The sequence below is a fragment of the Myodes glareolus genome, chromosome X (assembly GCF_982192425.1).
Source record: "Myodes glareolus chromosome X, mMyoGla1.1, whole genome shotgun sequence".
Taxonomy (NCBI): domain Eukaryota; kingdom Metazoa; phylum Chordata; class Mammalia; order Rodentia; family Cricetidae; genus Myodes; species Myodes glareolus.
Genome location: NC_142053.1, coordinates 143065612 through 143137700, shown reverse-complemented (window position 1 = coordinate 143137700; position 72089 = coordinate 143065612). Strand labels below are relative to the sequence as shown.

Here is a 72089-nt window from a genome sequence, read left to right as displayed (position 1 = left end):
GCAACCCTTCACAAGCACAACTCAAAGAAGGCAAACACACAAACTCTACTACTACATACACACACACAAAAAAAGTAACCGGAGTTAACAACCACTGGTCATTAATATCACTTAATATCAACGGACTCAACTCACCATTAAAAAGGCACAGACTAAGAGATGGGATACGAAAACAGGATCCAACATTCTGCTGTTTACAAGAAACACACCTCAACCACAAAGATAGACATCTACTCAGAGTAAAGGGTTGGGAAAAGGTTTTTCAATGAAACGGACCTAAGAAACAAGTGGGTATGGCCATTCTAATTTCCAACAAAATTGAATTCAAACTAAAATCAATCAGAAAAGATAGAGATGAACATTTTATACTCATAACAGGAACAATTCATCAGGAGGAAGTCTCAATCCTGAATATCTATGCCCCTAACATAAAAGCACCCACTTATGTAAAAGGAAAACTTCTAGAACTCAAGGCAGTCATCAACCCACACACACTAATAGTAAGAGACTTCAACACACCTCTCTCACCAATGGACAGGTCAATCAGACAGAAACCTAACAGAGAAATAAGAGAATTAATAGAGGTAATGAATCAAATGGACTTAACAGACATCTGTGGAACAATCCAACCCAAATAGGAAAGAATATACCTTCTTCTCTGCAGTTCATGGAATCTTCTCGAAAATTGACCACATACTCGGTAACAAAGCAAACTTCCACAGATACAAAAAAATATTAGTAACCACCTGTGTCTTATCAGACCACCATGAATTAAAGTTAGAATTCAACAACAGTGCTACCCCCAGGATGCCAACAAATTCATGGAAGTTGAACAGTCAACTACTGAATCACCCCTGGGTCAAGGAAGAAATGAAGAAAGAAATTAAAGTCTTCCTTGAATTTAATGAAAATAAAGACACAACATACTCAAATCTATGGGACACTATGAAAGCAGTGCTAAGAAGAAAGTTCATAGCACTAAGTGCCCAATTAAAGAAAATGGAGAAAGCACACATTGGAGACTTAACAGCACACTTGAAAGCTATAGAAAAAAAAGAAGCTGATACACCCAGAAGGTCTAGAAGACTGGATAATCAAACTGAGGGCTGAAATCAACAAAATAGAAACACAGAAAACAATCCAAAGAATCAATGAATCAAAAAGCTGGTTCCTGGAGAAAATCAACAAGATTGACAAACCCCTAGCCAAACTTATCAAATGGCCAAGAGAGAACATGCAAATTAATAAGATCAGAAACAAAAAGGGGGACATAACCACAGACATAGAGGAAATTCAGAGAATCGTTAGATCTTACTACAAAAGCTTATATGCCACAAAGTTGGAAAATGTACAAGAAATGGACTTGTTTTTAGATAAGTACCATTTACCAAAGTTAAATCATGACCAGGTGAACAATGTAAATAGGCCTGTTAGTAGTGAAGAAATAGAAGCTGTTATCAAAACCTTCCCTACCAAAAAAAAGCCCAGGACCAGATGGTTTCAATGCAGAATTCTACCAGAACTTTCAAGAAGAGCTAATACCTATACTTCTTAATGTATTTCACAATATAGAAACAGAATAGTTATTGCCAAATTCTTTTTTTTTGAAAGTAAATTTTATTAAATTATAAAAGTTTCCATTTCCGCCCCTCTTCCCAACACCCTCCCACTCCCCCCACTCCCTCTCCTCCTCCCTCTTTGTCCCTTAGGGCAGTCAGGGTTTCCTGCCCTGTGGGAAGTTCAAGTTCCTTCCCCCTCCCTCCAGGTCCAGGAAGGTGAGCATCCAAACAGACTGGATCCCCAAAATCCAGAATATGCAGAGGAAACAGGTCCCAGTATCATAGTCAATGGTTTTTCATAACCATACTGATGTATATTTTGCTTATCACCATAGATCCTTCATCTGGCGGAGGACGGCTATAAAGTTGGAGACCCACATTGGAGCACCGGACTGAGCCCCCCGAGGTTCAAATGAGGAGCAGAAGGAGGAAGAACATTAAAAAGGAAATCAGTACTGCGAGGGATGCTATCACCCACTGATACAAGGAAACGGATCTAATGAGAGTTTACCAAGGCCAGTTGAACTGGGACTGAAAGAGGACGTGATCTAACCAGATTCTCGGAATTTGGCCGGATTCTCTGAATGTGGCTGGCCCGAAGTCTTTCTAAAATGCCAAATTCTTTCTATGAAGCTACAGTTACTCTGATACCAAAACCACACAAAGACACAACCAAGATAGAGAATTACAGGCCAATCTCACTCATGAACATCGATGCAAAAATTCTCAACAAAATACTGGCATACCGATTCCAAGAACAAATTGAAAAATTATCCATTATGATCAAGTAGGCTTTATCCCAGGGATGCAGGGCTGGCCCAACATATGCAAATCTATTAATGTAATCCATCATATAAATAAACTGAAAGAAAAAACCATATGATCATTTTATTAGATGCTGAAAAAGCATTTGACAAAATTCAACACCCATTTATGATAAAGGTGTTGGAGAGACTGGGGATACAAGGATCATACCTAAATATAATAAAAGCTCTTTACAGCAAGCTGACAGCTACCATCAAATTGAATGTAGAGAAACTCAAAGCCATTCCACTAAAATCAGAAACACAACAAGGCTTTCCACTCTCTCCATACCTCTTCAATATAGTGCTTGAAGTTCTAGCAATAGCAATAAGACAACATAAGGGGATCAAGGGGATTCGAATTGGAAAGGAAGAAGTTAAACTCTCATTATTTGCAGATGATATGATAGTTTACATAATCGACCCCAGAAACTCTACCAAAGAACTCCTACAGCTGATAAACACCTTTAGCACTGTGACAGGGTACAAGATCAACTCCAAAAAAATCAGTTGCCCTCTTATACACAAAGGATAAAGAAGCAGAGAGGGAAATCAGAGAAACATCACCTTTCACGATAGCCACAAATAGCATAAAGCATCTTGGGGTAACTCTAACCAAGGAAGTGAAAGACCTATTTGACAAGAACTTTAAGTCTTTGAGGAAAGAAATTGAGGAGTATACCAGAAAATGGGAAGATTTCTTTTGCTCTTGGATTGAAAGGATCAACATAGTAAAAATGGCAATTCTACCAAAAGCAATCTATAGATTCAATGCAATCTCATTCAAAATCCCATCAAACTTCTTCACAGACCTTGAGAGAACAATAATCAAGTTTATATGGAAAAAAACCCCAGGATAGCCAAAACAATCTTATACAATAAAGGAAATTCTGGAGGCATTACCATCCCTGACTTCAAACTCTATTACATAGCTACAGTATTGAAAATAGCTTGGTATTGGCATAAGAACAGAGAAGTCAACCTATAGAATCTAGTAGAAGACACGGATATTAACCCACAAACGTTTAAACATCTGATTTTCAACAAGGGAGCTAAAGGTATACAATGGAAGAAGGATAGCATCTTGAACAAATGGTGCTGGCATAGCTGGATGTCAACCTGTAGAAGAATGAAAGTAGATCCATATCTATCACCATGCACAAAACTCAAGTCCCAACCGTTTAAAGACCTCAAGATTAATCTGACCACTTTGAACCTGATAGAAGAGAAAGTGGGAAGTAGTCAACAAGACATAGGCACAGGAGACCACTTCCTAGGTAGAACCCCAGTAGCACAGACAATAAGAAAATCATTGAATAAATGGGACCTCCTGAAACTGAGAAGCTTCCATAAAGCAAAGGACACTGTCAGTAAGAAAAAATGGTTACCATCCGACTGGGAGAAATCTTCACCAACCTCTCATCAGACAAAGGTCTGATCTCCAAAATGTAGAAAGAACTCAAGAAACTAGACACTAAAACTCTAATTAACCCAATTAAAAAATGGAGTACTGAAGTGAACAGAGAATTCACAACAGAAGAACTTCGAATGGCCAAAAGACACTTAAGGTCATGCTCAACCTCCTTAGTGATCAGGGAAATGCAAATCAAAACAACTTTGAGATACCATCTTACACCTGTCAGAATAACTAAAGTCAAAAACACCAATGATAGCCCATGCTGGGCAGGATGTGGAGTGAGGGGAATACTCAGCCACTGTTGGTGAAAGTGCAAACTTGTGCAACCATTGTGGAAATCAGTGTGGGGGTTTCTCAGGAAACTTGAAGTCAACCTACCTCAGTACCCAGCAATTCCACTCTTGGGAATATACCCAAGAGATGCCCTATCATACTACAAAAGCATTTGTTTAACTATGTTCATAGCTGCACTATTTGTAATAACCAGATCCTGGAAGCAGCCTAGGTGCTCCTCAATAGAAGAATGGTTAAAGAAGATGTGGAACATATACACATTAGAGTTTTACTCAGCGGTAAAAAACAATGACATATTGAATTTTGCATGCAGATGGATGAAAATAGAAAACGCTTTACTGAGTGAGGTAACCCCGACCCAAAACAGGAATATGGTATGTACTCACTCATAAGTGGATTCTAGCCATAATTAAAGGTCTTTGAGCCTATAATTCATGATCCTAGAGAAGCTAAATAAGAAGGTGAACCTGAAGAAAATCATATAGCTATCCTCATGGATATTGGAAGTAGACAAGATTGCCAGGTAAATTTGAGTGCACGGCGGGGGGGTGATGGGGTGGAAGTAAGGGGAGATAGTTAGAGAGAAAGGAGAAGGGGAGGATTTGGGATAGCTTGGGGAAATGGGATGTGGGAGGGAGGAAGGATGGATATGGGAGCAGAGACATTTATATCTCAACTAAGGGAGCCATTTTAGGGTTTACAAGAGACTTGATTCTAGAGGGGTTCCCAGGTCCAAGGAGAGGTCCCCAGATTGTTCCCTGGGCATCAGAGGAGAGGGTGCCTGAACTGGCTTTGGCCCATTATCATACTGATGAATAATTTGCATATCACCATAGAACTTTCATCTAGCAGTTGATGGAGATAGAGGCAGAGACCCACATTGGAACACTAGACTTAACTCCCTATGTCCAAATGAGGAGTAGAAGGAGAGAGAATGTGAGCAAGGAAGTCAGGACCAGAGGGAACCTTCATTCGACGATGAGTGGAGATAGAGACGGAGACACACATTGGATCACTAGACTGAGCCCCCAAGGTCCAAATGAGGAGCAGAAGGAGGGAGAATGTGAACAAGGAAGTCAGGACCACGAGGGGTGTGTTCACCCACTCAAGGTGACTGATCTACTGAGAGCTTACCAAGGCCAGGTGGTCTGGGACTGAACAAGCATATGATTAAACTGCATTCTCTGAATGTGGCTGACATGGGGGCTGACTGTGAAGTCATTGACAATGACACTGGGTCTTTTTTTGTCTGCATATACTGGCTTTTTGGGATCCTAATCTGTTTGCATGTTCACCTTCCTAGACCTGGAGGGAGGGGGGAGGAACTTGAACTTCCCACAGGGTAGGAAACCCTGACTGCTCTTAGGACTGGAGAGGGAGGAGAAAACGGAGTGGGGGGAGTGGAAGGGTATTGGGAGGAGGGGAGGAAGTGGAAATTTTGATTGATAAATAAATAAATAAATAAAATTTAAAAAAAAGAAAGAAAAAGATAAGGCAAAAAAATAATGTAAGTGCCACTGAAAGTTGCATTCATAATATTTTATAGAAATCAGATTATGCTATGGGACAGTGGTCTTGTAGTTTACAAAGATTTTTCACTTGTATTTTAATAAAATGGTGATTGCCCAGTAGCCAGGCAGGAAGTATAGGTGGGGCAACTAGGTGGGAAGTATAGGCAGGGTCACCAGGGAGGAAATACAGGCTGGGAAACAAGAACAAGCAAATTCTGAGAAGAGGAAAGCTCAGTCTGCAGTAGTGACCCAGCTGCAGAGGAAGCAAGATGAAAATGCCTCACTGATAAATGTACCAAGCTACATGGCTAACACAGATAAGAATTATGTGCCAATTTAAGATGTAAGAAAGAGTTAATAAGACTCCTGAGCTAATTGACCAATCAATTTATACTTAATGTAGTAGATCTCTATGTATTTCTTTGGGATGAATGGCTGCAGGACTGGGCAGGACAGAAACTTCAGTCAGCAAGATTGAGCAAAGCCCCCAAATCAGACAAAACATTGTTGACAGGTTTATGGGGAAATAAGCATGTTAATACATTGCTGGTAGGAGTGGACTGTGTTCTAATCCTCAAGAAGAGGAATTGGGCAACATCTAACAGATTTGTTTTTACCCCTTGACCAAGCAATTTCACAGCTGGGAATTTATCCAGAGGCTATGCATCCATAATTATAAAATAGTAAATGCATGAGGCTAGTATTGAAGCATTATTTTTTAAGATAGCAAAATAGAAATTGGAGAAATTTTGTTACAGAGTCACAATAAAGAAATATATAGGTGTATAACATGAATAAGAACAAGTATGTGAAAGGTAAGACTATGTCATCAAAGTACATCAATATAGAGTATTTTCTCTTTATTTTATGAAAGGAGGGAAATAACACAAACAGTAGCCAGGAAAACTGACAAAAATTAATAGAAAATGATCTGGCTACAGCAAAGAGAATAACATTAGAGTAATTTATGAGTTTACTTTTTTATATTTTTTTACTTATAAAATATAAATGTTTAGCATTTCAAAAACAAATTTAAATAAAAGGACTAAAGTGTAAAACTGAAGGCAAAGGAAGCTAACTATCAAAGGAACTTGAATCATACTGACAAAAAAGTATTTTTAATGTCATCAACAGAGTACTCATATTGCATAGAACTCAAAAAGAAGTGAAAAGAGATTTAACATTTTTTAGATTTACTTTATGAGTGTGTGCCTGAGTGTATGTTATGAATATCAGAAGAGGGTATCAGATCCCAAGGAACCAGAGTTTCTGAAGACTGTGAATCCTACAATGACAGGGCTGGAAGTCAAACTTGGGTCCTCTAGAAAAACAACAAGCCCCTTTAACCACTGAACCATCTCTCTTGCCCTGGAAAAGAAGTTTTAAACACAATTTAGTAATTTAATTGTTTGAAGAGTGTTAAAATATAAATAATAACATATATAATATAACTTCTTAGTATATTGTAAAGCAGTCAAGTAACCATCAATGACACAAGAATCTAAAAAATTCAGTGTTAAAAAAGAAAGATATGCATATAAAATAATGTTGACCAATACTTATTATGAATATAAAATATCTTTTTATTACTTATAAAAGATGTTTATTTCCAAGATTAATGACATAGTTTATACAAAATAAAGATTTGGGGCTACTTGTCATGAAAGCAATGCAGGGCTGGGAAAATAGTTAAGTGAGTAAGAACACTTGTTGTGTAAGCAGAAAGTTCTGAGTTCAAATCCCTAGCATCCCTGTAAATGGTAGGCATGGCCACACAGCTTTAACATGGTTGATGAAGGCAAGCAGATCAGTGGAAGATCTAAAAATGGGTAGAGAATGATAAAGAAAGGTTTGTGTGTGTCCATGTGGCAGAATAGGAACACTGTTCTTATTCCTTTTGAGCAGTAGAGAGATTCACAGCAAGAATGAGCAGCCAGACACTTTGATTCCCAGGCAAGAGGCAGAGAAGCTGGTGGCGATCAGGATTGCTAGTAGGGAGCCAATATCAATAGAGCCTGTACTGGAACAGCAATATACTTTAATGAGAGCTCTCTTTCCAGGTGAGAAATTCTCTCTGCAATGTCAGAGTAGGGTATCTGTCAGTACATATGGGATAAAGAGAGTTGTTGCAAAACAGTTTCTAGATCCCCAACATTGTGTTCTTAAAAGGATACTGGACATCCTCTTCTGACTCATATGTTAACATGCATGGACATATGCCTTAGCATGCAGCTGCTCACAGTAGTCCTGTCCTGTGATGTGGGACAGGTCTGGTAGACTCATCTGGGTCTGGTGGATTCCATATTCCCTTTCCCACTGGCTTCAGACTAATATGATATGTCCCACCTATGAGCTGGGAATTCAAGCTAGTTTCCCCCTCACACTCCTACTGGCCTCTTGAGGAAACCCATCCATGAGTGGGAGACTGCTGTGTTAACTTTTCCTGAGGAAATACAAATGATATCCAGTCATCCCAGATCGATACCAAAGCAGAATTTTACAAAGTCCAACAGGGTGAGACCAGAGAGTTTATTGGACTTTCTTAAAGACAATAGGTGAGGGTTATTACAGGGGAGTGGATAACCTCTAAACAACTGTATTGCTTCAAAGTACCACCTCACCATGGATGACTACTTTATGGAAGTTGCATCATGGAGTCCTACTTTTAATTAACCGTTTACTTATTATATATGCTAACATCTCCCAAGAGCACATTCAACTAGGGGAGGGACTAATAGCTGGAATTCCAAGCCAGGGGTCTCCTGACCCTACTTAGGGAGTATCAATCACTTTGTTACTATTACAATAGAACTGACTATCACTATATTGTTCTGGTCTAATTGTCATGATTATCAGAGCACAATTTATTTTAAAATCTTGTTTTTATTAGAGAAAAAAGCGTCATACAATAGAGAATCTCATGATCTATGTAGTCTCTTTATTGGGACATACTAGTCTCGGAGCATGAATGATAGATATTAAGTGACATTCATCAGATATAGTCACAGATGACTCTCATATACCTTTGTCATCTCAGAGCAAGGACTTTACCACTGGGCCTTGTCTCAAGATGTTGTAAAATAAACACTCTACACAAACTTCCTCACACATTCAGGTTCATATTGCGTTCATGTGGTAGCAGTGGAGACCAAGAAACTGGGCAGGACCGGGAGTGTCATTGATGGAGTATAGGGAAAAGGGTGGAGACAATCAAGAGTTCAACACACAGAAGACTGGAAGCCCTTAGCCTACCTGGGCTTCATTCAACCAGGGGATGCACTATGTAAATAGTTCAAAAAAGGTCACACAACACCCTCTTCTCACACATGTACTTTCTTTTATTCTCTTAGCCCTGAGTCACAGGTCAGGTGTGGCACACCTTCTAAGTGATTCTGCTTAATAACCATCCATTGTCTCTGTGCAGTACATTGTAAGGAAACTAAAATACTGGGCAATACTAGAGGCCTTCCAGACTCAATCCCATACCTATAACACCAGGGACAGGGAAACAGGGATCCTCATGGAGACAAAAGACAAAAGATTCTCTTGGCTTTCATCCATAAAAGATGTCACCTCCCAAGAGTTTCTCTTCTTTGGTAATAGTGTATGAAATGTCCTGTCACATATTCCTGTACACTAGCTGTTTTACCACAAGAGAAAAAAAAAACAAAAGCAAAAACAGAAGAGCAAGTTCAGGATGGAGGCATATGTCCCCATCAACAACAAAAATGCCCATTCTTTCCTCACTCAGCAGGGAACTCATGTCTTTCCTCAACTTCTTTCTTATAATTAAAATTTTGACCAGAGACTTGGTAGTCTAGTTTTGGTTTTAATTTCTATAATTGTTACCAAATACTTGGGTCTTTATATGAAGGGGCGAGGTCGATCGATAATTAAAGATCAATCAGACTAGCCTAATATAAAAATACAGCTTTAATAAACAGAAGGAAAACTTACACCAGAGTTCCAATGAACCATCCAAGAATGCAGGGGCCAAGGGAGAGAGAGGGTGGGGAAGTGCACCCGCCAGGTTTATAGGTAAATTTTTGCCTTAGGGGAACATGCCCCACGAACAGAATGTGATTGGCTGAACTCCATCATCTCCCCCTTTTTTCTAAAATAATACAGAACAAAACCAAATACAACTTTATATAATAGAAACAAATAATAAATATAAAATTACAAACAATAAACAATATTAAGCAGGAAACATATAACAAAAGTTTTACTAAACATCCTATTTTAAGGAGTCTAAATAATGTAGAGGGTAACTACAACTACCTAATCTTCAACTCCATCAAAGATCTGAGAAGGGAAATAATTTTACTCAAGTAGCCAGGAAGTACAAGCGAGAAACTTCCGAAATGTGCAACAAATGGAAGATACAACTGATTACCTGGGCAATCACCCAAAATCTCATTTGCAATGTTGAGTCAACCAACTTTGGCTAAGGCCTGATGTAACTGACATGCCATTTTCAAAGGCAAGAAACCTTTTAGAACTCTCTTACCCTGTCTTGGCAAGATAAGACAATCCTGTTTTTATCCATTTACAGATATTCTGTAATTCTGTCAGTGGTTGAGGTATGGGCTTTTTCTTTGCCCAAAGGCCAGTTCTGCCAGGAAGAAGACAAGCTCCATGTGGAGTGTCTTTGGTGCTCAACGTTCTCTCGGGAGTAGAGCGGTGACGCCAGGAGTAATTGTGTCTCGCTAGTACGGAACTCTAGATTAGATTAAAGGCCGTTTTCTACAGCTCTTCGAAGAGGTTGAAGATTATATTATCTATACTAAATATGATCTCTATGCACCTAAATAACCTGATTAGCCTAAATATAATTATGACAGACATATATGACTATTGATTTCTATCTGTCTAACTTGAAGACTAAGAGAATAAACAACTGTTCAATGAATGAGGACAATGACCTCCAAATGTAAACAATATATACAATATCTTAATCAGAGGTAGAAATGTAAATATATGTATATATATATATCAATACAAATAGAGGTAGAAGCATACTCACATACAATAAATAGAGGTAAAAGCATACTCGCATACAATATATAGAGGTAGAAGCATACTCACATACAATACTCAATATATCAATGTACAAGAATCAACATCAATACAATTTTCTAAAAACAATAACTCACAAATACAAATATATTATTATCCCATTACCAATCAATCCCCCCTTTTTTCAATTTATGATAAACACCCTTGAGCCTATAAAATACCTCCCCATCCCCTCATCCCTATATAAGTTATAGCCAACCCCTAAATGATGTCCCTAAACCTGAGGGCAAACTCTACTGGGAAAGGGAACATTGTCCTCTAAAATTGCTTACAGCTGTCATGGGGGCAACATTTTTCCTGGGGGGTCCTGTGAAAATAAATGATGGTAAAATTTCAATATTAACATTTGGTGTGAGAAAGTTGCAAATAGTCTCTGAGTGTTTTGAGGAGGTATGACCAGAGAGTTGTCAAAAATTGTGCACCATTTGGAACTGTCTTGTGCAGCTGGTACCAAAAAACAGGTCTAAAAGTAGCGCTATCAACATTATGACATCATAGTAACCAGGTGGAGATGATGTTGTGGGGCCCCATCTTCATCCTAGAAACTTTAAAGATTACTGCAGGAAGATTTATTGGTAGTTATGGGAAAGTTAAACATTATCTACAAAGACATATACACACATATATACACACATATATATTAATAAAGACAGAAACAGATGTGGGGAAAGGCAAAGAAAATTTATAAATTATTATTGTTGTGTCGCATATCTTGGCTCTGGACATGAGACAGAAACTCTGGGATATCTCTTATCAACAGGCTTGGAAATGAAGAGGGACTGAACCATAGTCCAACACCAAAACCAGATCTACATATTTATAAATAAATGCACATTAGTACATATTAAAAAGTAGTAATACTTACCTAAACTATTTGGTTTTATTGCTGATCCTCTTTGGGTTGTAAATGACTTCTATCCATCAGTATTCAAATATCCAGGGTCCCTTGAATTCTTTCAAAATGAGTGTTTTCTTGTGGAGATAATAAGAGAACCCTGCCCCCAACCTAATTTATATATATTTCTTACCTTTGGTGCGATTATTATCCTGTGAATGAGTTATTATTTATCTCTTCCAAGAGGCTTCTCCTCTTCAAACCGAAGCTTTATTAATTTTGATGGTATCCACAATTTTTCCTCTCCTGTGCAAACAAGAGCAAAACCCCTTCCCCAACGCAGCACATCTCCTGGCTTCCATTGTGAGGTCAGCACATCCTTAAAATAAATTGGTTGATTTAATTCTGCAGAATTTTCCATTATCCAATGCCTTTCTGCAGCTGTTGTCCCCTTCTCATTAGAGTTGAGAAAATTCAAGGTTAATAAAGTATTATGTAACCTATTTCTGGGGGTATTTTCCACCCCTTTTTGTTTGTTCAACATACCTTTTAGAGTTCGATTTGATCTTTCTATAAGAGCTTGACCTGTAGGATTGTATGGTATACCTGTAACATGCTTAATATTGTAATAAGCAAAAAACCGTTTCGTTTTCCTAGAAACATGAGCTGGACCATTATCCATCTTTATTTGCGTAGGTATACCCATGATGGCCATAACATCTAATAAATGAGTGATTACTGAATCAGCTTTTTCTGAGCTTAAAGCAGGTGCCCATTGGAAACCTGAATACGTGTCAATAGTGTGGTGTACATATTTTAATTTTCCAAATTCTGCAAAGTGGAACAAATCCATCTGCCAGATTTCATTCCTTTGAGTACCCCTTGGATTAGTCCCTGCAGGCAGTGGTGTTTGGTTATAGAAAGAGCAAGTAGGGCATTTCTTTACAATTTTCTTAACTTGTTGCCATGTAATAGAAAACTCTTTCTTCAGGCCTTTGCTATTGACGTGATTTTTTTTTTATGACATTCAGATTCCTGCAACACACTACCAATCAATAATTGATCAATATCTGCATTACCTTGTGCTAGAGGACCTGGCAGACCCATATGGGATCGGATGTGTATTATATACATAGGGCAAAGCCTGTTCCTGATCATGTCTTGTACCTGGATAAACAATGAGGTCAGTTCTGTATCATCAGGTATAAATTCTGCAGTTTCAATATGCAAGATAACTCTTTCTACATACTGTGAGTCAGTAACTATATTAAGAGGTTCTTTAAAATCCCTAAGCACCATAAAAATAACATATAATTCTGCCTTCTGGACAGAATCATAAGGACTTTGTTCCACTTTACTCAATTCTTCTGATTTGTAACCTGCTTTCCCTGATTTATTAGCATCAGTATAAAATGTTCAGGCTCCGGTTATTGGAGCATCACAGATGATTCGAGGAAGAATCCAAGAAGTTCTCTTTATAAAATTAAGTCTCTTGCTTTTTGGATAATTGTTATTAATTTCTCCCAGAAAATTAGCACAAGCTCTTTGCCATGGTTCCTTGTTTTCCCACAACTTTTTATTATCTCATCAGCAGTGAAAGGCACTATAATTTCTGCTGGGTCTATGCCTGCTAATTGACAAAGTCTCAATTTTCCTTTTATAATCAATTCAGAGACTTTTTCCACACTAGTTTCTAATTTTTTAATTGGTTTGTGTGGCAAAAAGATCCATTCCAAGATAATATCATCTCTTTGCATCAAGATTCCTGAAGGAGAAATTCTGGAAGGCAAAATGACAAGAATACAACTAAGCTTTGGATTTACCCTGTCTACACGTGCCTCCTGTAATTTTTCTTCAACCACTGTCAGTTCTTTTTCTGCTTCAGCGGGTTAATTCTCTGGGAATGTTTAAGTCTTTATCACCATCTAATGTCTTGTTTAAATGAATTATTAGATCAGGTGTTATCCCAACAGCCAGTCGTAGGCTGGAGATGTCTCCTAATAATCTTTGAAAGTCATTAAGAGTTTGTAACCAGTCTCTTCTGATTTGTGTCTTTTGTGTCTTAATTTTTTGTAAACCTATTTTATAACCTAGATAATTAATAGAATCTCCTCTCTGAATTTTTCGGGAGCAATTTGCAATCCCCATTTAGGTAAAACTATCTTTACTTCTTCAAACAGCCTATCTAAGGTATCTATGTTTTGATCAGACGACAAGATATCGTCCATGTAGTGGTAAATGATTGACTTGGGAAATTATTTGCATATAATTTTCAATGGTAGGCTTACAAAATATTGGCACAGGTTGGGAGAGTTTAATATTCCCTGTGGAAGGACGGTCCACTCGTACCTCCTTGTAGGTTGAGAGTTATTATAAGTAGGCACTGTGAAGGCAAACTTTTCTCTATCTTTTTCTTGTAAAGGTGTAGTGAAGAAACAATCTTTCAAATCAATAACTATAACAGGACGGGCAGAGGAATTCCAGATTGCAGAGAGCCCATAGGTTGAATAACCTTGTTGATAGCCCTAGATCTGTCACCATTCTCCATTTACCAAATTTTTTCTTAACAACAAATACAGGAGAATTCCAAGGGCTGGTAGATTCTTCTATATTTTCAGCATCTAATTGCTCTTGTACCAGCTGTTCTAAAGCCGGTAACTTTTCCTCAGCTAAAGGCCATTGTTTAGTCTGTATTGGTTTCTCAGTCAACCATTTTAGAGGCATGGTTGTTGGTACCTCTGAAGGGCCATCAATTGTTCTGTGTTCTTGTACAGCTCTAATGGCTGGTTTCTGCCATCTGTAATATCTTGTAGTATTTTCCTCAGAAACATAGGCTCTAGAAGCAGCAGGAATGTTAATTTGGGTATTCCATTGCTGCAATAGATTATGGCCCCATAAATTTATTGCAATATTGGCTACATATGGCCTTAATTTTCCTATTTGCCCTTCTGAACCTATACATTTAACCCATCTTGTGCTTTGTCTTACTCGAGGTAGGGTTCCAATTCTCAGGAACTGAATATCTACCTCCTGAAGAGGCCAATGCAGATGCCAAGATTCTGGAGTAATGATACTTACATCCGCACCTGTGTCCAGTAAGCCAGAAATAAATTTGTCATTTACACACACTCTTAGCTTTGGTCTTTGTTCATTTATAGAAGTCTGCCAAAATATGCATTTCCTTTGTCCTCTTAGATTTCTCGATCCATTCACCACATTTAACTCATCCTTCAGGCTGTTATTGCTTTTAACAGCAGACATGGGGTATTCTAATTTCCCTGAGGAGGCATGTTCTCTGCAGCGACCGGAAATGACTGGACCACATTTGCCATGGGGGCCTGCAAGAGGCCCCTCATTGCATTTCCCAATGGTAACAGGTTGCCTTGTTTATCTCTTGTTGATCTACACTCATTTGTCCAGTGCCTGCCTTTTCCACATCTCCTACATAAACCTGAAGGCTGAGTCCTCCTATTCTTGTTATTCCTAAAAGAGGCATTATTCCTGGAATTCCATTGTCTGTAGTCCCTTTTCGTGTGTCCCATTTTGCCACAATGAAAGCATTTTGTAATCTGATGTCTCCTTTTACCTTTGGAAATTGCTTCTTGCACCCATGTTTCATTGCTATAGTCAAAGGTATCAACATTCATTGTATGCAGGACCCATTCATCCAAAGGCACTGATCTGATCTTTAAAGGCCCCAGGATCCTTTTGCATTCTATGTTGGCATTCTCAAAAGCCAAAGACTCAATTACTATATTTCTTGCTTCTGGATCAGGTATCCCTATTTGTACAGCCTTAGTTTGTCTTTGTAAAAAGTCACTAAAGTGTTCTCTCTGACCCTGTTTTACCCTGATATACAATTCTACTCTCTGACCTGAGTCTTGAACCCTGAGTCCCAGGCTCTTAAAACTGCTGTGGCACATATGGATAAAATGTTTTCATCATAAAGAGCTTGTTCCTGAGAATCAGAGTAAAGTCCTTCACCTATAATTTGATCTAGTGAAATCTCAGTTATTTTCGCTGATTCTTGCTGTTGTAAAAGTCTGGCCTCTTGTTTGAATAGGCATTTGAAATGCCACAAAAGTCCGTTCTCTAGGACTGCTGAAGTGAGTTCATTCCAATCTTGAGTCGTTGCCCTGGTGCTAAGAGCCCATGTTTTGAGCATCTCTCTAACAAAGGATGAATGTAGTCCATAATTCACAATTGCTTGTTTAAATTCTTTCAGATCACTCATATGTACAGGCTCCCATGTATGGTTTTTAATGACCTTAGAGTTTTTGGAGCCCGTTATCTTTTCTGATGTTATTACTGGAAAGACAGGTAGAACTCTGTGTAGACTGAGAGTTTTCAGAGTTAAATGTTGCCTTTCTACCTTTTGCTCCTGTTCATCAGAGTTGATGATTTCTTCAATCTTATTAAATCTGCTCACCATTGCCTTCTGTAAGTCCTGAATTAACTGTCTAGTATTATACTCCAAAGCCTTCATTGAAGATTCTAAGGTATGGAGTTTGTCGGTTAGAGATACCATATCCTCCTTGGACATAATCCTCATGGCATATACTGTGCCTTCTTGCATGGAAATACTGTCAATCAATCTATCATACCCGTTTGATAAAGTCCGATTTTCACATTTAATGATTTTAATCCTCTCAGTTAATATATCAGCACTTACAGTCATGGACTGGAGGTTATGAGTCATTTTAGTTGTTCCCTCCTCCAGAGCAGTGAAGCTCTCTTTTAAAGAAATAATATTAGACTGCACCTTCTCAAAATTCTGGTCAGTCGACCGAGTCATATCAGATAGTGCTCTAGTCTCTTCCTTGAGAACTCCAAACTCTTTTTTGAGGAGGTTGGTGTCAGTCTGAATTGACCTTAAGGTTTGAATCTCTGCCCTCAGCATTCTGTATTCAATCTGTCAGGACTGCATCATCCTTAGAAAACTGCCAAACACCAGAAAGGTGACAAATCCCAGAAATAACCAAGTAAGAGAAACATCAGAAACATCTTGTAGGATCTCATCCATACAATTAATTAAATTAAAAAGGCTATGGAGACCTTGGATAGTAATGTTGTCTGACATTTTCAATCAAAAGAAATCTTTCTTGTATTTATTTATTTGTTTAATTATTTTTAATGAGGGAGGGAAAATCTTACCTGTAATGACCGTTGCCTGCCAGTAGGTGGTGAAGTGCACCTGATTCCATGTGGCAGGAGAGTCAGAACTGGAAAAATTCTGAAAAAATATACTCAAATCCAGAGGTTAGGCTCACAGATCGTGTGCTGTGTGGATTACTTACAAGCGGGAGGTGGCACAGGTTGGACTCAGCCGCGGCAGGGAAGACACTGCCCGAGGAGGGCAGCCTCTGGAGCACGCTCAGGCAGAGTCATGCTTCCCGAGCCCAGAGGCGTTGGCTCGGGAAGCATACTATCCCCGAATAGTATTAAAGGGACCTGGGAGCTAGCATGGAGGTCTTATAGCGCCTGCGTGTAGGGAATGCTGTAGCTAGTCTCCTGAGCTGTTTCGCTTGTTCCGCGGTGGTAGTGGAGGTCCCAGCGGCCACGCGGATGCGGTTCGCCCTTAAGCTGGAAAGTTTAATTGGGGCTGCGAACAGGCTCTGGGCACAGTGTGGGCTAGTCAGGGTGCGGTGCAGCATGTGAGAAGCATACCAGCCAGAGGAACATGCAGTGTGCAGCCCACACTGATTGCGGGGGGGAGGGGGAAAAACGCACGTTCGGGCGCCAATTGAAGGGGCGAGGTTGATTGGTAATTAAAGATCAACCAGACTAGCTTAATATAAAAATATAGCTTTAATAAACAGAAGGAAAACTTACACCAGAGTCCCAATGGTCCATCCAAGAATGCAGGGGCCAAGCAAGAGAGAGAGGGCAGGAAAGTGCACCTGCCAGGTTTATAGGTAAATTTTTGCCTTAGGACAACACACCCCACAGACAGAATGTGATTGGCTGAATTCCCCTATCACTTATACTACACCTTAATTTCCCTGTATTGTCCAAATGAGAGTAGGAAACAATGATTAGTAAAAGAAAATGAATTCATCTTCACTTTGGTCAAATCTATTTTTTTTTCACCTACTCTCTCATCCTACCCCCATTCCTGTAGCCATCTTATAATTTATAGAAACTCACTCAGTGAAGGTTAGAAAATTTGTAAATTAGTTAGGTTAACTAAAGTTCCCAGAAAAAGAAACTCCAACTATATTAAACGTTCTACAAGAATGTGATTAAAACATTGATGATTGTGGAGAGTTGGAATGTTGCAGATACAAAGTCAAATTGTCTTGTGTTATCTTTCTCCTCTCAATCATCATTTCTTGTCCACCTCTAAACATGACCTACCATCCTTGTGATTATTAGCTAAAATCATTTTGGGATATACAAACAGACCTAGCTTCCACCAACTCAAAAGCTAAGAATTTTATCAGACAGGATCTGAGACCTGTAGCTGATATTTCTTTGCTCTGCTTTGACATACCTACATTGTGTTTCTACCAATGCATTTGAAATGTGTCTTGATTTATGGCTTTCTTTGTTCTGTTAGTAGAAAGACTTCATGAAACTGTTACCACATCACAAAGTGTTATTCAGGGCAACTTAAGTCTGTGTTCTTGGACCCTGGCCATTCATAGTTGACTCCAGAATAAACTATTGTATTCCTTTTGTGGTGAGAACTGTGGTGTGTGTGTGTGTGTGCATGTGTGTGCGTGTGTGTGTGTGTGTGTGTGTGTGTGTGTGTTGGTAACTTTGAAACAGTTTAACAGAACTGCGGCGCGCTTCCTGACCAGCAGGAATAAACGCCATGAAAAACGAGAATTCCTTCCCTGTCATGTCTTTATTCGGAGCCCTTGATTGAGGAAAATTGGGGGAAGGGAAGAGAGAGTGCAGGGACGAGAGAAAGCTTAGAGAGAGGAAGTAGAGCCCAGAGGCAGCTGCTTTTCTAGGGTGAGAGGCTCGAATGCTGATTGGTTGATGCCATTCTGCTAGGGCCCAAAGCCACAGGACAGGTCAGGAAACCAAGTCTCTGAAATGCAAACAAGGCTCCAAGCAAACTGGCCTGGACGGCAGCATCAAAGGATTTGTATACCTCCAGGCTGTAGGACTATCTCGCCAAGGCGACATCCTGGCGGCTCCCTACACAGAACCTTCCTGTGTGAAAGGTGAACTGGATTCTAACTGCCTCAATTTGTCAGATGTCTGACAGTTTTTTATTTATATCCATCCTATAGGGGAGAATGGGGGTGGGCACTTTGTCTTAAAGCTGCCCATTTTCAAAGGAAAAAATTGTGAGGTTTTGGAGAGTGTCACTATGTAGCCCTGGCTGGCCATAGACTCTGTATGTAGACCAGGCTGGCCTCAAATTCTCAGAGGTTCACCTGTATCTACTTCCTGAGTGCTGAAATTAAAGTTGCGGACTACCATGTGTGGTAGGTTGACACAGAGACCTTTTCCGTATCTACTCTTGGAAATCAGTTTTAAGCATGGAGTTGTGCTTTCTTGTTAAACATACTGACTGACTGCAAGTGGTAGCTAAAAGGAGCTACAGGTATCACTCAAAAAAGTTCCTCTCTGCCTGACACTACAATGTGAGATCACAGTCACATAATCACTGAGACAAAATCCCTTTAAAGTCAAAACGGGGCAGAAGAGTTGGGGAGGTACTAGAAACCATCCTGGGGAAATCAGTGAACTGTGAATGAGCCATGTTTCAAGTCCCTAGTGCACAGTCCTTGACCTTGTTGGACCACTTTCAAAACACCAATACAAAGACAGAATTGCAAGAATACCCAGGCAGTGGTTATAGAGCCCTTTGTAATAGGAGCACCTGTGTGGCAAACTCAAGAACTTAACCATTTGTGTTTTCAAGCAGTGTGTATTTCTCTGGCCTAGATGCACTAGTATCCTACTAGTAATAAGCATACCTCAAAAGCAAATATTGGTTTCTAAATACTATGTCCTAATAGAAGGAAATGGTGTTTCTTGGAAAATAACTACATTCTGATCTGGTACTGGAAAATTATGAGGTGATTACAGTTATTAGCTTAGAAAACATGAAAGCACCAAAATAGCAATGAAGGATGTCAAAAGGACACAGGAACTGCCTTTAAAGGGTTCTCCATGGGGCTCAAGAGATTGTTCAGTGGATAAGCATTTCCTTTTCCTCCAGAGGTCCTGAGTTTGGTTCTCAGTACCCACATTAAACTACTAACAATCTCCTTCCTGGGTAATTGACTGGCTCTTCTGGTCGCCAAGGACACTGCATGAACATGGCATGCACTCACACATATGCACATGAATAAAGTTTATTTTTTTCAAAATATGGGGATTCTCACTAGTTAAGTTTGGCATAACTAAACAGCGAGAACAATGGCCTTGAAGCCAGAAATGGTGCTGCAGGCCTGTTATTTCAGTATTTGAAATGCTGAGGCAGGAGGGTTGTTCAATCTCAGACAGCCTGAGATACATAGTAAAACTCTGCTTTGAAACAAGCAAGCAGCAAGCAAGCAAATAACAAAAAATCAGAAGAACAACTGTAGCTACTTATAATCATGAAATGAATTAAAACTGATATCATGAATGATACTCTAATAAGAAAAAATGAAACTCAGTCATAATTGGTGATTGGCAATGATTACTATACCAACACTTCATTCTGAAATTGATAACTAAATGAAAGATTTAGGTACTTACTCTTTTAAAAAGAAATATCAGTTCTCAGCCATCTGATTCTCTTTGTAGAGAAATGCCTGCTAACATTCACAAATGAATTTGTAGATGACACTTTGCTATCTCCCAAGATACAATCAATTTAGGAAAGAATCATTAATGACTCAAAGATAATTAGTTGGGTGGCAGAATGAAGCAACATACTCATGAGGCTGAAGCATGGCTCCTTTAACCCATGGTTGGATGCATTTTTATGTATCAAGGAAGTAAAGAAAAGGTAAACATTGTGCAAGTCTGAATGTCAACTTTGACCAGAGTCTCAAGACCACCTTAAGGCTGCCCCTTACTTCTTCCCAATCAGGCTGGCTAAGACTATCTGGTGATGGTGATCTGAAGTATCTTAAAATACCCTATGGCTCATTATAATGCTAAAACACACACCTTTGGGGGAAACATTAAAATGCTAGTGAGACACATAAAGTTCTACATCCAATTACAAGTAACTGGTAAACAGACATGCTTAGAAAAAGCCTGGACTTTGTAAACTAGAAACCCCAATCCTTTGTGAATCAGGATTATAGAGCTGCTAAACTTCTTCCCAGGCAGACCCTTGGAACCTGTGTCTTTTCCTCATAAACTTCCCCTGCTTCTGCTGCAGTTGTATGTCTCTCTTCAGTTCTTTGTTCAGGAACTCAAGAACCTGGACTCTTTTCAGAGGTGGCTGCCAAGGCTGGATTTCATCTGATATCAGTCTGATCCTCCTCAGTTGAAAAAGTATGAATATGTGTCTGGGGAAGGTGGATAAGATACTTCTCTTTAAGCCCTATTTTTAAAAAGTGAAAGCCACTGGGTGGTGGTAGTACATGCCTTTGATCCCAGTACGTGGAAGGCAGAGACAGGCAGATCTCTGTGTGTTTGAGGTCAGCCTGTTCTGTAGAGTGAGTTTCACAATAGCCAAGGCTACACAGAGTCTGTCTTGAAAAACCAAAAGAAGAAGAAGAAGAAAAAGAGAGAGAGAGAGAGAGAGAGAGAGAGAGAGAGAGGAAGAAAGAAAGAAAGAAAGAAAGAAAGAAAGAAAGAAAGAAAGAAAGAGAAAGTCAGTCAGAGATTTGTGATTCCAATATCCAGGAGGCAGAGGTAGGAGGAGAATCTTTATGAGTTTGACACCAGCCTGGTCTACATAGTAAGTTCTAGGTCAGCTAGGAATACATAGTAAAACCCTGTCTTAAAACCTCAAATGAATATTATGGTGGTTTGAATGAGAATGGTTAACATAGGCTCGCAGACTTGAATGTTTGGTCACCAGGGAGTGACACTACTTGAGAAGTATTAAGAGGTGTGGTCTTGTTGGAGGAAGTGTGTTACCAGGGATGGGTTTGGGGATTTTAAAAGTTCAAGCCAGGTCCAGTGTCTCTCTATCTTCCTGTTTCCTGCAGATCTGGATGTAGAACTCTCAGCTACTTGTCCAGCACTATGTTCATCTACATGTCACCAATTAAATTCTTTCTTTTACTAGAGTTACTGTGATTATGGTGTCTCTTCACAATAAGACAATAAACGATAAGACACCAATGAAGACAAAAATAACTAATTAACTAAGATAAAAGACAGGCAATTCATGCTTCAGTGAAATCCTGCATATACTTTCAAGTGTCATCTGATGGTGCAAATCCTTTCTTGTCTAGTTCATCTGGCTCTCTTCTCCCATAAGGGGTAGGGGGACAAAATACAGTTTACCTGCATTTGCAACTTGCTCCAATATCCCCAGATTCCCTATTAATGGGGGCTGCTTATTAAAAACAACAACAATGAAAATCATTATAAGATGTACTTGGTTCCCTCAATTATAAGAGTAAAATAGAATTTTCACATGTTTCTGTTTATATCTCCAGGAGGGTCATGATTTCACCTTTGCCTGGAAATGTCCACCCTTGTAATGTTGATTTCTTCAGTAGTAGAGATTAGACTCTAGGAGGCAGCCATTGAACATCTTGCACTCTAAGAAACATCTTGCATGAAGATTTAATGTGGTGAAAGCTTATTTTTCGTGAATCAAATGGGGTGTGTGAGGTTATAGCTTTGTTTTAACTTTGCAAACTGGGTGGCCTCTGAGAGCTTCTTAGGATACTTCAAAGGGAGCCTTTTCAAGACTTCTAAGACCCGCTAGTCTCTTCCTTTTCTTATTGAATTTTTACTGACCCTAGAGGTTTTCAGTGAATGGCAGTACCCAAAGGGTCTAACAAAATACCCGAGACCGTTAGAGAAATGAAAACTAAGGGTCATGATGAACTGATCCCTAACAGAGGATTTACATAAATAAGTCTTAACCTCTGGATGTGAATAAAAGAATAAAATGGGGTCAGAACCTTGGTTCAAGGGCATTTACTGGGCCAAACATGGCTTCTGTGCTATGCCAAGAATTCCTGGAATCCCACTGATCATTGTTTGCTGGCAGGGCACAGGGTGGAGGTGGGATTCAAGGAAGCTAACCAAAACTCAGACCTGCCTTCTGGCAGAGATTCAGCTCTCCCAGGCAGCAACCTGCAAATGAAGAGCAATGGAAAATGGCAAGTGTCCAGCAGACCCTGAAACATCTTCTGCAGTGAGAAAGATGCCTTCTGTGGAAGGTTGACTCAGTGCTTGTTTTAGACAGCTTTGTATACTGGGGGAGGCTAGCAGGCACAAGTGGAAGAACATACATGTGTCTTGAAAGGGCCACTTCCTTGTTTCTTCTTTGAGCACAGCTTTGTAGGAGGCATTTGTCCCTAGTATGTAGATTACATGACACACTATTGGCGGCTACTGCTGCAGTAAAACCACAGAGATGTTTTACTGCACTGAGATGTTAACAGGAGCATAAGAAAATTTGATTTCTGTAGGAGGGAACCAGCCAGATGTCATACTATGTTTTAAAAATAATCATCTCAGGGACTAGAGAGCTGGCTCAGCAGTTAAGAGCACTTACTGCTGTGAAAGATGAAAGAGTTAAGATCCCAGCAAACATGGGTGACTCACAAGCACCCGTAACTCCAGCCCCAAGTGATTTGATGCCGTTTCTTACCTTTAAAGGCACCTGCACATACATGTATGCATATACACACATACACAAATAAATAAATATTTAGAAGATCACAGCTCACACTTAACTGGGAATAGGGGGATGCTGAAATGAATTGCAAATGGAGGAAAATAGTTTACTGTAGTTCAGGACAGAATTTGCATTCCTGCCACTTATCTAAAACTTTCTGAGTGGTGAAGTAGCTCCATCAGAATCACAATCAGATAACACAGGAAGCAGGAGCTAGAAGCAATAAGGAAGGTTCCTCTACCTACCTTGGGCAAGAAATTTTGCTTTTTAAATAGGGCAGGAAGACAAGTGCCCAGTCTACCATTCTCTCTTACCCACCCCCACCAAACCATGGTTTGTTTCTTAAGATCTACAAAGAACAAAATGGGCTTTGGAATCTGTAGTCTAAGTTGAATCCCAACCCTCCGTTTTAACAACCATGCCCTAATGGGTGGGTGGTTCCTCAGAGAAGTGAGGATTGCGAAGACACTTCATTTTGGGGGTCTGTCTCTCTCTGAGCATTTGGCAGTGCTCTTGCTCTAGAAAGGAAGTCTTGCTAGAAGGATGGGAGCTCCATAAGAGAGAAGCAATGGTCTTTGTTTTGGTCAGTAAATGTAAGACTCTTCATGGCCATTCTGAGTTCATTTTGGGAGGAATCCCCTAACTGGCCCACTACATCAGTTAAAACAACACAGGGCATCCTCAGTTTTCTTCCCTTAATACTGTGCTTTGCTATTTCATCAAAGGGTATGTTGGGCTTCATAAAATGACTGTCTCTGATCTACTACCTAAAAGAAGAGGTAGGAAGTATGGGCTTTTTGATGAAGCCCATCCCCACTATACACCAGTGAAGAGGTTGAGAATAAAAGCAAAGTGACACGGGAGAATTCTCAGTCTTTGACTGAACTTTTAAATTTAATTTTGTTACCTAAGAAATTTACTTTAAAAATCATCTGTTTTCAAATTCAGGAACTTATGTCTCAGGCTTATTTATTTAAAGAGAAACAAAATGCCAAACCCTGGCACAGGATTTTATTGACAGAAACTTGCATCCCCTCCCCAGCCTCATCCCTGGATTTTCCCCAGGAGCTGTGGGGTCACTTCAGGAATTACACTGTGACCGAATTAAAAAAAAAAAAAAGGCAAGTCCGGACAGAGTCAGGAAAGCTGGAGGGAGACAGGTATGGTAGTGGCAGAGTTCCATCCAAGTGCAAATAAACAGACTACTGAACAGTGCAGGACAGACACTCACAAGGAAAACCTCCCCTCTGCAGTGGTGTGAGCCCCTAGTATGTGGAAAGAATTCAAACCACGGGTCCTCTTCAAGTTGGCTGGCAGGCAGGCAGGCATGTGGGTGTTAGTTAACAGACATTCCTTTCTGACTCATTACCCACTTGCTCTAGCCCCTCCTTCCCAGGGTTTGAGGCCCCTTTTCTAACTTTCCCAGGACTGGCATGGAGACTGATGGGACCTTGGCAGTCATCAAAGAGAAGCTGGATATGCCCTTTGTATTTTTCCTTTTGTGACTGGTCTTTGGTACTTGCTGTCCATCTTCTGTTAAATAAGAATGATGGAGCAGCCATCCCAGGGCTCTTAGCTGTGGTAAGAACATGTGGGCATGTTCTGCTCTTATTTGGCATGTATTTACCATCAGACAGTGAGATGGTGTCAATGTGACTTAAGGGTTGTTTGAGCCAAAGACACTTAGCTCATGGTCTTCTTCCTTTCTGCAAAAACAGCAGCAGCACATACATTTCCATTTACAGAGGTCACATGAACTCTCACTTGAAAATGTGCTGTTATAGTAGCATTACATGCCTGTTAATGGAAAGCTACTTCCTTCTGGTCAAGAGGATGCAATCCCTGGAGTGGGTGAAGACTGAACATTCCAGGTGGGTTGAGTTAATCACTGGGTCAAGGGACACCCTTAGGAAGGTGAAGTGACTTTAAGTCATGCTAACATGAGAAACTGTATCTTTCTCTCCCAGAATCCCTGCCCTTATTTCAGATTATTGGACTGTAGCTTTACAGCAATAGGATGTGAAATTATCTGGCGGGAGTGAGAGGAAACACAGAACATGCAACAAAACCTCTTAGGAGTTTATTGGTGGGGGGTGTACAAGCCTGGTGAGGTCAGTGTGCAGAGAGAGAGCTTGAAGATAGTGCATACAGCTTTTAAGGGCTGCCTAGCGCATACGCACAGGGTAATGATGTGGTTACATCATACACAGATGATGGAGCTCATGCATGCGTGCAAGGGCTCACATAGTTGTGTCAGGTGTAGGTGATGCAACCATGTTGCACATAGGTCACTCAGGGTCCTTTAAGATCCCCCGGGGCCATTGGGCACTTCTGCCTGAGGGCTTGTCCACACATGCCCGGTGGCCCTAGAAACCCAGAAGTGTCAGCCATGTTGGTTTGGCTGAAATCATAACAGGATGACTTCTCCTTTTTTTCCTTTCTACATCTTTTCCAGGCATGCTTTCCTTAACATTGGGTTTCAACAACATTTGGGACTTCCTTAACTCTTTCTCTAAAGTGTCCCTCCCTACACTATGGCTAGTTTTCCACTGTGTGTTATCATTCATGACATGTGTAACCCTGGCAGGTCCCCTGGCTAGTGGGATATTGTGGTGGGTGAGAGACAGATATGCCATACAGAGAGAGCTTGGGTATAGAGTTTATTAAGTGGGGTGGGGGGAGAAAGAGAGAAAGAAAAAGAAGTAAAAGGGGGGGAAAGGGGAGAAGGGAGAGAGCAAAAGCTGCCTCTTCAGAAGAAGGACAGGCAGAGAGAGAGAACTGCTTATGGGTGATAGATAAGTTATAACTACAGTATAGAATCTGCCTGGAGAGCTGGGTCCAAACTTGATTATAATGGTTTTTAATTTAACTGATGAGAGTCATACTTGTGAAAGACAAAGAAGAAAACACTGTTTGCAATTGAAGCTTAACAATAAAACTAACAGTAGTGGAAAACAGCTTACAGGAAAGACTGTAGTTTAGCTTTTGTTAATCTGACATAGATTTTTATAACCTTAAATTTTTATTACTATATAGAATATATTTTAAAGTATAGTTGGAATACATATATAGTATGTTGCAACAGATTTAAAAGTACGTATCAATTTAAAATATTTAAGACTTATTGCTTTCATAGTCTGGAATGAGATACAATGAATGGAGCTCATTAGGACTAGGACAACTTAAAACATTTTTTAACTGTAAGTACATGTACACAGTTGAATTTAAGTTTCATAGACATATACACACAGAGTTAAAACTAACTTATATTCACACATAAAGTTAACTCAAAAGTCACATGCATGCACACACACATATATTAAACAGGAGTTCGATGAAGTGGATGCTCTGATAGGCCCTACTGAAAGCATGCCACACTGCAAAATACACATGTAACAGTGTCGGTAAGAAGAATTTAGAGACGAAAACGTAAATAAACAGTGAGGCAAGGCAAGGAGTACCTCAGTAAAGATGGCAACTTGGTTATCTAACCTGCCCTTAGTCGAGATGGCAGTGAGGTCTTTCCCTTAGTCAAGATGGCAGCAGTCACGCGGTGCACAGAGAAACCATGTTTTCAGATCCTCAGTGGGAATTTTGAACAGATACAAATAACAAGAGCAACATAGAGGACGTGTAGAACATACATTTAAAACAGAATCACATCTGTGTGGCCACATCATTTATATATTCTTTCACACATGAAGTAGACAGGAAAATTACTCAGTGCTGCCAACTGTGGTGGGCAGTGAGGCTTGGGACTGGAGCAGTCGCCTCGAAGATCTGACCAGTTTTGCCAGTTCCTGTGGGATTAATGTTAGTGGTGGCAGAGACAGAATAGGAGTGAGTAAAGGAGCTTTTACAGGTGTTGGGGGAGTATTCCACCACAGACAGGCTTAGTTGCATAGGAGGCAGCCCAGCAGAGGGAAAAGCAGACTGGCAAGAGATGCTGGTGGGTCAGAGGTTAGCAGGACTGGATAGAAACTTTTCTATCTGCCTGTTTGCTCTCACTTTTGGTTGTTATTTAAGGAGTACTTAGAGCACTTGTTAGTGTAAAGTCAAGTAAGGTGAGGAATCTGTAAGTATAGCATTAAGCTTAGAGGATTTAGGGTTTGTAAAAGACATCCCATGGGAGAGGTTGGACTGATAGTACTGGAAAGTTTATTTTTCATGGCTGAGGATGTGTGTGAGAGAGAGACGAGACCCAAAGGCTAGCTTCTGCAAATGTCTTTGAGAAAGAGCGAGGGTCAAGTGATAGGTCAGGCCATCCTAAGGTTCATCAACTCAGAGGATGGGGACCAGGCAGGACCACTCCAAGTAGCCTGAGACTAGGCCAGTACTGATCCAAGACAACACTCCAAGATAAGAACCAAGATACCAGTCCTTAGCTATGGGGAATTAGCAGAGATGAATGTCAACAAAAGCTGACTTGGAAAAGGTGACCTTACCATTTATTTGGTGTTGTGTGCAGCGATGGAGCAGATACAGGAAGCTGGAAAGTAGTCTAAGTCCAGGGTCCCTGTGTGCCTCAGCCCCCTGTCCACAGACTGGAGGGAACACAGAGAGACCCTGGCTGAGTCACATACCAATGTTCAAGGTTATCATTCATGTTGGCAGGTCCCCTGAGGAGTGGAAGACTTCGCCTGCAGTGGGTGTGCGACAGACAGATGTGCCATGCAGAGAGACTTTGGGTATAGAGTTTATTTGGTGGGGAGGGGGGAGAAAGAGAAAAAAGAAAGGGGGAGGGGAGGAGAGAGGCAGGCAAAAGTTGCCTCTTTAGAAGCAGGGCCGGCAGAGAGAGAGAGAGAGAGAGAGAGAGAGAGAGAGAGAGAGAGAGAGAGAGAGAGAAAGTTGGAGAAGAGGCAGGATATCTGCTTGCCTTGGTGGGAAAGGGGAGATTGGAAGTGGGCCAGTCTTGTCTCTTAAAGGGACAAGGTACCCAGGTGACAAGCCAGGCCAGTAGATTTATTTTTACAACAGTATACAATGTGGCTACTTGTCCAATGGGTGTCTGAACTGTGTGCCAGTTTAAGTGACTTGACTTTTCTTTTTCTCCTCTCTTCTCTTTTCCTCCTCTGGGCAGCTCCTGAGGTTTTATAGCTTGCCTGCTCTAGGGTGATTTTCTTCTAAACTCTAACACAATTGTCTCTAAACCTCCATTTTCTTGAGTTCATCCTTAAACCTTTTATTAATGACATTAAGCACTTCAAGTGGGAGGGGACCTCAGTTTCCCCTGTATCATTCAGCAGCCAAGAAGTATTTCAGAATTCTAGTAACAGAATTCCCCCTTAAGACAGATTCACCTAAGGCTATGCTAAAGCGATAGGGGGAATATTTTCCCCTTTAATAAGATAACATACTTTTCCTTCATAGACCGATTCCACCCCAGTGCACTAGCTACAGAGCTGCCATGAGGTTCTGTTAGGTCTGTTTGCCTATGGTGTAACATTCTCTCTCTCTCTCTGTCTTTCTCTCTCTACCTCTCTTTCTGTGTCTCTGTCTCTCTCTACCTCTCTCTCCCCTTCCATCCTTCCTTTCTTTCTTTCCTCCTCTACCTCTTCCTCCTCATTCTTCTAGCTCTTTTGCTTTCTTTCAGATAATTGCTAACATGTGGGCAGCCTTTTCAAGACATTCTGGTTTTTCTCACTGTTTCCAGTTTATTTTATTCCTTCTCTCCTAAACTGTTCTTAAATTCTCTTACTACTGAAACCAAGGAAATTAGAGAAAGGACTCTAATTTTCTTGGTAGCATGTGGTACCCCAGGTAGAACTCCCCAAAATTCCCACTGCCTCTCTGACAAAACAGTGTCCCCCCCCCCCCCGCACATACCAGGAAGAGAGCCATCCTGGAGACAGCTCTTAGTCCTTGAGATGAACGTTATCTTAGCAAACAGCTGTTATTCACTGTATGTTTTCTAATTACTTTCTCATAATTTACCCTTCCCCAGAAGCTCCAAGCTCCTTTTCTTTTATCTAGCCTAATATGAGAAGTAGTCCCTAATGGGGGCCAGGAAAATGATGTCCTGAACCAGAGGAAACTGGAAGGGCTCAAAAGCAGCCTCAAGGGCCAAGTGTCTCTCTGAACTTTGCCTGCCTCCCTGTCTTCTGTCTCTGTCCCATGCTGCATGCAAAGTGGATCACAGAAACCAGATTTCCTCTTCTTTAAGGTGGGCCATAGAAACTAGAATTCCACTTCATCAAAGCAAGCTGGAAAAGGCTGGAAGAGCATGTTCTCTCTCTCTCTCTCTCTCTCTCATCTCTCATTCCTCATTCCAGAGGGGTCCTCTCCATAGCTTGAAGGAGAGAGTGCTAGAGGACAAGAAAAATCCCACCTGACAGGACTTGTTGACTCTCTGCTTTACCTGTTAGCATGGCACATAGCCCATGCTTCTGTCTCATTACATGACTGCCCATCCTTAAACATAGAAACAGTTCTCCCTAAGGATTTGGGTCTTCAATATGAAGGTTTGTGTGGCATGTAAAATCTGAAGTAAATCTGTTATGCCTTTCTTCTTGTCAGTCTGTGTTTTGTTGCAGAGACCTTGCCTGTGGATCTTTATGACAGGCAGGAAAGTGATCACCACATCCACCACAACCCCAACTTTGAACTACTTTCTTCTGTTTCATTGCTTTGTGGACTCTCATGCACCTGAATGTAATTAAATATGTTATTTTTGTTCTTACTCTTTGATCAGTTTGATATACAGGTTACAGTAACTGAAGAAGGCTTATTACATAGTTTAGAGGCTTAAAGATTATGGAAGATAAGGTCAACTTCCCTTATTGGAGTAGAAGACTCAGGGCCCTGTGGGAATGCAATACCAGGATGGGAGCCAAAGATGAAAAGGAGTTACAGGAAGGGCTTAAGAGAGAGACACCCCAAGTTTAACATCTTAGATTATGAAAAGAGACTGAGGGAGAGAGATAGTGGAGAAACAAATGTGTTTCTCTCACGACACTCCCACCCCATGTTTTTCAGAACATGCAAGAGGTTGATGTTGAGGGTCTTCCTTAAATTTTCTTCATTTTATGTTTTTAAATGGGGTCCTTCACTGAATGTGAAGCTCACCGAACCAACTAGATTAGCTACCCAGCATGCTCCAGGGAGCCTCTCCTATCTCTGTGTCCCTAGCTTTTGGATTCCAGATGCACATCACTGCACATTTTTTCCCTGTGGGTGTTGTGAACTGAACTCATGGTTCCCATGTTTGTACAACAAGCACTTCACCGACTAAGCTATCTCTCTGACCCTGTTGCTAGTTTTTGAGATGCCATCCCACTCTAGCTCATGCTTGCCTTAAACCAACTCACTCTTGCCTTCTGACTTTAGTTGAGTGCTGATATTACAGGTGTGCCCTACCACACTTGGCAGTAACATGGGATTCAGGCCAGACTGACAGGTAAGAAAACATGGGCATATGGAAAAGAAAAGTAGCCTGTTATTCTGAGATTAGGTATGCACTCTTTTGTGGTTGAGGACTAAGTTTTGACACGACTGAAAAAATCAAAACTGTAGGGGCTGGAGAAATGGCTCAGAGCTTAAGAGCACTTGCTGCTTTTGCCAAGGACCCAGTTTCAATGCCCCCTTGTAATTTCTGCTTTAGGAGATCTGATGTTTTCTGACTCCTACAGGTACTAAGCATGTACACGATGTACAGATACACATTCAGGCAACATACACATATACATATATTAAAATAAAAATGTTAATTATGTATTAAAATGAAAAATAGTAATTAAACAGTAAAGACTACAATAAAGATTACCTACAGGGTTATTACTCACTTTTCAGAGAGGCATCTCAGACAAGACTATTAAAAGTTAATAAACCAAGCTAAAGGTCAAAATATATATGACTATCAGTGTATCAGCACATCTCTCTCTTCCCTAAACCTGAAAAAGGTACCACAGAAATCATCTCACAATTTGTATTACAAAGGGAAATTCTTTAAGGGGAATAAGTAATCAATTTCACTCTCTCATGCACACTTTTTTATTTTTATTTTTTATCTTTTTGCCTAATTTTTGAAGCTGATTGTAAATTCTATATATAGAGCAAAATTACTTTACAATCCATAAAATCATATTTTATTATTTATTTATACAGTTAAACATCTCTGTTCCCTGCCTTTCTCTCCACCCATTTAAATATAAAGTTATAGTCTTCCTTACTTCATTCCATCCTTCCTTCCTTCTTTTCTTCCTTCCTTCCTTTCTTTCTTCCTTTCTTTCTTCTGTTCTTTCTTTATTTTTTGAGAACATATCTTACTATATATCCCAGGCTGTTCTTGGACTCATGGATATCTCCCTACCTCTACCTCCAGAGTACTAGAATTAAAAGCATGTGCCACCATGTCAAGTTCTATTTCTTTTTAAATGAATTTTAATTCTACTTCAACTGACTTGTCTTAAAATCTTTTTTGGTAGCAAAGTCAAGATCATAGTATGACCTGAACAGAATAGAAGAAACTCCGTAGGCTGCAGTAGCAGTGAATAGCCAAGCCTCTCATTGCTGGTGATAATATGACCCTGTTACTATGCTTCAAGTTCCTAGTTATTTCTCATTAGCTTCCATGTCTTCTTGTTCTGTGTCCTTTTGCAATGGAAAGATGAAATACATTGCCGTGTAGGTGATGGGATCTGAATAGGCTACTCCAAAGTATAGAATTTGAAACATTGAGGAAGATTGCATGAGCAAAGAGTCACTTTTACTTGTCCCCCAGTCTTATCTCATGTAGCAGATAATAAATGATGCAAGATTCTCATGTGGGAGATGCCAGAGAAAAGGCAGGAATATCGTGACTTGCCAAAGTCCAAGGGCACAGGGAAGATTCTGAAGACATGGTTCTCAGTAGTTATCCCCCATCCATGCTCAGTTCCATTAGGACATATTCTGTCTGTGCCGTGTCATCTACTTCGGTGACTGTCTGCTCATCTTTAAATTTTGTCTGAAAATATCTAAGTTTGCCTGTTTCTTTGAGTCTTCAGTTCTTTATGAGAACTCTCATGTCATATAAAACTTTCGTTAAATAAATTTATATTTCTTGTGGTGCTGGGAGGTAGAATCCAGGGCTGCATCCATGCTTGGCAAGAGCTCAACTTCTAAGCTACACCCCAAGCCCAAGCTTTTCTCTTGTGATAGACATCTCCACTATGAATTTGACACATATTAAGAAGAGATGCTTTCCTGTTGTGAAATATTATTTTTAAGACATGTTACATTTGTTTATGCTGTGGAACTTTTGTTTTAATGACACAAAGATGTGTTGCATTCTTTAATGATGCATTTGTTTAACTCTGTGAAGCTGTGTTACTTTACATGCCTAAAGCACATGATTGGTCTAATTAAGAGCTGAATGGCCAAGGCAGGAGAAAGGATAGATGGGGCTGACAGGCAGAGAGAATAAATAGAAGGAGAAATCTCGGAGAAAATAGGATCAAGGAGCAAGAAGAGAAGGAGGACATCAGGGGCTACCACCCAGTCACACAGCCACCAGCTACACAGCAAGAATAAGCTACACAGAATAAGAAGTAAAGTAAAGGTATACAGAACAGAGAAAGGTAAACACCCAGAGGCAAAAGATAGATAGTATAAATTAAGTTAAGAAAAGCTGGCTAGAAGTAAACCAAGTTAAGGTCAGGCTTTTATAAGAAAGAATAAGCCTCTGTGTGTAATTTATTTGATAACTGAGTGGCAGTCCCTCAAAAGAGTAAAAACCAGCCAACTACACTTTTCCTTAGCATACATGTTGTAGTTTAGAGGTGGTGAGAATGAACCACAATGTACGACAAACCCATGTGGAAGTTTATTAAAGAGGGGTTGTGGAAGTCTGGCTCAGAAAGGGTAGTGGGGGAAGAGAGAGTGAGGAAAGGCTTACACAGGCATACAGTGCATGTGCATAGATTAGATAGTGTTGTACAGAGGTAGGCCCCTGGGCTAAGTATTTGCCTGAATACTAACAATGCATGCATGGCCATAAGACTCTGGGGTTGCTAGGTATTTAATTGAGTACTGACAAGTGTATCCTGCCAGGTAATGTGGGCAGACCAGCATAATGCTTGAATGCTAGCAACATGGAGTGGGGGGGGGGCAGGTGAGATCACCATTAGTTATGCTTTGCTTGCCTTAGACTGTTTAGGAGAGTTATGGGATTTGTTTTTACTCTCCCTACTTCTATTAACCATGGGTTTTTTGCACTGTGAGTAGAAATTGAAGCTTGCCATGAAACTTCTTAAGCATGTTGTGTGTTTATTATTTTTTATAATACTATTTATTCATTTTGAACAGTGGTATGTCATGGTGCCTGTGTGGATGTCAGAGGACAACTTGCAGAGTTGGATCTCTCCTTTCACCATGTAGATTCTGTTAATCCCAATGACAAGAATAAGACCACTACCACAATTTGAGCCAGATTTGAAGCAAATTTGATTTTTACTGGGGTGTATCTAAGAACTGGCCAGCTACTACTTCTTAAGTCTGGTTAAAGAGAGCAGTCCCAAATCCATCTCATGGGCCCCTTTAAGGGTAAAATCACAAGTAGTTTTATAGAAGGGAGACAATAGGGCAATAAGGAAATACAAAAACCTTAAAAAAAAGTCATGTGATTACCCACCATGAACTTAGGGAGGGATCAGGAAGTATAAGGGAGGTTAGGGTATTCTCAAAAAGAAATCAAGATCATGGGTTGGGGAAAGTCAGGTTCCAGGAAACAGAGAGCAACTCAACTCTCACAGTAAACTGAAACTTACTGTTTGAAAAACATAGCCTAATGGCTCCTGCATTTATAATGGAGTCAGGCAAGTTTCTTATTCCCTCCTTGACTTATGTTTCCCTATCATCTTTGATAGAGGGTGTTTGGTCAAAAGCATCACCCCAGCTCCCTAACACCTTTATACAAAGAGTCTGGAATATTAGAGTTGGGGGCCTCATCCCAGGCCCTGGCATCCATCTTTGGAATGTTGGGTGGAAAGCTCCATTTCAAGCGCCCTCCCCTGGGAGTTGCCTTAGTCCAAACTCCACCTCTGAGAAAGCCCACCAAGTAGTGACCCCCTCCCCAGGGAGGGTCAAGACCACTCCCACACGCTACTTAAACTGCCCCTCTCTCCAGAGAATGTACACGTGGTCTCCTCTTCTCTCTCTCTCTCTCTCTCTCTCTCTCCCCCCCCCACTCACCATGCTTTCCCGGTGCCACCAGGGAGCACATTAAACCTGGGCATTTTTTTAATTAGGTCTTATTTCGTCTAATTGGAATTACTTGCATTGGCCAAGAGGCTTGTCTTAAGAAATGTTCCTAACAGGGGGATGACTTAATACTATTGCTGAGCAGCAATGATTCTAGAATTGTTTATCTGATGAGTGATCAAGTTAGGGGCACATTGGTGGTCACAGAGCCTGATTATGATAAATTAGTATCAGTAATATTAGAGGGCCAATGGAGAGAACCATTTTAACTATATTAGCCAGTTTAAATTTGTTTGAGAGGTTTTGACTATTTCTTTACAAATATTATCAAATTGGTTGTCAATTGTGTGAGAGAAATCAGAGATATTAAAACATCACATTCCAGTAAATTACTGGCAACCAGGATTATGTTTAAGTAACAGGTAATCTGTAGTAGTTTATTTTGAAGAACAGAGGTTCCCAATTTTCTATTTTTTTTGATTAATTTCTGCTAATATTTTTCTCTAATATTAGTAGTGTTTGAAATTAGATAGGCTATTTTAGAGACCTTACTTTGTAGTCCAAAAACAAGTCCTGGGACAGGTAATGGAAGGGGTGCAGTAGTGGCAGCTATTGTGGGATACAACGAAAGAAATCATTGCAATTTTCAGGGAGAGCTCTTGTAATTCTATTAACAGATTGTAAAATTTGCTGAGTAAAACGGCAATAACATGACTTTTTTAGGCTTTTCTCAGTGTTTTATTTTATTTTGTTTTATTTTATTTTGAAGGAAACAATCTTTTTCATTATACATACAAATACAACTTCCCACTCCCTCCCTTCTTCCCATTCCCTCCACATACCCTTCACCCCACCACTATCCACTCTTCAGAGAAGGTAAGGCACATTGCTTTGGGGAAGGTCCAAGGCCCTCCCTACTATATCAAGGCTAAGCAAAGTAGCCCTCCAAAGAGAGTAGGTTCCTAAAAAGCCAGTACAAGCATTAGGGATAAATACCAGTGCCACTGCCAGTGGCCCCTCAGTCTGCCCCACCCATGCAACTGTCAACCACATTCAGAGGGACTAGTTTGTTCCTACGCTTCTTCCTTCCCAGTCCTGTTGGAGTTGGTGAGCTCCCATTAGCTCAAGTAGACTGTTTCAGTGGGTGTCCCCATCATGGTCTTGACCCCTGTGCTCATATTCTCATTTCTTCTACTCTTCAACTGGACTTTGAGAGCTCAGTCCAGTTCTCCGATGCAGGTCTCTGCCTCTATTTTCATCAGTTGTGGGATGAAGGTTCTTTGGTGATATTTAAGGTATTCATCAGTTTGACTACAGGGCAAGGCCAGTTTGGGCACCACCTCCTTTATTGCTTAGAGTCTTACTTAGTGTCATCCTTGTGGATTCCTGGGAATTTCTCTAGAACCAGGTTTCTTGATAGCCCCATAATGGCTCTTTCAATCAAGATATCTCTTTCCTTGCTCTCATATCTGTCCTTTCTCTATCTCAACTATCCCATTCCCCCAAGTTCTCCTCACTCCTTGCCTTCTTCCTTCTTCTACCCTTTCCACCCTCCCATCTACCCCAACCTCTATAGTCCAAATTTTGTCTGGTGATCTTGTCTATTTTGACTTTCCAGGTGGATTTACATATGTTTTTCTTGGGGTTCACCTTTTTACTTAGCTTCTCTAGGATCATGAACTATAGGCTTTGTTTATGACTAGTTTCCACTTAAGAGTGAGTACGTACAATAGTCATCTTTTTTGGGTATGGGTTACTCCACTCAACATGGTGTTTTCTAGTTCCATCTATTTGCATCTTGTCATTGTTTTTTTTCCACTGAGTAGTTCATTAATGTGTAAATGTGTCACATTTTCTTTATTCATTCTTCAGTTGAAGGGCATCTAGGTTGTTTCCAGGTTCTGGCTATTACAAATAATGTTACTATGAACATAGTTGAACAAATGGCTTTGCAGTATGATTGAGCATCTTTTGGATATATATGCCAGTACCAAGTGGTATTGCTGGATCTGAGGAAGGTTGATTCCAAATTTTCTGAGAAATCAACATACTGATTTCCAAAATGGTTGTATGAGTTTGCATTCCCACCAGCAATGGATGAGTCTTCCGTTTACTCCACATCCTCTCCAGCATAAGCTATCATTGTTGTTTTTGATCTTAGCCATTCTTACAGGTGTAAGATATAATCTCAGAGTTGTTTTGATTTGCATTTCCCTTAAGGCTAAGTATGCTGATCATTTACCTGAGTGTCTTTTGGCCATTTGAGATTCTTCTGTTAAGAATTCTGTTTAGTTCTCTACCCCATTTTTTGACTGAGTTATTTAGAATTTTGATGTCTAATTTCTTGAGTTCTTTATATATTTTGGAGATCAGTTCTTTGTCTGATGTGGGGTTGAAGGTCTTTTTCCATTCAGTAGGCTGCCTTTTTGTCTTCTTGACTGTGTCCTTTGCTTTACAGAAGCTTCTCAGTTTCAGGAGGTCCCATTTATTTATTGTTGCCCTCAGTGTCTGTGCTACTGGGGTTTTGTACATGGAGATAGATATGGATCTATTTTCATTCGTCTATATGTTGACATCTAGTTATGTCAGCATCATTTGTTGAAGATGCTTTCTTTTTCCATTGTATAATTTTAGCTTTTTTGTCAAAAATCAGGTGTTAATAGGTGTGTGGATTAATATCTGGGACTTTGATTCAATTCCTTTGATCAACCTCTCTGTTTTTATGCCAATACCAGGCTGTTTTCATTACTGTAGCGCTTTAATAGAGCTTGATGTCAGGGATGGTGAGGTCTGCGGTAGTTCCTTTATTGTACAAGATTGTTTTGTCTATCCTAGATTTTTTTGTTTTTCCATATGAAGTTGATTATTGTCCTTTAAAGGTCTGTGAAGAATTGTGTTGGAATTCTGATGGGGATTGCATTGAATCTATAGATTGCTTTTGGTAGGATTGCTATTTTTTATTATGTTTATCCTACCTATCCCGGAGCATGGGAGATCTTTCCATTTTCTGGTATCTTTTTAGTTTCTTTCTTCAAAGACTTAAAGTTCTTGTCATACACTTGTCTTTCACTTTTTTGGTTAGTGTTACCCCAAGACATTTTATGTTATTTTTGGCTATTGTAAAAGGTGATTTTTCTCTGATTTCATTCTCAACTTCTTTATCATTTGTATATAGGAGGGCTACTGATTTTTTTTTTGAGTTGATCTTGTATCCTGCCACCTTAATGAAGGTATTTATGAGTTGTAGGAGATCCCTAGTAGAGTTTTTGGGGTCACATTTGTATACTGTCATATTGAAGGACCACAACTCATTTTAGCCACAGTTATGTCATTTTGCAAAGAAGCTCAGTTCAGAGAAGGGCCCCCGGAATGCTGAGCAAGGCAGGATACCTGAGGTCAGAACGAGGACAGCCTTATTAGGCTGCAGTACAGAGGATTTATGGTCAGACACCTGGTGAGATACCCAGGACAGCCTTATCAGGCTGCAGGACAGGGAATTTATGGTCAAGACATCTGGCCTAGGGGGAAATAAAGACTTCAAAAGACTGACCATATATGCTTGAGATAGGGACAGGTCAGTTATCTGGTTTCTTTGATCCAGGCCAAGGACCACGAGGCCTGCCCTCAAATTCACCCCTCGCCTCATTCAAACTGGCCAATGGGACCCCTGTAACCGCGCTTTTGCTTCTGTAACATTGCTTCTGCCTATATAAAGATACCCCAAGAAGTAGCTCGGGGTGCTCAGTTCTCCATGTGACTGCAGCACCCACAGGCCTGTGAACATTAAAGTTTGCCTCTTGTTCTTGCATCCAGTGGCTCTCGGACCTGGTTCTTGGGCACGGGTCTCCACGCATGTGAGACACCCTCCGGGTGCTCTTTCATTTGGTGTCAGAAGTGGGATTGTGGAAGATCTCTGCCCAACCCATCCGACAACCCACTGGGAGGTAAGCTGGCTAGCCACTATTTGTCCTTGTCTGTTTGCTGTCTTGATGTATTAATTTGATGTAATGCGCAAGCGTTTGTATTCCGTAGACCTGGATCCACGGTCATCTGTATTCTGGGCGGCTTTGAGGAGGAGCTGACGGGCTCTGAACTTCTCACCAGCTACCCTGGGGGACGCCCCAGGGATCTGGAGAGCCCGAGGGGCTCAGCACGAATCCTAGAAATTCGTGCCTCTGTAGGGTGAAGTTTTCACTTCCCCATCTGAATTTGTACTTTCGGTTTGCTGCAGCCATCTGAATTTGTACTTTCGGTTTGTCACCGAAGTTGCGCTTTGCGTTGCCGGCTGTCTGTTCTGTCTTTGTCATGTCTTTGTTTTTGTATTTTGTTTCGTTTCTGTTTGTACTCGAGTCTAAACCTGGTACCATGGGACAGTAAACAGTAAGTATCCACCGCTGACCTTTGCTCTAACTTTAGAGAGAAGTTGCAGACCAAGCCGTGGAAATCCGAGAGACAAGCAGTCTGCTTCCTGGAATGGCCACCAGGAGAGTTTATCCAGGGAACTCCCCTACTCTGGGTAAAACCATTTTTATTACAGAGCATGGTGCAGATGATAGCGGCAGTCTGCCCCTCCCCTGTCTCTTTTCCCATGCAGGAGCGGGAAAAAAACAAAACAAAACAAAACAAAACAGAAAACTCTGCCTTCTCGGGCTTCCTCAACCCAGCCCGACCTCCCGCTTGCTGTTGTTGCTGTTGCGATTGCCAAGCCCTACCCCGAATGTGCGCTGCGCTTGGCTAGTTCTGGTTAGTTCTCGGTGGCGAAGGGCACCGCGCTGATGAGAGCAATGGCTGGACTTGCCAACCGGCACCTTGGGGGCGACCGCCGCTGGTGGGCCGCAGATGAGGAAGAGCGCAGGCAGCCACGGGACCCTGCCAAATGGGCCCAGACGTGGGGAGGGAGCAGCTATGTTCTGCCTCTGCATGCAGGGGGCCTTTGCGTTGGACGCTGGGTGCGTGTGCTTCTGGGAAATGAAGTCTTCCGAGTCAGACGAACTACGCTGTACTCTGCGCCTGCGCACAGGGTCCTCCTGGGAAATGTAGTTCCCCGGGCGAGCGACGCTATGGCCTCTGTGCCTGCGCACAGGGGCCTCCTGGGAAATGTAGTTTCCGGGGAAATAACATTTCCATGCTTTTTGATTTGTTAAAAAAATTGGGGGGGTTGAGGGTCTTAATGAGTAGAGAATGGGGGCGTAGCCCGGTCTCTCATAACTGCTTCCTGCTGAGTTTGTGGGTGTCGAGGGGTTCGGGGTGTCTGATGCATCCTGCTGATCATGTCCTGTCTGCTGGCGTCCTGTGATGGCTGATTGAAACCGTATATCTCTGGGTCTTGAGGAACTGGAAAACAAGTCACGTTAGGAGAGGAAAAATAATTAAAGGGGAGATTTGAGGTGGGGGGGATAAAAAATTAAATTAAATGATGCTTATTCCATCTTGAGTTTGGTCCGTTTAGGTGGGTCAAGCTGGCTCCTTGGAGCTTAAAGAAAATATCTTAAAAGATATAAATTTTTTTTTCACCCTGTATGATTAGGGTACTGGAGTGTATCTTGGGCATTACCTCAACATCCAGGGGATACCGCTGCAGTCAGTGTTGGGCCTGTCATGTCAAGGGACCCGTTAAGGTTTTGCTTACCACCTGGGCTTATGACAGTTTTGTAATCTTTGGCTCCATGCCTGATGATTCCTGTAACAGCAGCTGAGTGGTTATTTGGAAATTTAAACATGACATTGAAGGTATTTGGAGAGGTCATACATAGGAAAAAGAGGAGAAAGGAAAGTATGTTGGCACAAGAGAGTTGAGTGAAGGACAGGACCTCTATTTTCCTTGGACTGGAGTAAGGGGAGCTGAACTTGGTGTCCTCTGGAATTTAAGAGAGCAAGGTCCTGTCTGAGTTACTGTGTATGAAGGATTGTCTTGAGTTGGAGGAGTAAATGGTTTAAGATGTGACAGGTGAATCCAGTGAGGAATTCCCTCGAACTTGGCAGCTGTAGGAGTTAAAAAATTACCCTGAGGGGACCCTGCCATTTAAGGGAAAAGGGTGAGGGACGTTGACCTGGGGGAGAAAATAATACCTGATCTCCTATTTTAATCGGTGGTGGGCATGGGTTAGCATACAGTTGAGGTAATGAGTGGTCAGTAAAGTCCCACAGTAAGGCACGTAAGTAGGTTAGTAGTGGGGTAAGTAGGTGATCAGGAAGTGGGGAAGTTTTAGGTGAGAGGCTGGGAACTAGAACGGGCCGCCCATACATGAGTTCGAAGGGTGAGATGGAAAGAGGGCTCTTTGGGAGGGCCCTAAGACTAAGGAGGGCCCGAGGTAAGAGTTTTACCCAGTCAAGGTGAAGTTACTGTGACATTTTAGTAAGGGTATCTTTTAAAGTGCGGTTAGCCCGTTCTACCTTCCCTGAAGACTGAAGGTGGTATGGGATATGGAAATGCCAGGGAATATTGAGAGCCTTGGACAAGTTTTGAGAAATCTGGGAAGTGAACTCAGGGTCATTATCTGACTGAAGAGAGGTTGGAATTTCAAACTGAGGAACGATTTCTTGGAGAAGAACATCAGAGACTGCCTGGGCTCTCTTATTAGTACTGGGGAAGGCTTCAACCCACCCAGACATTGTGTCCCCAAAACCAGGAGATATTTAATTCTTTTGACTGTAGGTATATGTGTAAAATACAGCTGCTAATCAGTTCCTGGAAGGGAGATTCTGGCCTGGTGGGTAGGAAAAGAGAAGCTATGGTATTTGGTCTTAGTATCTGACTTTTGACAGATCTGACAAGAGGTAGTGATAGCCTTTAGGAACCTTATGTCCTCAGGGGTGGGTTGGAGGTGAGCCTTAACAAAATGAAGTAGAGCTTCATTATTAGGATGAAAGAACTGATGTAGGTATGACAGGATCTGTTGGGTGTCAGGAGGTGTCTATGAGAGTGTGGGCTGCACTATAAGGACCCCCTGAGGTGACTGAAGTAGATCTGGGCTCTGGAGTGCTGCTGTCTTAGCTGCTCTGTCAGCCCGATTATTTCCCTTGGAAATAATGGAACTGTCAGACTGATGAGACCGACAGTGAATAATTCCTATAACTTTAGGGAGATGGGAGACTTTTAACAGGTCCATAATATTTGAGTTAGTTATGGATCCTCCTTTTGTTGTGAGAAGCCTGCGCTCCTTCCAGATAGCTGCGTGGGACAGGAGGATATGAAAGGCATATTTAGAGTCTGTGTAAACATTTAAAGATTGTCCCTTCGCTAACTGAAAGGCACGGGTGAGAGCTATCAGCTCAGCCTGCTGGTTAGTGGTGTGGGCAGGGAGTGCCCTCACCTCAACTATCTCCATATCTGATACTATGGCATAGTCTGCTCTACGAGTCCCATCACATAAAAAGGAACTTCCATCTGTGTACCAGGTATAAGTGGCCTGGGACAGTTTGCCCTCCTGTATATGTGAGGGGTGGGGTAGTAGGTCCTCTAGGACCTCATTGCAGGAGTGGGATGGGGAATCATTAACATTAGGGTGAGGTAGAAGAGTTGAGATATTAAGAGGTGGGCAACATTGAAAAGTGAGACTGGCATCTTCTACCAGCACCACCTGAAGGGAAAGAACTCGAGAAGGGGGTAGGGTTTGCTAGTCTTTGTAAGTTAAGAGGTTGGACAGATTATGGTGAGAGAAGACTGTGGTAGGTGCCCCAAAAGTTAGTTTCTTTGACTCAGGAATCAAAAGCTCAGCAGCTGCCAAAGCACGTATGCAGGGTGCCCAGCCCCGAATGGTGAGGTCCATCTTCTTTGACAGGTATGCTACAGGTGTAATAGAAGGTCCCAATTGATGTCCTAAGACCCCAAGGGCATATCCCTCCTTCTCTGCTACATAAAGAGAAAAAGGGCAAGTGAAATCTGGAAGAAGAAGACCTGAAGCCTGGATAAGTGCCTGTTGGAGTCTCTGGAAGGGTTTGGTAACAGGATGGAGAAGGGGCTCATGCAGAGAGCCGAGAGCTGCTTCATATAGGAGCTGGATGGAGACCTGCTGACAGAAGAGGGAGAAGGGTGTTTAGGTGAGGCTTCTTTAGATTTTGAATAGGATTTGCGTGGGGTTTTGGGGGGCCTAGAAGAAGAAAGGTTAGGTGAGGTTTCCTTATGAATGGGCCCGGAAGATTTACGTGGGACTTTCGGAGACCTAGGACTGGAAGGTTTATGTGAGGTTGTGCTTGACCGGGTAGAGCGGGAGGAGGTAGCTCTCCGAGGTCGGAGAGATGGAGGTTCATTGGCTGGGTCCATAGCAGGAGCAGAGGGTTCCAGAGGAGATGGCATAGCTAGAAATATATGAGCAGGTGAACAGTGAGCAAGGACAGAGGGGTCAGTCTTAAGGGCCATATAGAAGAAAGCAGAGACATAGGCGAGTTCTTTCCATCTGCCTGTACGATTGCAATAATTTGATAACTCCCATAAAATGTCTGGGTCGATGGCGCCATTAGGCAGCCATTTGCAGTTTCCCTCTAAGGTATACTGGGGCCATTTCTTGGAGCAAAGACAGAGAAGTGTAGAAATCTGTTGGGAAGGCATAAAAGCATGAGGTTGTAGAGCATCCAAAAGACATCCCAGTGGGGAGTTTGGAGTGATAGTTTTGAATGGTTTGCTCCCCATAGCTAAGGCCATGAAAACACCTGCAAAAACCCGTGGCACCTCAAGCCTACAATGAGAACAGCTCCCTGTTAAGGTGAGATGCAGATGGAGTGAACACTCAGGACTCAAGAATGGATGTCCACATTTCCCAAGAGGGGTGCTAATGGCCTAGCTGAATCTGGGCAGATTGCTCAGAAAGCAGAGGCCGTGCTGCACCGTAGCAGCCAACTGCACCATAGCGGCCGTGAGAACGAAAAGAAGGAAGGAAAGGAATGAAAAAAGAGAAAGAGCAGAAACTGGAGACCCCGAACCTCCAGCTGCAGGTGTGCTGGGAGCTGGCCATGGCCAAGCCATCCCAGGCACAGGCTTAGAAAAGGGGACAAGCTGGGAATGAATGCTAGCGAAGGGACCCCAGGCCCTGAAGGCCCGCGGTTGGGGGAAGTTCCCCCAACCCTAGAAGCACCAGGTTAAAAGAGTCGGTTAAGCTGGCCAGAAGGGGACACTCAAGATTAGGAGCCAGTGTTGTTCGTAGGAGCCCACCCAGGCAGATGGAACACGTGGGTCATTGTAGAGGAGGTCCTGGTTCTGATCGTGCCCTGGGAGGGTGGTTGGAGCCCCGGGCAGCGCCTGAAGCCGGAGTTCTGGCCCCGGGTGGAAATCCTGGGCAGGCGAATATCCGAGTCACGGCACCAATAATGTTCTTTCCTAAACTGCATTTGTTAGGTGTTTTTAAAAAATATTTATTTATTTATTTATTTATTTATTTATTTATTTATTATGTATACAATATTTTGTCTGTGTGTATGTCTGCAGGCCAGAAGAGGGCACCAGACCTCATTACAGATGGTTGTGAGCCACCATGTGGTTGCCGGGAATTGAACTCAGGACCTTTGGAAGAGCAGGCAATGGTCTCAGCCACTGAGCCATCTCTCCAGCCCCAATAATGTTCTTTCCTGCAGAATCGAAAGATAACAGCGAGGTACAAACAAACCCACGTGTATGAGTTTATTACAGGGAGGGATGGGGATGTGCCAGACCGTGAAGGGAGGGGCAGAAAAAGAGAAGAGGGTGGGAATCCCGCGCCTTGCTTTTTAAAGGGGACCCCAAATGCTATGTTCTGTGTCTGCACGCGGGGTGGGGGGGTGGAGGGGCTTTGTGTTGGACACTAGGTGCGTGTGCTTCTGGGAAATGAAGTCTTCCGAGTTAGGTGGCCGACACTGTACACAGGGGCCTCCTGGGAAATGTAGTTCCCCGGGGGAATAACAGTTGCTCTAGCCAGAACTTTAGGAACTATGTTGAATAGATCTGGAGAGAGTGGGCAGCCTTGTCTTGTTCCTGATTTTAGTGGAATCACTTTGAGTTTCTCTCCATTTAATTTGATGCTGGCTGTCAGCCTGCTGCACATTGCTTTTATTATGTTTAGATATGTTCCTTGCATTTCTGGTCTCTCCAAGACATTTATTATGAAGGGGTGTTAGATTTTACCAAATGCTTTTTCAGTATCTAATGAGATGATCATACAGTTTTTTTTCAGTTTATTTATATGATGAATTACATTGATAGATTGTTGTATGTTGAAACATCCTTGCATCTCTGGGATAAAGCAGGCTTGATCACGGTGGTTGAATTTTTTGATGTGTTCTTGAATTCGGTTTGTCAGTATTTTATTGAGTATTTTTGCATCTACGTTCACGAGTGAGACTGGTCTGTAATTCTCTTTCTTGGTTGAGTCTTTGTGTTTTTGGTATCAGGGTAACTGCAGCCTCATAAATGGAGTTTGGCAATGTTCCTTCTGTTTCTATTATGTGGAACACTTTGAGGAGTACAGGTATTAGCTGTTTTTGGAAGTTCTGGTAAAATTCTTCACTAAAACCATCCGGCCCTGTGATTTTGGAACAGGTAATCAGGTAGACAGTATCCAATAGGTTGAGCAGCCTGGACCTGAGGGAGAATCTTATCCAAAATTAATTGCAATCCTTTTAAGGACTCAAGAGATTAGATTGGGGCAATTTGCTAGCATAAACATAAATAGTGGAGGAAAAAGACATTATCAATGGACTATCAGCCACAGTCATTAAAACATTAATAGGGGCATGTTCCATTTGATCCTCATTATCCTTATATATCTTTTATAAGAAACCCCTAATTCGCTATATAGTTGTTTTTAAAAGCCCAGGAACAGAGGATCTCCTCTGACACAGAAGGAGTTTTCTCATTGGCTTTTAGTATGGAATAGACCCAGAGATTATGTTCCACATTATTTGCTATAGACAAGGTTACTATGGGTACATTAAATTCAATTGAAGTGATTAATAAATATTCCCTTCTCCTTCTTATTTTAACACACCTGTAATTTCCATTATCTGAACCCTTTAAAGATATTAATTATGCTGAAATCTGTGTTATTGTGTTGGGATTAGACAGTTAGATTAGCTCATCACAAGTATCCTTCATCCATCTGGCTAAAGACTATTTGTTCCCCTTTTTTTGTCCAAACTGTGGGCTCTGGTGAATAAAGGCCATCTTTTTCATGGCAAGCCAATATAAGGCCATTTCCTATGATAAGGATGTTTCTTATTTCTTCTGTCAAGATGCACTTAGATTATGATTGCATAGATTGAAAATAAAACAACAAAATTAATAATGACAGGACAATCATGATGCAAATTTCAACAGCAAGAACACAACGTTATGTTATATAGTCAAACCTTAGAAAATTTGATTTTTTTTTCAATCACTTTCCACCTTTGGGGGTTGGGCTCATCTTCTGTGGGTTCTTCATGTGCTTTCTTGAGGAGTAAATGATGAATTCAGACAGAAATACCAGTGACTTTAACAACTGTAGGAGTACAGAGAATCATGGTTTGAGGTTCTTTCCATATAGGTTTAAGCCAGTCAGTTTTGAAGTGTGGGACTAATACAGCATTTCTGTTTTGGAACAGGTAATCAGGTGGACAGTATCCAATAGGTTGAGCAGCCTGGACCTGAGGGATAATCTTATCCAAAATTAATTGCAATCCTTTTAAGGACTCAAGAGATTAGATTGGGGCAATTTGCTAACAGTCTGATATATACTCATAGACTATTTCATACAGGGTGAACTTTTCTTCATAGGGGATACATCAGACTCTAAAAAAGGCACCCATTTCAAGAGTATATTTAGTTAAAATGTTGAAAGTTCTATTTATTCTCTCTATTTTTCCTAAGCTCTGAGGATGATACATACAATGAAATTTCCAATTTATGTTAAAAAAAACTTTAGTGAGCAATTGAGATAATTGAGATAATTTGGCCATAAAAGTCAGACTGTTGATGTTTTGGAGATATAGGGATGTTGGGATTCATGAGACCCAGATGTGAGGCCCAGTGTAGCTTCCTGAGCCTAACTTGAGTTTGGTGACCTTTCTTTGGCCATGACTTCTGCATATGAGTGACTCAGAACAGCCTGTCCTAAATCTGCTTCTGCCCAGTCACCACTAACACGGCAGAATACTCTTAACCCTTATTCCTTACGCACCTCACCCCATCCCAAGACTCCTACCCCCTATCAAAACCCTATATATGTTTCTGCCTGATACAATTAAATGAGATTCTGCTTTGACAAGACTCCCGACTCAGTGTGTTTTTCTCTAGTGACCAAGCAGGGAGGTCTGGGTCATTGACACCCACCATCCTGCTTAGCCTCAGGGAGAGATGGGCAGGACTGGCTCTGCCACAGCCCTATCTGCTGGAGATCCCAGTATAAAGAGACCAAATCTTAGAATAATCTCCATTATTAATTTCTTAGCTACCACTTGGGTCATTTCTGTTCAGGGTGGAAAGGCCTCTACCCAATTTCTGACAGTATTGATAAAGACCAACAGATATTTGTAGTCATACAGTCCTGACTTGACTTCAATGAAGTCTATTTTCCAAAATTCATCAGGTACTCTACCTTGACTCCATTGTCCTCTGGGAAGTATGTTCTTTGTATTTATCTTGTGTGTGTGTGTGTGTGTGTGTGTGTGTGTGTGTGTGTGTGTGTGTGTCCAGAGAGTCAGAAATGAAGGGAGTTCTGAGATCTTCTTAAGTGACAAGGGTATGGTGTGATATAATGCAAGGCAGTTAGCCAGTTTGGGCTCAATACCTCTGGCATTCAAATTCTTCTATCAGACAAGATCCACCATCCATTGTGGCTCTCCTGAGCCTGCAAGTCAGAATGTGACTTGATCTCTTCTGGATCACACTCAGGAACATCTTCATCAAGGCAGATTGGGGGCTCATGGACATCAGATAGTTCCAGAACAGTCTGGGGTTTTGGGCTCCCTGAGAGCAGCCTCTTTGGAAACTTGATCTGAATGATTGTTGTTACCTTGAATTTGGATAGTGAATAATGGCTAATTATTCAGCTGGTAGAGAGATGATCTCTAGCAGCTGGACAATTTTATGTTAATATTTAAGTCTTCCCCTCTGAGGTGAGTAAGCCCCCCTGATTATATATCTGTCCGTGAACATGAGTCATGGCAAAAGTGTATTGGCTGTCTGTGTATATGTTCACCTTTTTTTCAGTCCATCTTGAAGCCTGTTTCAAAACAATTATTTCTGCTCTCTGGGAAGATGTCCCCCTGGATAAGGCTTATGTCCAAATGACCTCTTTCTGGCTGTAACTACTGCCACCTCTGCATTCCTGGTTCCTTCTTGAATGAAGCTACTGCCACCCATATAGGGATCTGCATCCTTGGTAGTGAGAGAATTGTCTGTTAGTGAGGTTGCACACCTTGGATGATGTTCAACATCTTCAGGCAGTCATGGATGGGCTTCTTAGGTTCATCCTCTGGCAGTAGGTTGGCAGTATTAATGGCCAAGGATGTATCAAAAGTCATTCTGTCTTTATCTAAAAGGAGGACTTGGTACTAGTACTGGTACTGGTACGGGTCAGGTGATCATTAGACATGCATTCATTAGTGGCATCTCTCAGCAGGGCTTTCGCAGTGTGTGGAGTTGTTATAGTTAGAATCTGTCTCAATGTGAGCTTGTCAGCTTTTTTTTTTTTACAAGAATTGCAGTGCCTGTGATGGCTGTTAAACAGTGGGGCCCTCAAGAGGCTAGAAGATCCAGTCTCTTTGAGATGTAAGTTATTGACCTTTTCCAGGGACTCAGGGTCTGAGTCAGGGTTCCTTTAGTAATACCCTTTCTTTCATGGCCATACAGAAGAAAGGGCTTGGAGATATCAGGGAGAGTTAGTATGGGGGTCTGTACCAGAGCATCTGTTAAGTTCCCAATGGTTTATTCATGTTTCTCAGTCCAACACCCAAAGGGTTGTCCCTGGTCACAGTACAAGAGTTTGGCAATTTCAGTGAATCCAGGTATCTAAAGACAGCAATATCCAACAGCTGGAAATTCCCAAACTTGTTTCTTGGTGGTTGGGGTTGGGATTTGCAGTATGGCTGCTTTGTGGGTCTGGGACAACAGTCTTTTCCCTTCTCTCAACTCATGTCCCAACAAGTAACTGGGGGTGAGCAAACTTGAGCTTTCTTTTTTTGAAACTCTATAGCCAGCTGAGCTAGTTTTTTCAAAAGGCCTCTGGTAGTTCATTCCCTCTAACAGAACCTGATGGTAGTCACTGAGTGACTGCCTACCTCTCTCTGTGTTGTAGACCCATTAGGTCTCCATTTTGCAGAGCACAGTCAGTTGCCACTGCCCTGGGGTCATCAGTCATCAAAGCTATTCTGGAAAGTACTTCAGTTGCTTTCATGAGAATCTATTTCATTTCTTTGATAGTGAAGAGGGTATGAAGAATCTACTGACAGTCATCTCATATAGGGAGATGATTGAAAAAGAATCAATTAGATAAATTAAGGAATAAAGGCTAGTGCTGAAAGGGGGTTCTGCCTCTTTGAGATATAGAGATCTGTGGTGGAGAAAGGGGCATACAGGTAAAGATTGTCAGGAAATGATTTTAGAGGATCTAGGACTAGAGGAGGTACACCCCAGAACCAGAATCAGAGGAGAAGTCATGAGGGCCATATGGGACTCTCTGGTGGATGTGGGGAGGGAAAAGACAGGGGGAAGTAGGGAAAAGCTGGGTGGGATAGGTGGAGGTAGGGAAGAACTAAGTGGTGAGGTAGGGGTAGGTATAGATGGGGGCATAGTGAGGCCTTGGTGGTAGGGACCATGGTGACAAAGGTGGAGATTGAAGTGAGGAGGGGAGAAGATAAAGATGGTTATATGGAGGAAGAAAGGGTTCTTCCTCCTGAGTCCTGCAGAATGGTCTTCAGTGGGGCTTGTTGGTCTCTGCTACAGGACATATAAATGTCCATATGTTGTCAACCAGGGCTTGGCCGCCTTGCTTGTTGTCTTCATCCAGTGGAGTGGGTTGAAAGTTGCTTCTGCCCAAGGCAAGTTGTATCCAATCTAATCTGGGTGACTGGGCTTACTAAGGGGGGTATTAACCACTGCCCAGGCCATCTCAGAATCAAAAGTACTCTGGGAGGGCCAGTCAACCCCAAAAGTAGGTCATTCAGTTTCACAGAATGTTCAGAGGTGATGTTTGGTAATGTATAATCATAATCTTCCTTAATAATAGGGAGATAAATTTTACCAAAATCCTTTAGAACACAGGTTAGAGGATTGTTATACTTTCTAATCTTATAACCCATACTGTCCATCAGTGCAGATGCCCTAAGTCCAAAATAAACCAATTAACACAGAAAGTACAAAAGGCAGAAAGAGAACAGTAAAATGAAACCAAAGATGTACAAGGATAAGACAAACAGGACAGAAAACCAGAACAAGAACCTCAGGTGATTAGTGCAATGTCTCATTTTGCCCTGAACAGGAAAATATTGGGGGCCCTTGTAACCCCCTCCATGTCCCAGTTAGGAATCTCACAAAAACAGAACCAGACTACAACTCACCAGGAGGCCTCCATAAATGCTTGCTATTTTTCTCAGCATGAAATTTCACTCTGATAGTCCACTAAAAGAGGGCAGCCCTGGAGCCTTCAAAAGCCCCAAGGCACATGCCTCTGAAGTCAGCCTCCCAGTCCCCAGGGATCCAGAGTGAAGGTCTGGGTTTAAAATTTGGATGAGTGGTCTGAATCTTGCTGTGGTCTCCAGAAGATGTTAGTACCAATGGCAAGACCATTAGCGCAATTTGAGCCAAATTTGAAGCACGCTTGACTTTTATTAGGCCAAGAGCTGGCCAGAAACTGCCTCCTAAATTGGGTTAAAGAGAGCAGTTCCAAATCCATCTCTTGGGCCACCTTTTAAGGGTAAAATCACAAGTAGTTTTATAGAAGGAAGACAATAGGGCAATAAGGAAATACAAAAATCTTTTAAAAAAAGCATCATATGGTTACCCACCATAAAATTAGGGAGGGATCAGGGAGTATAATGGAGGTTAGAGTATTCTCAAAAACAAATCAAGGTCATAGGTTGGGGAAAGTCAGGTTCCAGGAAACAGAGAGCAACTCAACTCTCACAGTAAATAGAAACTTACTGTTTCAAAAACATAGCACAATGGCTCCTACATTTATAGTGAAGTCAGGCAGGTTCCTCAGTTCCTGGAGTTGAACTCAAGTTATCAGGCTTGGCAAAAAGTGCCTCTATCCATTGATCCATCTTGTCAGCCCTGTATTGTTTATTTTGAGATTGAAAGTACAACATTCATGGTTGCTCATCTAAGTAACGTGTAAGATGCCCTATTAAATAAGTCCTAGGTGCTAGTGAAGGACCCCAACTCGTTTTAACCACAATTATACCGTTTTGCAAAGGATTCACAAATAACAAGCTCAGGGCCTCCGGAATGCTAAGCAAAGACACCTGAGATTAGAGCAAGGACAGCCTTATCTGGCTGCAGGACAGGAGATTTATGGAATGGCATGAGTAGGAACAAAGACTTCAAGGGATGAAGAGAGGATTGCGAGGCCTGAGTCACGTATAAAGCGGGGCTCTCACGAGTCAGGGGCTGTGCAATCAGACATCTGGTCGCCAGCCAGGAAAGGGGGGGCAGGATAGGAGGAACAGTAAACCGCTGAATAGTCCCCTCATTGTTATTTAGGTTAAAAATTTACCACCCTGCATCTTGCTTCTGTAAACCTTGCTTTTTGCTCTCCTATAAGAAGAGAGCAAAACCTCCCAACCTGCAGGCGCGCAAGTCCTTCTAGAGACTTTGTCGCCCCAGGTACCTGCGTATCCAATAAACCTCTTGCTGTTTGCATCCGGCTGCGTGTTTTCGACTGATCTTTGGGCACGGGGTCTCTCCCGAAGGAAGACACCCACGGGAGTCTTTCATTAGGACTTTGTACCTTGCCAATATTGCATTACCGAGTTCCAGAAATCCAGGAAATTTTCTCTAGATTGAATTATTTTTGTTGCTCTGAAATTCATTTTTCCTTTCTAGGGTATGACTGTAAAGTTGTGACAAATTAAAGAAAACAATTTTTCCATTTAAAGTCTCTAGGACAAATGACAGAGACTCAGGAACTCCCACATTGTAAGTCTCCCTAGTCTCCCAGTGAAACTAAGTCAAGAGTACTATCATCAGGAGAAATATACTTATTTTTTGAATTTTATGTTTGCAGTTTATGAATCAAAAGCGGGAACATCACACCAGTTCTATAAAGTCATGGCATTGGGAACACGAGGTCCCCCACCCCTTTCCTATATGACAAATGGGCTCTCAGCAAACTGCACATGTAGGGGTTTGCAGACTTGACACATAGATTGCAAAGAATAGTGGTTTTTCATTTGTTAAAGAAATAGGAATAAGTCAGGAAAAACATTTCATTTTCAAGTTCTGTTTGGGGCTAGGGATGGAACCCAGGGCCTTGTCCATACAAACCACAAATTCCATCACCGAGCAACAGCAACACCTTTTCTTATTTTGAGATAAAGTCTTTCAGTTTTTCTTGGCTGCATGGGCTAGCCCCAAAGCCCAGTTTTGAGCAATCCTCCCACCTCAGCCTCCTGAGTAGCTGGGACAACACATACTGTATAAGGCTTATATGGAATATTTCTCAGGTCAATATTAGCCAGAATGATCAGTTTTTCAATAAAAATTTTAGTTTCTGTTTTTTTTGAGAAAACATTTTCAAAAATACCCAATTATGACTATAAACTACATTCCATGAATGGTCTTTGAGGCCAGCATTGATTTCCCCCTGAAAATAAAGTCAGGATGTTTGAAAACTTGAGTACTGACTTCAATAATTTTCTGTGAAATGTTTATGTTAGCTTGTGGTAATTGATTCTTAAATCTGATAAAAATTTAGACTGTCCTCTTTTCTGATGGTTGACTCCATTTTGCTGTTGCTCTTCAAGTGTATGTGCTGCTTTGCTACTGGGGGCTCTAATTGCCACACCATGAGTGAAAATCATGGAATATGAGGACTTTCCATGCAATTCTTTTTCTGTTCTATTAGTAATTACACCATGTTGAAGAAAGAACAGTACTCAGCCTATTCTCCTTGGATTTACTTTGTAGCTACTACATATTGCTGTTTTTTTCTTTTTCAAACTTCAAAGAAGCAAAATGGCAAGCCTTAAAAGCCTGTCTTTTACTCTGCTTTTGTCTCAAGTGTGTACTAGAGACTTTATGTCTTATCGTCAAAAGAATAAAATATTGTCTTGTTCATAGTTTTTGAATTGACAAAAGTTTTGCAAACCTCCATGAGGACTCCATATAGGTTTCTTTTTTAGCAACCAACCTGTTGTAATTGTGAAGAAAATGGACACAATATATGTGTAAATCTTTAGATAGAAACAAAAGATACAGACTTTAATAACCCAGGAGACCCTATCCAGTTCTTATTGTCTTCCTTCCACCTGTTTATCTCTCTGTCTCTTGGTATCTAGTGTCATGAAGGTGAGAGTGAAGAAGCCCTGAGCTCCTGATTTGCTCACATAGTGGGTTATCTTTATGCGTGCCTTGATTCTAAAGACACAGAAGTTAGAGATCAGATAAATCCTGCCAAAGGGGCTGTATGTTGGCTGGAATGATGTTCTGGGTGTGTGTGTGCTGGTGGAGCATTTTCTGATGCAGTTTGAAACCTTGGGAGGCAGCTCTTCCCAACAAGAGCTAACGTTTGCCTTCCCACTGAACAAACAGATTTGCTACTTGATGTGTACAGATTTGCTACTTTGACTTAGCCAAAATTGATATATGAAAACAAAAACCTTGCTCTGAATGAAGTTATAATTTTACTTGACATTATATAGCCCTTGAGAAATGAAGGTATAAAAATGATGAGTTTTGTGGATAGATCTACATATGTGTGTATGCTGGTGGAGCATTTCCTGAGTACCCTTTTAAAACCTTGGGAGGCAGCTATTCCTAGCAAGAAATCCTTCTCCTGCCCCTCTGAACAAATAGTTAACACATACTGTCTGTTTGCTTCATTCATGGTGCTCTTGATACTTGTGTGTGTGTGTGTTTCTCCACACCCCACCCACTGTCACAGAGCAGTTTCACCCATTGTCACAGAGCAGTTTATGAAAGACGTGTGTTTCCTCATGGGCCAGCAGTTCATTTTCTAAGTTGAATCTTGTTACAAATGCTTGTTTTCCATAAGTGCCTCTTTTTAGAACTTTACTACAGAGTAGAACTATATTTCTCATTAAGGGAACCAGTATAGCAAGAGGAAGCAGAAGCTGATTCCTGAGGCCATGTCTGTGTTAATTTACTAGACTATCAAATAGAAATATACGTCAACAAAAGCTATTTTTTGATTTACTGCTACAAAGGATCCATTGAGGTTTCAATTTTGTAACTAACTGTCCTTTGGTACCCTTGTCCCTCTATGTCAACCTTTAGCAGAGAAAAACAAGTGAACCAAATGGTGTCAATTAATTATGTCTTGCTTTACTGAATTATTTTTATTTTACTTTGTTGAGACAGGGTCCCATGTAGTCCAGACTGACCTCATACTCACTACAGAGCCAAAGTTGTTCATGAACTTCTGATCTTCCCACTTACCCTTCCGTGTGCTGGGATTACAGGTATGTACCACGACATCCAGCCTGAACTATTTATTTTAAAAAGATAAACCACGTTAGTACTTTTATTTAGGGTGCATGCACAGAAAGATAACACCAAGACAAAGAAAAAGCACGGAAACAGCAGCAGCAGCAACAAAAACCTAGCAACAACTGAAGTTTTTCTATGGAAAACCACTTGCCTTTCATGCATGCTATCTTGGGTCTAGCACTGAGCAGTGCATTACAAGGAATGTGAAAAGACATGACCAGTGACCTCAAGATGCTTCTACTCCTATCATAGGATGATAATATCACACTCATTAAAATGAGGAGAAAGTCTTAACTTCAGAGCACATTATTTTTTTCCTAGGAAACAAAATTAAATCATGTGGCCACAGTTAATATGTTATCATACAAGGAGGAGGGAGAAGTATTGTTAGGAATGGCTAGAAATTAGGCATGATTCAAATACTGATAATGATTTGCATGCCAAGTTAAAGAGGTTTCATTTGATCTAATTTATTTAGAGACAAGGTGTCATTATATATCCCTGGCTGACTTGGAATTTGCTATGAAGCTGGCTTCAGAATCACTGAGATTCAATTGCTTCTGCCTGTTGAGTACTAAGATTAAAGGTGTCCTCCATCACACCCAGACACAGTTTCAATTTTTATTTTGTACATTAAAAGAAATTACCCGGTTGAAGAACATAAAATAGAAAAAAAAATCTAATAATTATATTTTCCTTTTATAAAAGTAACTGTGGCATGTTTTGGAATTGAATAGAATTAATTCATCTGCCAAACATGGTAGCAATGCCTGTAATCCCAGAGGCAGAAGCTGTCAATTCTATGAGTTCGCAGCCACTCTGGTCTACATAGCAAGTTCAAGACCAGCCAGGGCTATATGGTGAGACCCTGATTCAAAACCAAGTCTTCATTTGGGGACTGACAGGGTAGTTCAGTGGTAGAACATTTACTTACCAGACATGAAACCTCTAGACTCAATCCCTAGCACTAAAAAGATCTTTTTGTGAAGTTACATGGCCCATTGGGTTTAGCAGACAAGCACATTAATCCTGAACATTTCAAAATAAAATTCTACTATCTACCTCACTGGATGGCTGTATATGGAGACACGTAACATGAGGGCTGGCTTGTTGGGGTTTCTGTCCTGCCCGGTACCCCACAGCTGGCAAGCCCCAAAGAAAATCACATAGTGATCTCTATAAGTTAACAGGAAAATTCTGGGAAGAAGGAAGCCCATTCCTCCCATTCCTGCCCAGATCACAGAAGAAGCAAGATGTGATCTGCCCCTCTAAAAACGTTACTGAGCCGTGTGGCTAACATAGATAAGAATAATGGGTTAATATAAGTTTAAGAGCTAATAAGAAGCCTGAGCTAATGGGCCAGTCAGTTTATAATCTTATGGAGTCCTCTGTTTCATTTTCTGTGGGGCTTGCCAGTGGTGGGGAACTGGGCAGGACATAAACTCCAGCAAGCAAGCCCTTCATGTTACAGACATGCTCCCTTTCAGTGATAAATGTATCATCTGTGTAATTAAATACCAAACCAGCCCACACACTTGGAAATGTCATTATTTAAAATCACATGACCTACCTAGGTATGAGAACTAACTGGTGACAGCAAATAATTTTGAACAAGTCTTTACTGAGTGCTGGCACAGACCATTGGCAGCTCTAGAGAAGAGGTTAATAGCCATCTGCCTTTGACTGTGTATTTCTGATGTCTGTAGGCAGTATCCAAGCCTTCCTCCTACCATCTTGTGAGACTAGAGGGTAAACTGGAACCCCAAAAATACAATTACAAAATAACTTGAGAGTCAAAATAAAGAAAACCACTTTCCCTACCCTTTCCTTCTGTTAATGGGATGGGGTGGGTGGGTAGGGTAGTCATTCACTTTACCCTTTTAGATTCAAAATACACATGAATTAAACTGACAAAGAACAAATTAAGAGAAAGATACAATTTTATTTAATATTTTCATGTGGCTGACAAGTCTCAGAAAGTAATGAGATCTTAAAGAGGTTGATATAAGGAAGGCTTACACCTCATTTTAAAGAAGGGAGATATATTTTGAGAAAGTAACTAGAAATATATCAAGGGAGCTAACAGACGACAAGGACAGTTTGAATTGATTCTGTTCATGCAGTTCCATCTCATTGACTGTCCATCTTCAGTGATCAGAATTGTTCTTCCATGCCTGTTAGAAGGTATTTTCCTTATGGGAAACTTATGGCCTATTTTTAGACAGATAAAAATCTTTGCTTACACCTGTTGATTCTCAATTGTTTTTAGCTCAAAATAATCTTTATGCTAACATGGCATATTTAAGGTTCACTTATTCTAATCCCATCCACTCTTATTTTAGTTTAGTTTTTTTGAGAAGTGTGTGGGTGTGGGGTGAACTGTTGGACAGGTGTCTGCTCTAAAATATCCATCACAAACTGGTATGTATTCCATGGCTAAAGACTCTACCTCTCAAGTTCTACTTAAAGGACATCCTTTCAAAGTCTGTGCTCCTTCTATCCCAGTCATTCACTTAAGCTAAGGTGGATGTTTAACAAGCAGTAATGTCCATGAAAGTGTTTATCATCTGTAAAGTGCTAAGATGATAGATATATGATTTATGATGTAATGTCATTGAAATTAATCTTTCAAAAGTGATTACTTTGGTATTTCCTATAAAGGCAGCAGTACCCTTGACCCCCCCCCCCGAAGGTGTAAGTCACAGACAATCCCACACCAGTTTGGAATTATGATTAATAGAATGGTTATTTATTCAAAGGGGAAAAAACTTACAGATTACCGTCCCAGACAACAGCCCCTCCGCGCAAATAGGAAAGGAGTCTAGGAGCCAGAAGCGGAGCCGGAAGCCAAAGAGGGAGTGGAGGACAGCTGCTGCTTTTTTTTAAAGAGAGATAGACCACACCCCAATGGGCTGGTAACTCAGCAGCGATTGGCTGAAGGAGCAGAAGGAGCTCCCTTAGCATCTCCCCCTTTTGTTTAAGTAAGAGAGTTCTAAGCCTACTATGAAATTATATACAATAAGTACAAACCTACGAAATTATATACAATAAATACAAATATCCTATTCTAACTAACTTAAGTCTTGTATAACAAATAACTTGGCCAAGTCATGAAAGGAAAGTAACTACATTTATATAATCTTCAATCCCATCAAAGATCTGAGAAGGGAAATAATGCTACCTGAGTAATTGGGAAGTGCAATCAAGCAACTTCCATAACATGTAACAAATCACAGAGACAACTGGCTACCTGGGCAAACACCCAAAGTCACGTTTGCAGCGTTGAAGCAACCAACTTTGGCTAAGGCCTGATGTAACTGACATACCATTTTCAAAGGCAAGAAACTTTTCAAAACTGTCTTACTCTGTCTTGGCAGGATATGACAGTCCTGTTTTATCCATTTACGGATATTCTGTAACTCTGTCAGTAGTTGAGGTAATGAGCATTTCTTTACCCAAAGGCCAGTTCTGCCAAGAAGAAAGGCTCCAGGTGGAGTGTCTTTGGTGCTCAACATTCACTCAGGAATAGATCAGTGTTGCCAGGAGCAATTGTGTCTCCCTACCACAGAACTCTGAATTAGATTAAAGGCCATTTTCTACAGCTCTTTGAAGAGGTTGAAGATTATCTATCTATACTGAATATAATCTCTATGTATCTAAAGAACCTGATTAGTCTAATTATAAATGACAAACTTAGATGACTATTGATCTATATAATTCTCAATATCTATCTAACTTAAAGACTGAGATAATAAACAACTGTGCAATAAATGAGGACAATATGACCTCCAAATATAAACAATGTGCAAGTATACATTGCAATATGGTAAATATATATATCAATACATAAACAATATATAAGTATCTTAATCAGAGGTAGAAGTGTACAATGCAATATGGTAAATATACATATATCAATACAATATATATATATATATCAAAACATAAAAATGTTTTAAACAGAGGTAGAAGCATGCATGCATAAAATTGTCAACATAATTTAACTTTGTATCAATATATAAGAATCGATACCAATATGTTTGTATGTTTGTCTAAAAACAATAGCTCACAAGTACAAAACTATTATCCCATAATCCAATTATCCCTCTTTTTTTTAAAGATTCCTGTGCTTATAGAATTCCTCCCCCAATCCTCAACCGTATAATAATTATAACCAACCCCTAAATGATGTCCCTAAACCCAAGGACAAATTTAATGGGAGAGGGGACGTCGTTCTCTAGAATTAGTTCCAGCTGTCATGGGGGCGACGTTCTTTCTGGGGGATCCTGTGAAAGTAAAATGATGGTTAAATTTCAAGATCAATGTCTTTTAAAATTGCAAATAGTCTCTGAGTATTTTGTGGAGGTCTGGCCAGAATGTTGTACAAGATGTGCACCATTTCAGCTAACCAAGTTGGAATCGTCTTGTGTAGCTGGTACCCAAAACAGGTCTTGTAGTAGCGCTATCAGTATCATGACATCATCTCAACCAGGTGGAGTTGTTGTTATGGGGCCCTATGTTCTTCCTGGAAACTTCAAATGTCACTGCAGGAAAAACTCATTGTTCATTGTGGAAAAGTTAAACATTAATCATATAGACATATATAGACATAAATATATTGAATGAAAGACATGATAGATATATTTAATGAAAAGTATGATAGATATGAAGAAAACCCTAATCCTAATCCTAACCCTAACCTTAACCCCTAACCCCTAACCCTAACCCTAACCCTAACCCTAATCCTCATCTTGGGGAGTGACAAAAATAAAGTAGAGTAAAGAAATAGTTGTGATTCATTCTAGCCAAAGGATCCCAATTGGCCTGCAACCTAAATCAGCAAGTCTTTTTTTTTCCCACTTGCCTCAGTCTGCATTGCAGTCAGCATGCATACATTCTCAGGAGCAAACCCAATCAATAAAGCATAACTGAATTACATCATTGCTATAGTGATAACCTTGAATCTGTATTAATCTTTGAAGAAGCTTTTCATTCAGATACTTTTGTTCCTTATTACAGTTAGCCAGGCCCTATGATTCACTTTATAAATGGCCCCTACAACACCCATTATGATGACTAACTCTTTCTGGCTGCGGCTGGTAATTATTGCTTTTGTATTTAGTCCATTTTGGAGAAGCCTCCAGATCCCGTATTCAACAGATATTTATTCAGTTCTAAAGACACCGCACACCTGCTCTGCTCAGGTCCTCAGCTGGGCTCAAGGGATAAAGGTATACAATAGCTTCTACCTTCCAGATATTTACTGTCTACTAGCAAGTTGCTTCTACTTTCTCCAACTCCCTTCTCCTATGGGTCTCAGACTTCTGCTTTATCACTGAGATCCTAGCAAAATTGTAAGAGACCTCAGGATGTGTTCATGGTCCTTCTTTGCTCACATTTATGGAGGGATGCTGTATCTCAGTTTGATTTCTGTGCAATGTGCTACAAGCTTACTGCTGTTTAATCATCACACCCCTGTGCATTAGGTGCAGATGAGGAGACTAAAGCTAAACAAGTCAAATAGCTTGGCTACGTTCACCTAAGCAGTCACAGAACAGCTCTGGCATGATCCAGTCTGACTCCAGAATCTTTGTATTCTTCTAAGAATTAAACCAATGAGCTATAGCTGTCAACAGGTGGGTAACATGTAAGCAAATATGTGTCAGTCCGTGCGTATTTGAAGATAATCACTTCTGTTTCCATGGCCTCATGATTCATTAACAATTGGCCTATAAAATTATTTCCCTCTTTTCAACGTGTACCAAACTATGAGCCTGAGTAGTGAGCATATTTCCCATGAGGTCCATCCATCTTTTGTTTATATAGGGCCCCATGCCAGAGCCCACACGGTGGATATTGAACATGGGCCAGAGCACTAGAAGTTCAGCAAAAGCTTTTATGGAGAAAGAGCTTCTGCATCTGTATGAACAGGTTTTATTTGCTTTGTTTCTGTTTTGGGAACCAAACGCTCCCTGCTCTACCAAGTAAGGTGAAATTATGAGAGGGATATTTCATGGATGGGGACATCAGTGTTAGTTGTGTGGTTAATCTATAACAGCTGCCATCTGTGACACTATATGCAATCTTGAATCTTGTAAATACAAATGGATTTTCCAATCCACTTTGCATTTAAAATTGCCTAGATCTGGAAGGAATTGGTGGTCACTGTGGTAGCCAGCCTACATAACATAAAATGGTCAACATATTTTCTTTTCATGGGTTTCAATTAATAACTTCTGAGGAACTTCTACAGATCCTGAATATGCTAAGATCCATAGACTAGAAACTGAACACATAATCTGTCTTGATTCTGAAAGATCGAATCTAAGAACTGACCTGATTATTCAGAGAATCTAGAAGATTCCTGGACCATTACACATTTCAGATATAATGAAGATTATGAGGTAACCATAACAATGGCAACTCTCCCCATTCCTCTGTGGAATACAAATATGCCATGTGTTCAAGAGTACTAGCAAATACTCACAAAGGCCTACCATAGGAAGAAGCAATGCTTAATTGTTTATTAAAAAGCCTGCTTGCCAGTCATGGTGACACATACCTACAATCTCAGTACTTGGAAGGTGAAAGCAGATGGAACAGAAATTCATGATCATCTTCACCTACATAGTAAGCTCCAGGCCAGTCTAAAGTACATGCAACCCTTTCAAAAGGCAAGCAAAAAAAAAAAGATGAAAATTTAAAAGCCTGCTCTTTAAGATGTCTCATGGTTTTTTTTTTATTTCTTTGTCCTTCCTTTATTGCCTTCTATTGTAGAAAGAGGATATTTTGTTCTCTTAATTACTGAGCCATCTCTCCAGGCCCCAAATTTGGTAAGTTCTGTGAGTCTAAGTGATGAATTTCAATTCTGAATTTGTTTGGGGGAAACCTTCAAACTTGCAATTGATGTCAAAAACCTGGGTGATTTTCTATAAACTGCTCCTGATTGGTACTTTGACTGATTCTATTGCCATAAGATATAGTCATATATATATATATATATATATATATATATATATATATATATATATAATAGTCATATATATATATATCTTATGACACACATATATATCTTATCACACACACACACACACACACACACACGTGTGTGTGTGTGTGTGTGTGTTAGCTTTTCATTGCTGTGACAAAATGTCCAAGAAAGACAGCTTAGAAGAGGAAAACAATTACCCTGGTTTATTTTTTCCGTTTATGGGATCTAGGTTCTGGAGCCTTTGGCCCTGTGACAAGACAATCTAGCATAGCACATAGCTGTGTGTGTGGTGAGAAGACTACCTTATGATCAACAAAAGGCTAAAGCATGCGAGAGAAGAAAGGCCCAGTGTCCCCTTCAAGGATGTTACCCCACTTACCTATTTCTTTTAGCCAAGTCCTCCCATAAAATTTGCACTACCTCTTACCACTGTCACATGGGAACCAAGTTTTCAACAAAGGAAAAAGGGGAGATATATCAGATTGAAATCATAATGCTATACCATATTTTATGTGATCTTTTTTCTTTGGACAAATGCCAGAGAAGTAGGGAGAATATATGTTTAGAAAACATTTTGTATTTGTTGGCTTATTTATCACTTCTGGCACTCCTCATTTCTTCCTATGATTTCTGAAGTAATCTGCTGTCATTTCTTTGCTCCTACATAGTTCCATAACATCTTTGTTGGTTTGTTTTGTAATTGTCCTATATGTCACCTCCATACATGTTGAAAACCTAGTCATATGGTTTAATTATGATTTTTGTAGTTATTTCTTAAATATTTAGAGAGAAGAAAAGAGAAACCATACAATTATGCTTTAAAAATCATAACAGGAGGATATGGTAGCACCTGGGAGGCCACAGTAAGAGGATTTGCAAATTGAAGACCAGCTTGGGCTACCTTGTTGCAAACAAAACAAATGGCACTTAATTATCACCAATGATCATTTTGAATTTTGCTGTGCTTTGAAAGAATGTACTACAACTGCTGTTCGGTCCTTTCCTTTTGGTCTGAAGAACATAAGGTATGTAGACCATTAATAAAATTTCTTAGTTGCTATTTCTCTGGAGATGTTTCTGTTCATTTTTAATTGTGAAAGATAACTTTGCTGAACACAGAATTTTTTGGCAGCAAATATTTTTCTCTCTGAACTTTGAATGTGTCATTTCCCTAGGTTTTGGCCTCTGTTGTTTTTGGTGAGAAGTCAGTTATTCACCTCATTATGATCCTCTTGTACTTTATCAGTCATTTTTCTTTTGCTGCCTTCAAGACCCTTTGTCCACTGATTGCTACCTATGATGTGTCTGGCTGTGTATCACTTTGTCTTCAACCTACTCACAGTTTATTTATATTCTTGGAAGAGTTTTAACGTTGAAAACTGGAAGTATTTCATCAGATTTCAAACATTGTTTCAAATATTTTATCTGACTGACCTTGTCTTTTTCTGTCTAGCACTCTCATTATTCAAATGCTGGCATGGCTTGTTTGGAACACACGTCTTCTTTCTTACTGTTTTGTATTCTTCAGATGGCATGATCACTTTTGATCTCTGTTCCATCTTCTGGAGACTTCCTTCTGACAGCTTAACTCTACTGTTGAGCATCTCTAGTCATGATTTTTCACTTTACCTATTATCCTTTTCAATGCTATGTCTTCCCTTTGTTTCTTTGAAACTGTTAACTCTTTACTGATCATCTTCATTTCATGAGTCACTCTCATCTGCAGGTTCCACATTCACAGATTCATCCAGTCATGGATTGAAAATAGTTGGAAAAGAAAGCCCCATATATTAGTCAGTGTTCACTAGAGCAACAGAACTTATAGAATGAATCTCTCTATATATAAGTAGAAAATGTTCGTGAATGTAAGGTCCAAAAATCAAGTAGCTGCTCAGTCCACAAGACTGGATGTCTCAACTGGTCTTCAATCTATGCCAGAATCCTGAAGAAGTAGGCCCTAATTCCAGTGAAGTAATAGACTTGCTAGTGAGGTGAGAGCAAGCAAGCAGACAAAGAGAAAAACTTCTTTATTCCATATCCTTATGTAGACTTCCAGCAGAATGTTTGGCCCATATTAGTGGTGAGTTTTCCCAGATTAAAAGATCTGGATTAAATATATGTCTTCCTGCCTCAAAGATATGCATTAGAAATTGATTTTCCAATTTCAAATTAAACAAAAATCCCTCACAGGTGTGACCTCCATTTTAGGATTTTTTAGTTAATTTTAGATGTAGTCAAGTTCACAATCAAGAATAAATATCACAAGTCCACTCCTTGTAAACTTGACACACAATCATATTTACTTATGTAGTAATTAATTTCCAAACGAAAACAATAACTAGGTCATAATAATACCTTAACATGATATAACTATCCAATATACAGTTGCAAATGCATCATGTATTTAACTAGGTCAAATTTATGCCTAATATGATATAACTTTCCCTTGTACAACCTCAAATGCATAGTAAATTTAGAATAAGCCGCTGTGGTGGTTTGTATAGTAATGACCCCAGAGGCTCATATATTTGAATGCATGGTCATTAGAGAGTACCATTATCCAGGGACTAGGAGGAGGGGCCTTGTTGGGGTAGGTGTGGCCTTGTTGGAGGAAGTGTGTCACTAGCTTGGGCTTTGGGATTTCGGAAGCCCAAGTGAGGCCCAGTGGCACTCTCTGTCTTCCAGTTCGTTCTCAGCTATCTCAACATCACCATGCCCTCCTGCTTGCTGCCATACTGCCATGATGATAATGAGTTACACCTCTGAAACTGTAAGTAAAGTTAAGTGTTTTTTTTTTTGTTTTTTTGTTTTTAATAAAGGGAAACTTGGCCATGGTGTCTCTTCACAGAAATAGAAAACTTACTTAAAACAGTGGCAATGTCCTTTGAGGGACATTCTTTCAATTACTGAAACTTAAACATAATAACCATTAATAGTCAATTATTGTTACTCACGTGATCTATGAATTGAATAAAGAAAACACAAATATCTGTACAGATGCATTCTTAAAAGTATGACAGAAACATTCATGTAATTATAATCTTTGTTTCTGCAACTGGTCACATGACCTTAACTGGGATTTATAAATATCTTCCTCTAATGCCCATTCTATGTATTTCCTCCACCCTTGGTAAGAACCTCAACAGGTCTTGGCTCTTTTCCTGGAGGAGTAACCCATACTTTTATTCCTGACAAGTCTGTGCCCTTCGGCATTGTGCCTGGATTAGGTTATTATAGTTTTCCATTGACTTTAATCACAGAACATGGTAGCACCAAGAAACACCCTAAAGGATTTCCTCTATTGTGGAGAAACAATCCAATTTCCTCACGATAATCTGGATCAGTCACCTCTCCTAACTCTGTTATTTCTTTCTTTGTCTGTTTACTTAAGGACATCAGAAGTTCCATGTGACCAGGGAAATGTCAGACGTTTGTTGTGGCTCCTGGCAGGAGTGTACACCCTCACCTGGAATAAAATCTCCTAGGCCAGCATAACTTAAGGTCATGAAAACAGGAAGCAAAATTTTTCTTGGTGGGTCACTAGGGATGATAGTGACTGAAACTATTCCCTTTTCCACTCCTTGATTCCTAAACCCTTGGATCCTGGCTATGGGAGAAACAGCACCACATATTGGACACTTATTCAAAGTACATACTGGAGAATCTTGCCCCAACCCTACAGGCTGATGCCATCTAATTGCACTGTAACTGTGTCTTCCAAAGGCCATTCCATCTCTCTATCAACAAACTGCTTCAGGATGGTGGGGAACATGGTAAGTCCAGTGGATTTCATGATCATGGGTTCACTGTCACACTTCTCTGGCTGTGAAGTGAGTTCCTTGGTCAGAAGCAATACTGTGAGGAATACCATGATGGTAGATAAGGCATTCTGTTAGTCCACGGATGGTGGTTTTGGCAGAAGCATTAAATAGAGGAAATGCAAATCCATAACCAGAATAAGTATCTGCTCCAGTAAGGACAAAGAGTTGTCCTTTTCACAGAGGAAGTTGGTCCAGTGCAATCAACCTGGTCACTCCAGGGAATGGTGCCTTATCTGGTGCTCAACATTGATCTCTGCTTGGTACTCAGCAACAACTATAGCCAGGTCAGCCTTGGTGAATAGAAGTTCATGTTGACAAGTCTGTGTGTATCCCTCATCTCTGCCTCAATGGCCACTTTGTTCTTGGGTTCACTGGGCAATGACAGGAATGGCTGGGGAAAGAGGCTGACTGTCCTAAGAATGGGTCATTCTATCTACTTGATTATTGAATTTCTCTTCAGCTGAAGTCACCCTTTGATGAAAACTTACATGGGGCACAAATATTTCCACATCCTCCACCTATTTGGAGAGATTTATCCATATATTTCTTCCTTAAATGTCTTTCTCACTGATTTTTCCAATCATGTTCTTTTCAAGTGCCTGACCATCCAGCCAATCCATTAGATAGAGACCATGAATGAGTGAACAATCACACATCTGGCCATTTCTCCTTCCAAACAAAATGTATGACCATGTGTAATACACAAATTTCTGCCCACTATGAAGATTTCTCTTCACCTATATCTTTCAGAGTTGTTCCAGAAAGTAGCTATAACACTACAGCTATCCACTTTTGAGTGGTACCTGCATTAACATGTTGAATCACAAGTAAACAGGCCCTAGTCTTCTCTTGCTCAGTCAACCAATCTTATGGAGGCAGATGTCATTGTAATGGGAGTAGAAACCATAGGCATTTGGGCAACTTCTTCATGTAACTTGATTGTGCCTCTGGGATTTGCTTGGACCTGGTAATTTATTCATGTATATGTATATATGAATATATATAATTTTCATTTGATAATAGATTCTTGCTGTGCATATCCTGCTTTATGACTTTGTGTGTCAGATGACACACAGCTTACAATGGGCAGCTCAGGTCACATGGTAACTTGGTGCACCAGTGTCAAAAATTCAGTTTCTACTCAGGTGTATTAACAGAGCTGTCTCTCAAAGGGAGACTAGTTGTCTGTAGGCAATAGTAGAACCTTTCTCCCAAATCACAAAAGTCTCTTTTGTGGAATAATCTTTTTGAACACTGTGAAGATGTGTTTTTGCCGAGGCATTTTCTTATTGGTTTAATAAAAAGCTAAACAGCCATTAGCTAGGCAGGAGGTATAGGTGGGGCAGCCAGACACAGAGAATGCTAGTAAGAAGACAGATAGGGTTGTCAGGAGATGCAGAGGGAGCAAGGTGTACTGGAGGACAGGTAAAGCAACAAGCTATGTAGCAATATGTAGATTGATAAAAATGGATTAAGTAGTAAGGGTTAATTAGTAACAAGTCTAAGATATTGGCCATTCTTTTAAAATTAAGACGATGTCTCTGTATTATTACTGGGGAGCTGGCAGTCCAGATGAAAAGAACCCAATGAAAAGGTCCTGGTGATCCTGATGAAAAAGTCCAACTACAGTCTCTGCTATTATCCATTCACCTATAGGAGCATGCCAAAAGCTCCAAATAGCCTGCCTGTCTGCCACTGACACATCAACTACCATCACTACCATCAGGTCTGCTGGATCATATGGTCTAAGTAGTAGAGCAATCTACACAGCAGCTTGGACCTGTTGAAGATTCTTTTCTTGTTTTTGGTTCTACACAAAGCTTGCAGCTTTCTGAGTTGCTTGGTATATAGGCCTAAGTAACACACCCAAGTGAGGCATGTACCATCTCTAGAATCCCAAAAGGCCCACTAAATATTGTGCTTCTTTCATGGTGATGAGAGGAGCCTGGTGCAATAACTTATCCTTCACTTTGGAAGAAATATCTCCACGTGCCCCATACCACTGGACTCCAAAGAATTTCACTGAGGCAGAAGGTCCTTGAATTTTGTTTGGATTTATTCCCCATATTCTGATGTGCATGTGTATAATCAGCGAGTTCAGAGTGGTTGCTATCTGCTCACTTGATCCAATCAACATATTATTTTTCAATATAGTGCACCCATGTAATATTGGAAAAGACAGATGGTCGAGATTCCTTGTTAAGCTATGACACAGGGCTTCAGGATTAATATATCCTTAAGACAAAATTGTAAAGGTATACTTCTGGTTTTTCCAATGGAAAGCAAATTGTTTCTGTTGCATATCATGTACCAGGACATGTGTTAATCTGCTCAATTAAGAACACTATGCCTGGCTGAGCAGTGGTGGCACATACCTTTAATTCCAGTACTCGGGAGGCAGAGACAGGCAGATCTCTGTGAGTTCGAGGCCAGCGTGGTCTACAAGAGCTAGTTCCAGGACAGGCTCCAAAGATACAGAGAAACCCTGTCTCAAATAATCAAAAAAAAAAAGGAAAAACAAAGAAAAAGAAAACACTATGCCTGGTAAAGCAGCTGCAATTGGAATCATTACCTGATTGAGTTTTCAACAGTTAATTGTCATAATTCATGATCTCTCTGTCTTCTGCATTAGTCAGATAGAATAAGGGAGATGTGCTGGGAACCACCACCCCTAGATCTTTCAACTCCTTGATGGTAGCACTAATTTCTGCAATTCCTGCAGGGATTTCATAAATACTGTTTTTGATTCACTATTTTCCCTGACAGAGACAATTCTAAAGACTTCCATTAAGTCTTTACAATCATAATAGCCCTTACTCCAGAGGTCAGGGAGTCAGTGTGAGAATGCTGACAACTTCTAAATATATCTATCCCAATTGTACATTCTGGAACTGGAGAATAACCACAGGATGAGTTTGGGGACCTACTGGACCTGCTGTAATTCAGATATTAACCAAAATTACATAATCACCTGTCCTCCATAAGTCCCTACTTTAACTGGAGGGTCACAATGTTTCTTGAGATCTCTGTGAATAAGCATCAATTTAGAACCAATATCCAACAAACCCTGGAACATTTGATTGCTTCCTTTACCAGTGTATAGTTACCCTTTTAAAAGGTAGTGTATCCTTCTGGGGGAAGGACTGGGAAAAGGCTAACAGTAAAACTTTTAGGTGTTTTATTAAGGTCCTTCCTCAGGGAAACCTAGCTGTCCCTTTATTCAAGGGGTTCTGGGTTTGCATACAGGCTCAAGTATTGAAATTAATTCATGGACCAAGATTCCCTCTTGTCATGATTCAATGTAGACTTTCTTTCTTTTGTTTAAAAACTTTTCTAGTAATATCAAGCAAAATTTCAGTCAGTGTCTTAGGTTTTTATTGCTGTGAAGAGATACCATGACCATAGCAACTCTTACAAAAAAACATTGTAATTGGGGGCACTTACTTTACTTTCAGAGGTTCGGTCCATTATCATCATGACAGGAAGCATGGCGGTATGCAGGTAGACATGGTGCTGGTGCTGAGAGTACTACATCTTGCAGGCAACAGAAAGTTGACTAACTATCACACTGATGGAAGCTTGAGAAAGAGACTTCAAAGCCTGTCCCCACAGTAACACACTTTCTCCAACAAGGTCACACCTCCTAATAGTGCAACTCCCTTTGGGGGCCATTTTCTTTCAAACCACTACTTCATATCTGTTCATATATGCTTCATGCCTGGAAACATAAAGGTCCTATATGTGTCATGCCACCATAAAATTTATTCTGTCTGTGCTGGTAGTATCAAGTCAGGTCGTTATGGACATTGCTTTGTTTATACATTATGATAACTATGAACACATTGTTTTTGGTGATTCAGTGCTGTTACCTGGCCCTTCCTACCCAAGGACCTAGTTAAACACATTGCCTTTAATTCATCAAACTGAGCAGTTCTTCATATCTGCTTCATGCCTGGAAACATAAAGGTCCTATATGTGTCATGCCACCATAAAATTTATTCTGTCTGTGCTGGTAGTATCAAGTCAGGTCGTTATGGACATTGCTTTGTTTATACATTATGATAACTATGAACACATTGTTTTTGGTGATTCAGTGCTGTTACCTGGCCCTTCCTACCCAAGGACCTAGTTAAACACATTGCCTTTAATTCATCAAACTGAGCAGTAAAATCTCCAATTCTAATGGTCTAGTACAAGGTACAAAGGACAACAATAAAGCTCTTCATAAGAGCTAGTGCTCCTCTCACCATTTTGCATCTATAGGATTAGTGAAGGTCCTGTCTTCTGGGCCTTCCCATTTTGGAGGATGAGGTTTTACACAGCATATTCACTCCAGCATGGAGTTTTCCCTGAGCCTTAAATCCCTTCATTAACACTGAACCAAGGAATAACAGGAATTTCCAACTCCTTTTCAGTAGCCCAGTTTTTCACAAATGCTTCAGCCAACCACTCAGACAAAATTTTGACATATTTTAAAAAACTATATTAGTTTCCATATTAAACACAGAATCTCCACTCAGTAGGTCCATATCAATAGACTCAGCCTGATCCAGTTTTATGTCCCCCCCACCATTATCCCATACCCTTAAAATCCACTCCCACACTTATTCCCCAGACTTCTGCTTGAATGAATTAGCAAAATCATTAAGCTCCTTGGTAGTTTAGTGCACCTCCTCATGGACTACACTTTCTACCTCCCTTCTAGGAGCTGCTTTGCCTTATGTTTTGTCTAGAAGCAACTCTTGGTGGGTCCTGAGGGACAACAGTAGTGTCTTGCCTGGCATTTCTTTCAGAGAAATCACTGCTGTGTTGGGTCCCTTGAGTACAAGCCTTCGCACCTCCACTTGATTTGTTTTGCACTCTTGTGGTTGGTTGCTCCAAAAACAGGAACAAAACCAGGAACAATCTGTTGTTATCAGCAATGTTCTTAAGGATGTTTACCCCTAAGCCATGTGAGTTACAGTGATGAGCTTCCTGCTTTTGCTGGCTCAGCCTCCCCTGCTGAGGGCTATATATACTGTGTGAGAAAGTGGAATAAAGGCTTGTCTGCAGAACCTGAAGTTGTGCTCTGTGTTAATCCCAATGTCCCTCACTCAGAAGAACTAGAGTTGCTGTGCTGACATGGCAAAGATTGTTGGGTCCTTGAGGACAGGCCTTCACCTTACAATGCTTCAGCCTTTTCTGAAGTACCTTAATTTTCTGCATTAGCTGTTCTTCCTCATCAGATAAACTATTCTCTGCACTAGAACTGAGGCTGTCTTCCCCATTTTCTGACTCAGAGGTTATTGCTATCTGGTTTTGCACCTGAAAGCATGCAGACTTTGGTGCTAGCCCTGGTCCTGAGCCAGATTCCAAAGTTCTCCCTGGTACCCCTGACATTTCATTTTGGTCCCTATGCAACTCCTCTGCCGATCCTATGGACTGGCAAGTCTCTTCCTTCTGTATTTCTTCAAGTATTTCTTTAGCTGTGGTGACCTCAAGTCTCACTTTCACTTTATCAGTAAGCAGAGTATCATGGACCAGGCACCATAGCAAAAAGGTAGATATAGGGATGCTATCGACACCCTCCTTTTGCAGTCATTTCCGCAAATTTCTTTTTACCTGTTTCCAGTCAGAGATGTTCAAACCTTCACCTGTCAAAAACCATGGGCTTGCTGTGGCTATATTCTCAAGAAAATCATTGGTGCCTGACCAGCGTCTGGCCTGACAACACAGAAAGGGGAGCTCAGTCACCCACCTATTCCCCTAAACTTTATGGCTGTTCAGTGGGGGCTTCCCTCTGGCTGCTGCATTACTTTTCTTATCCCATCTCAGCTTCTCCCCCAAACACCCCTCTCCATCTGCAGGGTCAGAGGACTCCCCAACTCAAGCTGCTTTGGGGCTGAGGGTCTGAAGTCAAAGTGGTGAGGGAAACACTGCAGGACTTTCTTTGTCCCACTGAATCTGCAAAAGACAATGTGTCCTTTTCTCTGCAAGGTTGCTGGACAGCAAGTGGCACGGATCCTGTACCAGAAGATCCGTCCTTCCAAAGGGCAAATATGCCCTTTTTGCCTCTGAGGTCTCTGGCCAGCAAGCAGTACCAGATCTTGTACCAGAAGATCCTTCCTTCCAGAGGTCATCTGAAGAAAGAGATGGGCCTGGCACCAATATAAGAATTCCTCCAACAATCTGAAAAACAACATGATAACACCAGAATCCAGTGAACACACAACAGGAAGACTTGAACACCCTAATCTAGAAGACGTAGAAGAAATAGACTTTAAATGTAACATTATGAAAGTGATAGAGTCCCTTAAACAGGAAATAAAAAATTCTGTTAAAGAAATGGATGAGAAGAATAACAAAAAGCATGAAGAAATGAATAAATCCCTCAAAGATACCCTACAAAACCAAGAAAAAGCAATCAAAAAGATAATGGAAACAGTTCAAGACATGAAAACTGAAATGGAGGTAATGAAGAAAACACAAACTGTGGAAAGGGTGGAGATGGAAAATCTCGGTAAATGAGCAGGGATGACAGAGACAAGTATAACCAACAGAATATAAGAGATAGAAAAAAGAATCTCAGACACTGAGGATACTATAGAGGAAATAAACTCATTGATCAAAGAAAACAGCAAATCCAACAAATTGTTAACAGAAAGCATCCAGGAAATCTGGGACACCATGAAAAGACCAAACCTAAGAATAATAGGGGTAGAAGAAGGAGAAAAATTACAGCTCAAAGGCCCAGAAAATATATTCAACAAAATTATAGAAGAAAACTTTCCCAACCTAAAGAAGGATATATACCTTTATATGTTACTTGACCTTTTTCCTTTGCTGCTCTTAATATTCCTTCTTTATTCTATATGTTTTGTGTTTTGATTATTATATGGCAAGGGAATTTTTTTGATGCAGTCTATTCAGTGTTCTGTATGCTTCTTGTACCTTCATAGAATTACAGAACTACACATGACTTTTCTATGGAAACCATGAAACCCAGAAGATCTTGGATAGATGTGCTGTAGAAACTATGAGACCATGGATGCAAGCCCAGGTTACTATAAACAACCAAGCTTTCTTTCACCATCAATGGAGAAATCAAGGTATGCCAGGATAAAAACAAATTTAAACATTGAGTAGCCACAAACCCAGCCATACAAAAAGTAATAGAAAGAAAATCACAGTCCAAAGAACCTAACAACATCCACAAAAACATAGATGTCTAACAACC

At 40.7% G+C, this 72089-nt stretch overlaps 2 long non-coding RNA genes across 2 annotated transcripts; both read left to right on the top strand.

Annotated features, from left to right (window-relative positions):
* The first annotated feature begins 37753 nt into the window (after positions 1–37753).
* On the top strand, positions 37754–60895 carry LOC125417927 (uncharacterized). The gene is made up of 6 exons (XR_015736941.1): positions 37754–38826; positions 42228–42486; positions 43868–44033; positions 53933–54033; positions 59548–59697; positions 60839–60895. It is a non-coding gene; the product is annotated as an uncharacterized LOC125417927 (long non-coding RNA).
* Positions 60896–61870: 975 nt separating this feature from the next.
* On the top strand, positions 61871–65897 carry LOC146889093 (uncharacterized). The gene is made up of 3 exons (XR_015000268.2): positions 61871–62077; positions 63738–63822; positions 64444–65897. It is a non-coding gene; the product is annotated as an uncharacterized LOC146889093 (long non-coding RNA).
* Positions 65898–72089: the final 6192 nt, after the last annotated feature.